Genomic DNA, 72,089 nt, shown 5'->3' with positions numbered 1-72,089 from the left:
GCACGGTGAATTTCATAATCAAGTTCAAATATTAATCCATAAACTAGAATAATAAACATTGAGTTCCATGGGTGTATAGTGAAATCTCGGCTTACCATCATTAAGAGATTCAATTCTTTATTTCAGGATTTCGTTGGTAATCAACAAGAGAATTCATGATAACCAAAACTTGCCTCACAGATCATTTTTTCATTTTTTTTTTTTTTTAGAGGAGACGTCCAGAAGGGGAGTCCAATCCTCACCTATAGGTAGCAAACCTATGGTGAAGATTGTACACCTAAACCTTTTTCTGATATCATCCATGAGGAATTAAATCCACACCTATAGGGAGCAAACCTATGGTGAAGATTATTCGACTTACTCTTTCAATTCTTCTTTATAAATTGATGCTGAAATTTTTGTTCTTCAGGCTGGTTCTTTTCATGCTCAGTGATTACCAAATTAACCCTTCAGTTTCAAACTGAAATCTTAATGTGTAAGCGAGATGTGACATGGGAAATCATGACTCAATCAATGTTTACAACTTCTAATAACGGATTAATAATTCCAACTTAACTATGAAATCTAACGAGTAACTGAATCCAAGAATCGTAAATCACAAACATTCCATATTCCGTAATTCTAAATCAAAGATGGTTGTCAAATCACTTCAAATTCACCAGAAAGTCCAAAAAAAAAAAAAAATTTAAAAATTTTCACAATTTTTTTTTTTTTTTTGCTCAAGACCAAGAAAACACTAATTAGGAAGCCTAATCTCCCACCCCCAACCTAAAATCTACATTGTCCTCAATGTAAAAGATATGAGCATGGAATGCACATGGGACAACGAAAAGTAAATATGAAGTGATGGGAAGATAGTACCTGGATGATGAATTGAGAGAGATTTTCCAAGAGATTGCAGCATGGAATCCAGTCAGCACGAGAGAGAAAGCAGAACAAAAATAACAAAAAAAAAATCCTACCTATACCACTTTCGCAGGTGCTCTCGATTGCATTTAGCGTATGCAATAAGCCTTTAAACCCCTAGGTTACCCCTAGTGGACGAGTTGTAGTCTCGTGAGGGTTTGCAGTAATGTTACCCACAAACATTGAACTAACTAATGATAAAAATGAAATGAATTGAAGAGCTAGGTTGCCTCCCAGGAGCGCTAAGTTTACCGTCTTCAGCCAGACAAATAAAGCAACTACTTTAGTCCTAAGAAAACAGGAAACCTACCTATACCTCCATCAGACTAGGAGATCAATCCTGGTAAACAGGATCAGTCAGAGGCATGGACATGTCCTCTGAATCAAATTTCTCGACAAATGATTTTAATCGATGGCCATTGACTTTAAACTCCTTGCCATTGTCAGGATCTCTTAGCTCAACGGCCCCATGAGGAAAAACAGTAACAACAATGTAAGGGCCGGTCCAACGAGATCGAAGCTTACCCGGGAAGAGATGTAATCGAGAATTGTACAAAAGGACCTTCTGACCAGGCGTGAATGATTTTCGCAAAATGTGTTGGTCATGAAATGCTTTCATCTTGTCCTTGTAAATTCTCGAATTATCGTACGCATCATTCCGGATTTCTTCAAGTTCATTCAATTGAAGTTTGCGTAGCGAGCCAGCGTTGTCCAGATTGAAATTAAGATTTTTGATCGCCCAGTACGCTTTATGTTCCAGCTCCACAGGCAAGTGACAAGTCTTCCCATAGACAAGTCTAAGGGAAGACATTCCAATAGGGGTTTTAAAGGCAGTACGGTATGCCCATAAGGCATCGGTCAATCGGATTGACCAATCCTTACGATCTGGGTTAACCGTTTTCTCCAAAATGTGTTTGATCTCCCTATTGGAAATCTCAGCTTGTCCACTTGTCTGTGGATGGTATGGGGTGCTCACCTTATGAGAGATACCGTATTTCTTCATTAAGCTCTCAAATGGTTTATTACAAAAGTGTGAGCCCCCATCACTAATGATGGCTCGAGGCGTTCCGAATCGAGAAAGGATGTTCTCTTTTAGGAATTTAATGACCGTGCGATGGTCATTCTTTCGACACGGAATCGCTTCGACCCATTTAGTGACATAATCCACGGCGAGCAAAATATACAGATTCCCAAACGATTGGGGGAATGGTCCCATGAAATCGATACCCCAGCAATCAAATGCTTCAATGATAAGGATGGGATTCAAAGGCATCATATTTCGACGGGACAATGCTCCCAATTTCTGACAACGCTCACAAGTTTTGCAAAACTCATGAGTGTCCCTAAACATAGTGGGCCAGTAAAAGCCACACTGCAGAATCTTGGCCGTGGTCTTTTTAGCAGAAAAGTGACCACCACAGGCCTCTGAGTGACAGAAGGAGATGACGCTCTGATGCTCATCGTCTGGTACACATCTCCTTAGAATTTGGTCTGGGCAATATTTAAATAAATAAGGATCATCCCAGAAAAAGTTGCGCACCTCGGTGAAAAATTTCTTCTTATCTTGCGCAGTCCACTGTGTCGGTATGGCACCTGTAGCAAGATAATTAGCAATATCAGCGAACCAAGGTGAATGGGAGACTCTGAACAGTTGTTCATCAGGGAACATGTCGTTGATATGGGGCGTCTCAAGGGAATCAGAGGTATTAAGGCGAGAAAGGTGATCGGCCACAACGTTTTCTACTCCCTTTTTATCTTTAATTTCCAAATCGAATTCTTGGAGTAGAAGGATCCATCGTATCAGGCGGGGCTTAGAATCATTCTTAGAAAGAAGATACTTAAGTGCCGCATGATCTGTATAGATAATGATCTTGGATCCGATCAAGTAGGACCTAAATTTGTCCAAGGCGAACACTACGGCTAAGAGTTCCTTTTCCGTAGTCGAGTAGTTCACTTGGGCAGGATTTAGAGTCCTACTTGTGTAATGAATGACGTAGGGCTTCTTATCTTTTCTCTGGCCTAGGACCGCCCCAAGAGCATAATCAGAAGCGTCGCACATAAGCTCAAAAGGAAGGCTCCAGTCGGGTGGCTGCATGATAGGTGCAGTGGTTAACGTGCCCTTAAGCTTGGTGAAAGCTTCCTGGCATTGCTCAGTCCACTCATACGGAGCATCCTTTTGAAGAAGATTACATAAAGGACGAGAGAGGAGACTAAAGTCCTTTATGAATCGCTGTAAAATCCTGCGTGTCCTAAGAAGGATCGCACGTCTCGATGTTCTTGGGTGGAGGTAGGTTAGAGATAAGATCGATTTTTGCCTTATCTACCTCGATTCCTTTGGACGAGATGATATGCCCAAGGACAATTCCCTTTTGAACCATGAAATGGCACTTCTCCCAATTAAGTACCAAGTTCTTTTCTTCACATCTTTTCAGCACACATTTAAGACTTTCCAAGCACTTGCTGAAAGATGGACCATAAACAGAGAAGTCGTCCATGAAGACCTCTAGATATTGCCCTACCATATCAGAAAAGATACTAAGCATACATCGCTGAAAGGTGGCAGGGGCATTACATAGTCCGAATGGCATCCTTCGATAGGCAAAGGTGCCGTAGGGACATGTAAATGTGGTCTTTTCCTGGTCTTCAGGGGCTATCTCTATCTGGTTGTAGCCCGAATACCCGTCAAGGAAACTGTAATAGGAATGACCAGCTAACCTTTCCAGGATCTGATCAATGAATGGTAAAGGAAAGTGGTCTTTCCTCATGACGGTATTCAACTTCCTGTAGTCAATGCACATTCTCCAACCAGTAGTGACTCTAGTTGGCACGAGTTCATTATTAGCATTGGCTACGATGGTGATTCCGGACTTCTTAGGGACCACTTGAGTTGGACTCACCCATTGACTATCAGATATAGGGTATATAATACCCACGTCCAATAGTTTAAGAACCTCGGCCTTAACCACTTCCTTCATATTTGGATTTAGTCTACGTTGTGGTTGCCGAGCGGTTTTTGCATTATCCTCAAGATATATGCGGTGAGTACAAATCGAGGGATCGATTCCCTTGAGGTCCGCTATCGTCCATCCCAGAGCTCCTATATGCTCAATGAGAGTAGATATAAGCATACTCTCCTGTTCTTTCTCCAGGTGGGCAGAGATCACCACCGGGTATGTCTCATCTTGACCTAAATAGGCATATTTCAAATCAGAGGGCAAAGGTTTTAGGTCAAGCTTCGGTGGCTTGAGGTTAGACGGTAGAGGCACTACATCGGTTTGTGGCAATTCTTCAAATTGTGGCCTCCACCGGTTAACTTCAAGTACCGGTGCAGTATCAAGTAAGGCACACGTCTCCCTAATCATGTCATCATCAAAATCATGGGAGTGGGCCAGGCATGTCTCTAGATAGTCGGAGGATAAGGTCAGCGGTGTCGTATCTTCCACGAAAGAGTCAATCATGTTAATGTCGTGGAAATCGTCATCATCCTCTGAGTTGCTGCCGTTATTGAAAAAAATGTTTGACTCCAATGTCAAATTTCCAAAAGACATAGTCATGATACCATTCCTACAATTGATAATTGCATTTGACGTGGCAAGGAATGGGCGGCCAAGAATGACGGGAATCTGAGTGCTCATGTTATTGATGGGTTCGGTGTCCAGGATGATAAAATCTACAGGGTAGTAAAATCTATCGACCTGGACTAACACATCCTCAATTATCCCTCTTGGTACACGAACAGAGCGATCAGCAAGTTGTAGTGTGGTTAGGGTGGGTTTTAATTCACCCAAACCTAGCTGTTTGTATACCGAGTAGGGAATCAGATTGACGCTCGCTCCTAAGTCAAGAAGTGCGTGATCAATTCGATGGTTCCCGATCACACATGATATGGTTGGGCTACCGGGATCCTTGAATTTCTGTGGCACGTCTTGCTTCAGGATGGCACTCACTTTCTCAGTCAAGAAGATTTTCTTTTGAATAATTTTCCGTCTTTTGGTCGTGCATAAGTCTTTCAGGAATTTGGCATATGAAGGTATCTGTTTAACGACATCAAGTAGAGGAATGTTGACTTTCACCTGTTTCAACACCTCTAGGATATCCTGAGAGTTAGAAAGAGGTTTTGGTGAAACCAACCGTTGGGGGAATGGAGCAACTGGCTTCTCTAGAAGTTCCGGTTCTACTTTTTGTGGGGCATCACTGGATCCATCATTGTCGTCCTCTTTTGGTTCTTGAGGCTTTTCGGGCCTAACTGAAAGAGTTTTCTCAATGATCTTCCCACTCCTAAGAGTGGTGATGGATTTAGCATGCCCCATCTGATTTGAAGAGCTGGGATCATTGTTCTCGTACTGCGGTTTAGGATTGGGGAGAGGTTGTGCAGGAAGCATCCCCTTTTCTATAACCGTCATACGAGAATCTATCTTTTACATAAAATCTGTGATTCCCCGCATTGCCTGAGCCAGCTCTTGTATGGGATTTTGAACCGGTTCCTCTTGAGGTTTCACTTGATTTAGATTTTGATTGAAGAAACCTGGAGGATTCGCCGTTTGTCCATTCCTCCAACTAAAGTTTGGATGATTTTTCCAGCCAGGATTGTATGTGTTGGAGTTAGGTCCAGTAAAAGGTCTTTGATAATTATTTACGGCATTGGCTTGTTCATTCAACACTCCTCGAAAGGTAGGTATTGTAGGACAGTTTTCAGTTGTGTGAATGTTGCAATCACAGATGCCGCAAACAATTTCATTGACCTTATCCTTCTTTCCTTCCATGGCCTCAACTTTCCTTATGAGTGTAGTCACTTTACACTTGAGATCATCCTCTTCTTTCAAGAAATATAATCCACCTTTTTCCTTTAATTGAGTCGGCCTAGACGTGGTGTTCGCCATTGGGTAATAGTCCCATGATTGTGTTTTTTCAGCGAGACTATCGAGGTAATCCCATACCTCGTCAACATCTTTGTTGATGAACTCTCCATTACACATTATCTCGACCATTTGGCGCATGGAAGATGTCAGTCCATTATAGAAAAAATTTGTAATGCGCCACGTTTCAAATCCGTGTTGTGGGCATGAACTGACCAAATCTTTGAACCTTTTCCAACATTGGAAGAATGTTTCAACTTCTTTTTGGGCAAAGTTCATGATTGCTTTTCTGAGGGTAATCGTTTTATGATGTGGGAAGAATTTTTTTATGAATTCCCTCTGCATATCGTTCCATGTGCCAATGGATCTAGGACGCAGTGAATGTAACCACGTCTTAGCTTTCTCTTTTAAGGAAAAAGGAAAGAGTTTTAGCCTAATTGTATCCTCAGATACATTAGGAAAACATAATGTAGCTATAATCTCATCGAACTCTTTCAAATGCAAATATGGACTTTCTGATTCAAGTCCATGGAATTTGGGAAGGAGTTGGATAACTCCTGGCTTGATGTCCATTTGTCCTGTGTTTTCATGAAAAATCATGCATGAGGGCATACTCACTCCCGCCGGTTGTAGATAATCTCGTAAAGTACGAGGTGGGGGTGCCTGTTGTACCTCATTTTCATCTTGGGTATCCTCCACCCTGGGTGGAAGTAGAGGAGGTTGGTCTTCAGCCATAACCTCAGTTAACTCAGGGGATTTCGAGCGGTGTCTAATCCTGCGATGGATAGTCAACCCCTCAACCAATCCTCCTTCAGTCAAGAGACGTCGAGTGTTGTCACGGGCCCACTTGGGCATGAAAACACTCGCAGCCCTCAATTAAAAACCTAATCCTAAGAAAGGAAAAGAAAATCTAGAAAGAAAGAGAGAGTTGGAAAGAAATTACCAAATTGAAGTCCTAAGTTAAAAACCTGCAAAATAAAATAAAAATAAGTTAGATTCTAAAAAGAAAAATAGCAGTAAATTAATTTCTAAAAGAAGGAATTCTTAAAAGAAAGTGGAGATTTCTAAAATAAATTAGGAAAGATCTAAACTAGAAAGTAGATTATTAAAAGAGAACTGAAAGATAGGAAGTAGGGAAAGAGCTTACCAAATTAGAAATTTCTATCTTAAAGGCCTACAAAATAGGAAGGTTAGTTTCTAAACAAAAATTCTAAAAATAAATGAGGAAACAAATTAGATTTAAAAAGAGTTAAAAATAGAAAGTGAAAAACAAAAGAGAAAAGTTTCTAAAATTAGAGGATTTTTCTAGAAAGGGAAATAACTACCCTAGTTTCTAAAAATAAACTGCTTCCTAAAAATAGAAAAAAATACTAGAATTAAAAATTTCAAAATTTAAACCCTAATTCTAAAAGGTAGAAAAAGTAGAGAGATTAGGAAGGAATTACCAATTTAGAACTTATGTAAGGATCCTACAAAATTAGGAAAATAGGTTAGGTTCTAAGAATAAAATAATAGTTCCTAAAAATAAAATAAAATAAAAACCTTTAACCTAAAGTTAGTAAAATCCTAATCCTAACCCAATTCTAAAACTAATTAATTTCAGAAAAATGTAACCGTCAGTCCCCAGCAACGGCGCCAAAAACTTGTTCACTCCCCAAGTATAGGGTTGTGATGTAGTAATAAACTCGGTAAGACCGAGGTCGAATCCCAAGGGACTGGAACTTGTACGTTATCTGAAACTAAGTAGAAATAGAACTAGAATGAGATGAAATCTAAACCGATTGTAATTTGAAGAATAATGATGAAAGATTAATCTAAACTGAGAAGAAATTTCAGAGAAGGGAAACTAGGGATTCAGAGGATCCACTTGTAGAGATCAGGGAGATCTTATGCCTGGATTAAAAATCAGGAAAATTAACTGAACTGCCGTTGATATAGTTTTCAAGAGATGAGAGGTATATGAATTAGAATGGATTCCATCACCAAACCATGCCCAGGAGACAAAGCAAACAACAGAATTAAACTAATTACTAACCGGTCAACATGTTTATGAAGGTTAAGAAGGGTTACCGACATCTAACCATGCCCAGGAGACGATGGTGAACAACAGGGCTTCCTGACGTCATAAACATCAAGAGGAAAAGAACATGCTCAAAGCCATCACAGACCCATTGTAATTTCAGTCACAATAGACCATTAACGACTAAAAACATTCCCTTAATAAAACTCAAATCAAAATCAATTCAGTCTAAACAGAAGGCACAAGTATAGACTCATCCCATCATGCTACAAGCTTCACCTCTTAGCCCTAGCTAAGAGGTTTAGCCACACATGAATGGGCTAGATCTCATAATAAAATAGAGAAAAAGAAAGAAGAAGAAAACAATTAAGAAAAAAAAAACCAAACTCTACTCCCTGTCTCTCTCTCTCTCTTGGCGTCTCCACCCAGCAACCAGCCTCCAAATTCCCACTGTCCCCGAATCTCTCAGCCGCTGCCCTTTTTATAGGGGATAAAAAAAGCCGGTTATGACTGGGAATTGGTGCGAATCTTTCTCTTTTGCAACACAACTGCGTTTGTGTGGGTAATCGCAAACCACTTACGTTTGAACCAAGTATGAGACACTAGCCATCAGAAACTCTCAAAACGGACTTCTTGGACAGGGTTGTGGCCTCCCTGTGGACATTTTGGACGGTACAGATCGTGATTTCGACCACGATCAAGATCACACAGCAGCCGACAACGACCGATTTTTTCGAACGTAGAATCAACGCTATTTCTGCGCTGGACTGATGGTGGGGCCCAAGATCGAGTTTCTCCAGATAATCCACTCTGTTCATTATATTACCCTCGCAATTTCGGTCGGAAATGACTAATTTTGAATCTATTTCGGTGCGCCCCACGTAGTTTTCATTCAGCCGTCCATTCTCCGTTTGGATCCTTCAAGGACACCAAATATCTGAAGAAATTCATATGTAGAACAGGGCACGGTCGGTTTGACCTCTTGAAACGAATGGTCGGTCCGGATTGATAGCTTGATCGAAGGTGGTGGCCCACAAAGCATCACAGTGGATGCCCTATTGCGAACAGCATCTTCGCTGTCAAGCGCTGTGATGGTCGGTGGACCTCACAGAGTCATTTTTGATGGAATCCACTCCGTCCGTTGGTCTCAGGACGAAAAATCGTATAGAAAAGAGTATTTTTGGAGTTACTTAGGTGTGGTCCACTGATCTTTTCTCACTGCCGTCCATCTTCCGTTTGGACAGTTGGATTGCAATCCTCACTGTCTTCTGAGTTTCTGACACCTAGGCGAGGGTAATTACCCCCCTTTTATCACCTTGGACGGTCCAGATTTTCAGCATATATGATGGATGGGTCCCACAGTCAAAAACCGGAGTCGGCCGTGTAAACGCTGTTGCGTTTTTGAAGAGGACGCGAGTTAGCGGTGGCTGACCCTTTGTAGGAATTCGGTGCACCACAGGAGTGCACCGTCTATGCACTCGCATGCTCCTTGTGGGGTCCATCATGATGTATATATGAAATCCGCTCTGTCCATCCATTCTGTCACATCATTTAGACCGTGGAGACCGGAGATGAAGCATATCCAAACAGCAGGTGGGCCCAGAATCATGATTCCGAGGGATGATCTATCCATTAGGCCACTTCCACCAGGATATAACGGCCGAAATTCTACATGTACGGTTAATTTATGTTCTTCAGGCCGTGTATGAAATTTCGGGACAAACGGATGGTGAGAAACCTATGATCTTGCATTCTGGCTGACTTTCGGGCCACTTGAGCTTCAGTTTCTCAATTTTTTCGGATCTCGGCTGTGTAAAATCGTCGATCCCAATCCCCAGGAGTCCGTCCCCTGCTTTTGTGACATCGGAGTGCCGAATCCACGCTTTTAATACCCAATTTCAGTTTAAGCTCCTGATTGCATCCTGCAACAAAACACAGTTAAAACCGGGCGTTAAACAGTATCATACCCGTAAATCCAGGTAATAAATGGGGTCTAATATGTAATATTTGACCCTCAATAATAAGAACAATGACATGTTCTTCATGTAGAAAAATCCAATAAATGAATGCCGAACCATCTCACAGTACTTAAATGATAGCAGAGATAATAACCAACAGGTAAATATATCAACAATCCATGCATTTATAACCATATGTTTCTAGTGCATGTTTATATCATGACCAAATTCAACTGCCTCAATGCTTTCGGAGGTACTAAAAAAAATTGAAGTAGGAATTTATCCATAACCCACCTATATCAATAGCACCATACATGTTCTAAAGTAAAATGCCCAAACTAGCCAGCCCATACCTGAGTACTGAAGACCCAACACAACTCTCTGGACACCAAAACCCACCAACCTACAGTGTCTTTGATATCAGCACCAGCTTCCAGCTTCTGAAGTTACTTTCTGCATGTTCCAGCCTTTCGCTTCCCAGATTGCACCCAACAGACATGATGAAACCAGGAGAGAGAGAGAGAGAGAGGCATACCTACCTGCTAAGAACCAAGGTGCTAATTGGCTCTTGGAGAAGGGGAGCTGCTGCTGCGGCTGTTGCTGGTGCTTCTTCCTCTTGCAGGCCTACACAACAAAGCCTAAAAGGAGTAAAAACTACAGAAAACCAAAGGAAGCAGGTGTTATTTGGGGCATAGAAAAAACGCTAGTGTTCCATCAATAACAACAACAACAAAAAACATTTGGTCTGAGCAAATGAACTGAACATATGAGGCTTGCCTTTGGATGATAAAATGACCCATGTGATGGGCCACATGGCTTATGGGTGATCCTCCACAAAAAGCACATGACTACAATCAAGTAAATGTAAACATCGGATCGGGTCCCATTACTTATTAACCATCAGTTGTAATTGCACATTCATCAGGAAGCGAAGATCGTTTGACAGGAGAGAAAGATACATGCCGTGATGTGTGCACCACACCAAAAGCTCCAGTTACCAAAAATTGGCCCCACACATACCATTACTGGATTAAACCAAAAACATCTCTGTTGATCAAGCACCATGTTTCTTTTGGTTCTTAAGAAGTGATTTTTCATGAAGCCTTTAGAGAATCCAAGGCAATGAGAACCCAAAGGCACAACAATTTCAAAATTTTACAAAAGATTGTATGGTTCAAGTTGGATAGGATAGGTGGATAATTCAGATGTTTACAAAGAAACCAAATGAAGAACAACAAACTACCTTCTCAGGCTATGGCTTCTAAAAATCTTCCGTACTCCCTATGGCACAAAAATTGAGTTAGAACATCACCCTTTTCAAGAACATAGGGGTGAGATCCAATCATCCAAAAGATTGTGTGGTTCAAGTTGGATAGGATAGGTGGTTAATTTTGATGTTTGCAAACAAACCAAATGAAGAACAACAGACTACCTTCTCGGGCTACAGCTTCTAGAAATCTTCCGTAATCCCTGTGGCACAAAAATTAAGTTAGAACATCACCCTTTTCAAGAACATAGGGGTGAGATCCATCCATCAGGCTGGTACAACCATGCAATTTTTGAGGAATGGAGAGAAGAAAATTGCAATTTTTGAGGAATGGAGTCGAACATCTTCCGTACTGAAGAAGAAGAAGAAGAATTTGGTTTAAATGTCTTCATAAGTGATCTGTTGAGTAGCAGTGATGTGAAGGCAATGAGTATGCCTCTCACCTTTGAAACCAATGCTTTGCGACTCCAAACAAAGGCACCCTATAAAGCAGCACAACAAAAGTAAATAGTTGTTATTAAAACCAGCACTGAATATAAGGCAGGCATGCTACAGGTAATGGACAATGTAGTTACATGAGTAAAAGATCAATGACTTCATACACATACATGACATGCAACATCTCTGACAAAATCAGAGATAGAGTAACAATCATTCAATGGAAATAAAGATTCTCCCCTTGTGGATGCCTACCTTTATTTATTCTCATTTCTCACATTGTTTATACTTTTGTATAACTACTACAGAAAATACCGTAAACAAAGACGTTTCTTGCTTTCATTTCTGCATTCATTTGTCAGTTAACTACAATCAAGCCATTTAAATGTCTTGAACTGAAAGAACATGCAGAGGGTCAACAGTCTTTTTTTACAAGTCAGACAAGTCTTAGTCAGTCACTGTGTTCCTTGAGTGTTGGTCCTAGAAATATGGTTCTTTCCCCAGCCTTAATTGCAGCTACTAACAAAAGGAAAGGAACAACAAAATAGCACATTGACTCATGTTCTTCTAGAACACTAGTAAAATATCAAATCTCCTCCTTACATGTCCACAAGCACTCATGCATTGAATGCATGAAAAGCTCATTAGTTCTAGACCATATCATTCTTAGAAAGGGTCTAGCCAAAGTTAATTGCCACCTGTCCAAATGCCTAATCAGGAGCAAGTCTCTATAGTGAAGGCATGAAAAACTGAATTTGATAAGAAACTTTTTACATCCAAATCGAGTCATCTCATTGTAACTAACTTCAGGTCTTCCAAGATGCATTCCAGCCTGTAATATCAATTGATGAATGCAAGTACATGTAACTCGGATACTAGGAACTACATAAGTGGCCTACATAGGGTTGAAAGATCTTCTGATTACTGGACACTTACAATCCTAAGAAAACTTATTTTATGCTTGCCTCTCCAACTTCCTGCTACTTCTGGTAACCAGGGAATTCTATGCTTCAATATTAAGCTTTAAATACATAGGAAAACCACACAAGTTAACACTGCAAGATACATGCTTTTAACAAGTAAAGGTGCATTTCTCATCATATCACCATCATCATCAGACTTTAGAGCTTTGCCATAGTTATTTCAAGTCAGCTTTCTTGTGATTCCATGTCCTAGTTATCTAAGAAAAACCGTGGAAAGGAAAAGGTTTCCTTTTCTTGAAGTGGAGAAGGAAATGGTCCTTCATAGAGAAATCTGAGGAAATATGAGGAAAAGGAAATCAATTTCCTCAGTCCTCTGTCTTTTGCAAACAAAAGAAACCGTCACGTCTGAGGAAATTAATTTCATTTCTTTGGTTACATTTTTATCTCCACCAATCCAAACAGGCCACAATAACCTCCAACCCAATCAGAGGTTGCCCCTGCAATCAGACGAAAGATTTTTAATTTTGCTTAACTTATATTGTGATTCTGCAGGGGGGGAAAAATATATTAATCACGTGAGGTACAAATATGGACATTTTTATAGGTATGAAAATAGACTGATAGATGAATCTAGCTACTGAAAACAGATGACTAGAAAAGAAAGTGGGAAGGTGATGGTTTTGGAAGCTAACACGACTAATACAGAGAAGTATACGTACTGCCCCATGTGCAGCATGCTGCTGACAAAAATCCGAAGTCACAACCCAAACTTTTGGGCACCCATCTTCCTTCAAAGCTACAACCTGAGTGCATGTATGGAACAGATAGCAACCAACCAATAATCAAAAAAATGGGAAAAGAAACCACACAGAATCAAAAATACATCTTACAGTGTTAACTAATTCAGTTCCCATTAAAGGCTTGGAAAGAAAAGAATATAGGTGTATTTACTATTGATAGAGTACAAAACTGTGTATGTGCAGAGCTCCATACCGAAAAAAAAAAACAGAACAAAACCAAAAACTAGACCACCCGCAAGACGCAGATCAGATTTTTCCACCATGTATGACATGTATGCAATTTCTAAGTGCCTGCGTATCATCCATCACACTCTGCAAGATATTTCAGACATGATGAAACCAGGAGAGAGAGAGAGAGAGAGAGAGAGAGAGAGAGTAGCATACTGCTGCGGCTGTTGGAGAAGGGGAGCTACTGCTGCTGCTATTGCTGGTGCTTCTTCTCTTGCGAGCCTTCTCGGACTTTGGCGTGTTCTAGCAAGGAGGGCAACGACTGAGAGATCGGCTTCTTCGACAAGCAATGGAAATGGAAGCCATATCAAGAGAGGTCGGAGTGGAAAAGAGAGATCGAGAGACGTTGGAGAGAAAGAGAGACTTTCGAGATTTGGGGATGGGGCGAGGAAAGAAGGGATTGGGAGAGAAATGGCGCGAGCGATTTGGGAAAGTGGGGGCAAATGCCGCTCGATATCCCGAATCCTATTCCAAATCAGATAACTCTTGAAATCTGAAATAGTGTACGTTTACCATTATTTATAATAAAAAGATCTGTTAACAGTCATACATGCAAGAGGGACCAATTTATGGACAGTTAAGATTTTATTATATAAGAAAATTATAAATATTAAACATCTAAAACTAGACAGATTATTTGAATGGTCTGGATAACTCTACATCATTGCCACTATTTTCATGAACGAGTCACCACTATTTAACATCTTGTACAAAACTCACAAGCTTTTACAAAAGAAAAAAAAGAAGGGAAAACCTATCTTTGGAAATGGGAGGGCTCTATGGGCCCCACCATGATGTATATTTTTCATCCACGCCGTCTATCCATTTCCCATGATCATTCTGGGGTCGATCCCCTAATATGAGCCCTAAATAAGTCTCGGTCGAACCACAAAATGAGAAACATCTGAACGGTTGGACGTCCACCATTCAAAATTGAACCTACGATGACGGATTAGTGACCTTCGCCGACGGATTTTAGCCGTCAGCGAAGCCGATAGATTTTAGCTGTAGCTAAAGCCACCCCAAGTCCGTCGGCTTTTCCCGTTTTTTTTGTAGTGGTGTGCGAATAAGTCTAATAAATTACTTGGTTAACACGACCATGCACCGCATTGCATATGCTTTGGCGAGGAAGCGCACTTTTCGAGAGTTTACCATGCACGATCATAAGATGAAGTAGCTGAAAGAGTGTAAGTGAGGGCATGTATCATTACAACATACCATCCCTGCATTAATAAGAGTACTTATGATATGATTGTTGCTTGACTGAATTGATAACATGTTAACATTTGCCTTATAGTACCACTGAGTTGATCACTCACTCCCACTCTGGGACGGTGTTTTAAAACACCAACTGGACTCTAATTTAGATGCAGATTATGGCGAGGCTTTCGTGATGGAGCCAGATTTCATTGACGATGAGGAGGAGTTCTACGTGCAGCTTTCAGGCGGGTCTATGTAGACCTAGAGCTATATCGCCGGGATTACAGGGTTATAGATTAGTTGGATATTTATACTTTGAGATTTTGTAAATTTTAGATAAATACATGTATATATTAAGCCTGGTATCATACTCATACTCTGGGGATTGAGAAAAACTTACATACTTCATATATTTATCCTAGCCTTCCGCTCGCTTAATTTAATTATTTCTGGAGTATGATTTGTTATTTTAGTGTAATCTCACTCATGTTTTAGGCACTAATATGGGCAACATTTAAACATCATTATCTAAATTGCATAAGTAATGCGTTGGAACTCGGGAGTTGAGCATTGCTCGACCCTCGACTTTCGGGGCGTTATAAAACATGAGTAAAATAGGACATTAAGCAGTATCATGTCGCAAAACGAAGATATAAATGGAATTCAATATGCAATATTTGACCCTCAACACAATTCCCAACCAGCATTTTTCTAGTCCCGAGTAAATTATGCAAAAAATAAATCGCAATGCTTAATGTCAGAAATCTTTTTCAGAAAACAATCTTTTGTGCACTCAAGGATCAATGGGTAAAATTAAGATACGAAAGTAAGATTTCAATAGCCTAGAACCCAATCACATAAGTAACCAATCAAATAAGTTCTTTATCCATTAAATTGAAGCATAATTTGTATATCAAGTTTTTCAATATGCTCAGTGAAAGTCAATTTACTTCCTGTACGAATACTCTCAATTCATCATGTTAGTTATGCTCATCGCTTCAATATCGATTTGAAACTCAAGTACTGATTCGTAACTTATCCCCTATTCCTTCTTTTTCCAGTTTTCGATTTTATATCGACGAACGATTTTTATTTGTTCTTTTTATTTTTGTATTCTTTCCATATTTTTTATTCTTTTTTTTTCTTTTTTATGATACATGACCTTTTTGTCAATCTCCTGTTTCTTTAACCGATTCTTTTCTTCTTTTAAGGTGGATAAAATTCCCCAGACTCGATTTTCACCTTCTATCAATGATTTACATACTAATAATCAGAAATTCTAGTACATCTTATAGAAGGCAATATTGAATATGTCTTGTGATTTTACATGATATTTAAACTACCTCTTAATCAATTAAGTGAAAGAACTTAGGTGATAAGTTACTTAAATGATTATACTCCAGCAACTTAAGATTCAATCTCTATCTTATCATACTCAAGGCATTCTTAAGTACATAATTCATCGCTTCCCAAATAGATTTCAACTCGAAACGTTGAAAATTTTAAAATTTTTGCTCGAAACTAAGAAAACCCTAATTAGGTTACCTAATCCCCTATCCCCAATCGAAAAATTTACATTGTCCTCAATGTAAAAGAATATGCATGCAATGTAAAAGAGGCAATGAAAAGAAAATGGAAGTGATGGAAAGGTAATACTTGAAGAATGAATTCTGAGGCGTTTCCGATAATCTTTGTAAATTTCTCAATAGGTTTATCAATAAGATCATCCAAAAGCCCTTTTCGCAATAGGCTCGGATGCCTTGGAGCATGAATTTTCAGAAAAATTTATGGACCTCAGCATAGGTTTCTTTTAAATCTCCTGAGGTGTCCAAAGTATATACAATTCACCTGTGATAGAAAAATTTCAATGTTAGCATGACATGGTGAATCAGAGACTACACATAAATAAGATTCAAATTTTTTTTCAAAAAGTGATGTAGTCTCCACACATTCCGAAATTTCTAACTCCTCCTTTGTAGTGCCTCGGTTTTTAGAACCCGAGTATATGACCCATTTCCCAAAAACCCAAGTGTTAACCTAAAAATTCAGTGTAAATTTGAATTGTTTATCATTAATCAGAGTTAACAGCAATGAAGCTAGAGTAACTCATGTATTGAATACAAACATTGTGATTGTCATAAGATTCCAAATGTAGCGCCCATACAAGACTTATACAATCCCAAATACAAGTTTATTAATTAAAAATAGGAGTTTATCAACTAGTGGTAGAGATCAATATGGGCCGCAGGGACCCCATCTAGCTCCTCAGCTACCCGATCTGCTCTAGCAATCCAATGAACGGCATCGACTCGCTCTATACCTACATCAACTGTTACGGCTTGATAGCATAAATGGCTATTGCAGTGAGGAGCACCCTCTAAGATTGCGCACTCATCATTCATAATTTAATATAGATTGCAAGTCATGAAATTAGATATATTAAACAGGGCATTTCATAATCATACTTATGTACTCAAAAATTATACCAATCAACAGAACTCATCATAAGCAAAATACAATGGTAATTGCAATGCAAGGAAATATGTCTAGATAATTAAATAATCAACCATACGACTTTCTATTACACCTAAAAATCACATTGTACGTGAACTCCGCAAGATGGGTAAAAAATCGATAAGCGAACTTCAGCTCTACCCGAAAATCATGGTACAAGTGAAATCCATAAGGTTAATAGAAAATCAACCTTTAAACCTTTACTTCGCCCAGGAATCATATCGTACGTGAACTCCACAAGATGGCTAGAAAATCGATAAGTGAACTTTAACTCCACCTGGAAATCATGGTACGACTGAACACCATAAGATGAAGGGACAAACAACATACAAGCCCTAAACCACCCAAAAATTATATCGTACGTGAACACCGTAAGATAGCTAGAAAATCGACAACCAAACTTCAGGTCCATCCGAAAATCATGGTACGACTAAACACCACAAGATGGCTAGGAAGCAACAAGATATGTGAATGTAATCATCAAGCCACAAGAGGGCACCATTAATCCATCAATGCCACGAAGGGCAACTAGACAATCCAAGCCACATAGGCAAACATGCAGTCTAAGCCATATAAGGCAAAGTGTAATCCAAGCCATGTCAGGCAACCATGGACCGCAAGATGGTAACGGCTTAACATGTTCCATTCAATCCATAAGATAATCACAAATGACCACATTTAACTAATTAACAAACGCTATAGCATGAGGTAACATGTGGCAACCAATTCATTCATGTTTACTAACATTAAAGAGACATAGCAATTATTCCTTACATGAGTTAGTCACACGACATATTGGAAAAATTATATAATAAGATAAGTGAACTAGGAGATAATTTAAAGCTACATCGTTCATGGAATTAAAGTGTCATTTATGTCCAGATTGGTAAATTTAAGTGGGAAGCTCAAAGGGTGAGTCTTCACCTTACAGTGTAGATTTATTTCTTACTTGGTTGGAGATCATCAAAGGACTCAAAACACTCAATTAACCTAGAATATCCCATGACAATGGTGTTGAGGGTCAAATATTGCATATCATACCCCAGTTACTGCCTGGATTTACGAACATGGTACTATTTAACGTCCTAATTTAATCGTATTTGTGATGCAAGGTATATTTACGAGCTTGGACTGAAACAGGGTACTAAAAGCATGGATTTAATGCTCCAAATTCACCAAGGTAAGGGACAGACCCTAGGGGACCAAGATCGATGGATTTACATGCTAAAGATCCGAGAAAATCAAGAAACTGAAGCTCAAGTGGCCTGAAAGTCATCCAGAATGCAAGATCACAGGGTTCTTGCCATACGTTCAGTCTAAAACTTTATATATGGCCTGAAAACCATAAATTAACCATACACGTCAAATTTCATCCATTGGATCCCTGTGGAAGTGGCCCAACGGACAGATCAGCCCATAAATCATTGATCCGGGGCCCAACTGATATCTAAATATGCTTCAGTTTTGTTCTCAACCCATTAATTTAGAAGAGAAAGAGGGTGGACGGAGTAGATTTCTCATCAACATCACCGTGTGCCCTACACCAGTATGGGCGTGCACATGGAGTATGCACGTTCGTCGTGCACCGAATAAACAAAAGTCGATCAGCATGCGCTGACTAACGTATCTTCCAAATCCGCTTCTTTCTCAAACAGTGTCCGCACCACTCCGACCGTTTTTGTGTAGTGGGGCCCACCCATCATCCATTCAGATGATCTGTACCGTTCATACTCTCCATATGGGGGGCACAACCCTCTCTTAGTTGTCCTTCTGTTCCCATGCATGAACACACGCGTAAATCGCAATCAAATGCAGGATGGACGGCGGAGCAGAAAGATCGGTGGACCACACCTAATACAAGCCAAACAAACCCTTTCCAAACGATTTTTTGAGGGTATTTCAATGGATGATGTGGATTTTCTGCCTGATGTCAATTAGTGGGACACCAGCCATCACAGCGTCGACGTACACAGACTCTGTTCGCAAGCAAGGGCGTTGTCGATCGCTAGTGGGCCTCCATCTTAGTTCAAAAGATCAATCCGAACCATCCATCATGTACAGGGACTTAATATGGTCAGAACTTCTTACCGTTTTCAGCCATAGATGGATACATGTCCGCTACAGCGATCACAAGAGGACCATTCAAACACTGTTGTAGCAGGAATTCTTCCCAAGGCCGCATCAACAGACGATCAAAACAGACCAAATCTAGTCAAAATTTTGAGGAGAAGCTGATGGACGACATGGATCTCTCAAATGACAGCTAAAGTGGGCCTCGCCAATCATCCTTATACAGGAAGCCCTGTTGTTGCGCGATACGGAGTTCGGCCTTGTTGCAAACAACCTGCGAAAGGCAGGTCGGTGCTCTACACACATCCACCGTCTTCAGTGCCTATAAAGGGTGAGAGAGAGAGAGGATCATTATCATGAGATCCTGGATCCTGAGTAGCCGTAGAGGCATCTGATGCACTGAGGAAGAGTTTTTTCTTATCTTTTTATTTTTGTTTAAGAGATTATAGCTTGATCATATCCATGGCTGTGTAAACCTCTTAGCTATGGCTAAGAAGTGAAGCTTGTAGCATAATTGGGATGTTAGCTTTGCTTTGATTTATGTTTTGTTGAACTCTTTTAGATTCTAGTTTAATTATAAGGAATATTTTTAGTTTTCAATGGCGTGTTGTGACTCAAATTACAATGGATCTGCGATAGCTTGAAATATTCTCTTTTCATGTATTGAGATTGTGAACTTGGGAACCCTGTTGTTCACCATCGCCTCCTGGGTATGGTTGGGTGACGTAACCCTTCCTAACTTTCACAATTCTCTCATGATTGGCTATAAGACTTTGGCAAACAACAACAATTTGCAATCGCACAGCCAATCATGAGATAATTGTAGAAGTTATGAAGGGTTCCGCCACCCAACCTTGCCTAGGAAACGATGGTGAATAATAAAGTTCCCAAGTTCACAATCTCAATACATGAAAAGAGAATATCTCAAGCTATCGCAGATCTATTGTAATTTGAGTCACAACAAACCATTAAAAAACTAAAAATATTCATTATAATTAAATAAGAATTCAAAAGAGTTCAACAAAACATAAATCAAAGCAAAGCTAACACCCCAATCATGCTACAAGCTTCACCTCTTAGCCCTAGCTAAGAGGTTTAATCAGCCATGGATATGATCAACCTATAATCTCTTAAACAAAAATAAAAAAGATAAGAAAAAACTCTTCCCCAATGCACCAGATGCCTCCACGGCTGCTCAGGATCCAGGATCTCATGATAATGATCCTCTCTCTCTCTCACCCTTTATAGGCGTTAAAGACAGTTGATGTGTGTAGAGCACAGACCTGCCATTCGCAGGTTGTTTGCAACAGGGCCGGACTCTGTATCGCGCAACAACAGGACTTCCTGCGTAAGGATGATTGGTGGGGCCCACTTTAACTGTCATTTGAGAGATCCATGCCGTCCATCTGCTTCTCCTCAGAATTTCGACTTGAGCTGGTCTGTTTTGATCGTCCATTGATGCGGCTCCGGGAAGAATTCCGGCTACAACGGTGTTTAAATGGTCTTCGTGTGATTGCTGTAATAGACATGTATGCATCTATGGCTGAAAATGGTCAAAATGGTTCTGACCATATTGAGTCCCTCTACATGATGGACGGTTCGGATTGATCTTTTGAACTAAGATGGAGGCCCACTAACTATCGACGACGTCCCTGCTTGTGAACAGAGTCAGCGTACGTTGACGCTGTGATGGCTGGTGTCCCACTGATTGATGTCAGGCATGAAATCTACACCGTACATTGAAATTCCCTCGAAAAACCGTTTGGAAAGGGTTTGTTTGGCTTGTATTAGGTGTGGTCCACCGATCTTTCGGCTCCGCCGTCCATCCTGCGTTTGATTACGATTTACGCGTGTGTGCATGCATGGGAACAGAACGACAATTAGACAAGGGTTATACCCCCCCTCTAGAGATTATGTACGGTCCAGATCATCTGAATGGATGATGGGTGGGCCCCACTACACAAAAACGGTCGACATGGTGTGGACGTTGTTTGAGAAAGAAGCGGATTTGGAAGAAACATCGGTCAGTGCATGCTGACCGACTTTTATTTATTCGGTGCACGGCGAACGTGCATACTCCATGTGCATGCCCGTATTTGTGTAGGGCACACGGTGATGTTGATGAGAAATCTACTCCGTCCACCCTCTTTCTCTTCTAAATTAATGGTTGAACAAAACTGAAGCATATCCAGATATCAGGTGGGCCTCAGATCAATGATTTATGGGCTGGTTTGTCCGTTGGGCCACTTTCATAGGGATATAATGGCTGAAATTCGACATGTACGGTTAAGTTATGGTCTTCAGGTCATATATAAAGTTTCGAACTGAACGGATGGTGGGAACCCTGTGATCTTGCATTCTGGATGACTTTTAGACCACTTGAGCTTCAGTTTCTCGATTTTCTTGGATCTTTGGCATGTAAATCTGTCGATCTTCGTCCCTTGGGGTCCGTCCCTTGCCTTGGTCAATTCTGAGCGTTAAATCCATGCTTTTAGTACCCTATTTCAGTCCAAGTTTGTAAATATACTTTGTATCACAAATACGATTAAATTGGGACATTAAATAGTACCATGTTCGTAAATCCAAGCAGTAACTCAACAAATGGTTAGGATAGAATAGGTCTAGGTGCGCCCAAATGATTAAGGTTTTCAATGTGTATCCAAGTTATATTCAAATTGGTGTAACTAGGTAAACTAAAGCGTAATTTAAATCCAAAAAAATGTGTAATCTTAAATCCTAAATTAGCCACTAATTGGTTATAATGAACATTCTAGATAGAGTATGGTTGGCTTACCAAAAATCCAAGTCAACTTGGATTCAGCCCGACTCGAAATGATATATCTTTCTTATGGAAAATGATCTGCACCAATGTCATTCACATACTTACAACTAAGGAACTGACTAAATATTTAATTATTCTAAGTCAGGGTCAATCATTGCAAGGAGCTAAGTTGACTTACCATAACCTGGATCAACTCATTTGACTTGGTGAGTTTCAACCGAGTTGACTCCCCAACTAAGAAACCCGAACTTCTTCTCTTTCTCTCTTGATTTTCTTCCTCCTCTTTCTTCTCTTATTCTTCTTACTCCCTCTCTATCTCTCTCCCTGCTGGAATTCCAGCCAGGCCTAGACCAGGCCCAAACCCAACGCTACCCAACTGGACTCGCTTTCAGCCGAGTCGACTCAACAACAAACATAACCAGCTCCCTTGCTCTTCTCGTTCTTCATGCTCTCTCCCTTTCTTTCTCTTCTTCTCTTTTCCTTTCTTTTCTTCTTCCTTTAACTCCCAACTGGGTCTGGACCGGGCCCACGTTTGCCTCAACCCAGTCAAACTCGGATGGACTTGATCTGACCCAGTCAACTCGGCAAAGACCTAACCTCACCCTTCCTTCTCTGGCTTTTTTTTTTCCTTCTCAGTCCCCCCTTTTTTTTCACTGGAACCTCCTGCTCAGACTGGAGCAGACCAGCACCTGGGTCATGCTAGACTTAACAACGATCTCAACTCATTCCAGTGGCCGAGAGCAGCACCCCTCAACATGCATCCAAACAAGAGTGCGACAGCACTGTTCTCTCCCTGCTTCTTCCTTCTTCCAGCGGTTCGGGCCAGGCTGTTTGGGAAGGCAGACATGCCATGGCAAGTTCGGTTGGGGCGGCTTCAACTGACACTTGCTAAGGAAGAGTTTGGTGGACGGTCTGGTTGTTTCGATCCCAGTTGATTACGGTCGAGAGGGAGACTCCTTCTCCCCTACTTCCATTACTTTCCTTCCTCTTTCTCCACAACCGGATAGCTCGTGCGACTAGACTAGACCAAACTCGGTCCTAGTCGAGCTGTTTCGGCATTGGGTCAGCAGGCAGAAGATTTTGAGCTCTTGGGAAAGAAGCTCCAACTTTAATAGCAGATCGCCACCCGATGGAGTTTTCTTTAATTCGGTTGTTGTAGATTGATCAGAGGGACATTAGGAAGCTTGAGGATGTGAAGGATTGAAGCTTCAACAAGTTTTTCTCAATGGGTTCGAAGATGGAAGAAAATGGTGTATTTCTCGCTGGTGTGGCTACAGGGGATAGGGCAGCGCACCCATTACAATATAAGCTCTTTGTTTGATGCCCTAAATCTCCCTAAGCCATCAGATGGAGGATGGATGGTCTGGATGAATCCGTGATAGGGAGGCAGATGAAAATCGTTAGCGCAACAAAACTGGCGTCGGTTTTCCACTGACAACCCTAATCCATGTGGTTTTGAATGGAGGGCTAAGATGCGTCTCATCGTGTGGCTGAGATAGGGGAAGACTGCCTTTTACAGATTGCAAGCTGCATATAGAAGGGAATTTCCATTTTCAGAAACAAGCCGCACGCAGCTCCTTTTTGCATTGGAGTTCCTGTACACACACGTGCCCGGTTCCACATGAGAACACCTAGGTTTAGGTCAGTGATCTCGTCTAATCATGATGGACGGTTTAGATCGGCCATCCGATCATTAGTGGTGGGCCACACTCCATCACAGCAAGGAGTCTCATTTGAATTCGTCTGGGCGAGAGAAATCTGAAAGAAAGGATGGGATTTTCCTTGTTTAGCTCGAGTCAACCAAACTTGACCGGTCTCCTTGGTCAATGCACAGTGGGTGCACGTACATTCAGTGCATATGCAGCAATTGCGGGGTCCACAGAAATATATGTGATATGATCGACTCCGTCCATCTATTTTTTCAGCCCAAAATAGTGCCCCCATCCAAAGGATGAGGTGGATCCATGGCTTAGGTTGGCTATAACATCTGCTTTGTGGCCCTTAAGTGCCAACCACCGTCGAATATGATATCTGTGAGAAATCCAACCCATTCATTAGTTTCAAAGTACTATATACTAGGTAATAATAAATAATAATAATATATATATACACACATCTTGTATTACATTTATATTTTATATTAATGACTATTTATTTACTTTGAAATATTATATATATATATATATATATATATATATATATATATATATATATATATACATGTATGTTTTTCTTTTATGTATATAAATATTAATTATTCAAAGCGTACTATAATTAATTGATACAATATTATTATATATTCATTATAATAAATATTAGTAAATAATGTTTTAGATTATATAATAAAAATGCATTTACATATTTGTTTAGCATGATCCATTAATAGTTATAGATAAGTATTTATTTACAATTATTAATATGTATAATGTATTTTTTTTTGTGATTATATATGCATATGTTAGTATAGCAAAACTTATGTTAAGTGATATAGTTATATATATTTTATATATAACATAATACAATATAAATATTAGTTAATATACATCAATTATATGATAGTGTGTTGGCGTACAATTTATTTTATATATATTTTAAGTAATATACGTAATTTGAATGATTCAAGTAACATATGTATTATTATAAATAACTATAAGATTATTTTATATTATGATATATGTATACAATTATATCCCATTTGAAATAAATCTTTATGGTACCAACTTAAGATAGGCCACCCATCTGGCTTTGAGATAGATTTATAGCTCAGGCGGGCCGTATTAATTGAAATATGGCCTTTGAGTGTCAACTATTATCGACCCGATGATGACCTATGGTTCACTCATGAGATCAAGACTGTTCATCTAACTGGTTAGCCAATTAGGGCCACCATTCATTTTAGATTTAACCAGATGGGTCACACGACATTTATTCTTGGGGTTCAAACTACGATTTTTGTCCATCTGACGGTCTGACCGAATCCAAACCTGACCATTAGTGATCTTTTGAGTTTGATATCGACAGTGGACGGTTAGATCTGTCTGCCAAGGTGATTGAAACACTCAAATAGACTTCTCTTGCGGTGTGATGCTCCATCTAGGGAATTTAATGGATGAGTTATGGGTGCCAATTACCATTAACGGATGGAATTAGGCTAGAGAGTGTGAACAATGGCATAAGCCATGATTGTGTTTATATTAAATCAAGTTCTCATGGTAACACCCGAGTACTGAAAAGTACGGGGCATTACAATCTACCCCCCTTAAAGAGAATTTCGTCCCCGAAATTCAGCACTTTTATCTTATAATCCATTTTTCCTTGCCTTTAAGAATTCACTACTTTCCTATGAAGAATGTTTTTATGCACAAGTGTTCAGGACTGGGGTTGTTACAATCTACCCCCCTTAAAGAAGAATTTCATCCCAAAATTCAATTCTTCCACCATGAATGAAATCGAGAATAGTTCCTTACCATCTAAGGTAAGCGGATATCTCACTACAAAAATCTCATGTTCTAATTATTTAGGCAACACAAAAGGATGGTTATAGTAGGTTTAAATCCAATACGCAAACTTCTGCCTGGCCGGGCAGTGGGTCTACTAGTATCCTTCTCAATTCTAGTGAATATCGATCTTCTGCTTGATCAGGGCTTTGAGACCATTGCAATCATTAGGATTTAGAATTTACATCAAACTGCGTATACTTTATTTAAGCATGGTTTCGTCGGTTCGTGTTCCTACTCATTTTATTCATTTGGGATATGTTATTTAATTTCCTACCTCCCTAAAGAATAAACTTAAATGATTAATTATGCTTCAACATTGCAATTTAACTATCTAGGGTGTCATCCTAAAATCTATAATCAAATCATTTCTAATTATTTTAGTCACATTATTGTGTATTTCTAAAATTTCATTATCCGTACGAACTACCTTATAACTATTAACGAAGGTTTATAAAGGTCATACCTTAGTGCTTGAAGTCGTTGTACTGGAGGGAAGATCCTCTCGTCTCGTCATTTATTAAAACATTGCTTTAGGAAGTGACCTGGCCTTCCACAATAGTCGTAAAGCTTATCTTGACTTGAAGAGTGAGTTGGGTGAGACATCAGTTCTATCCTCCTCTCAGTCATAGAAGATGCAACCGGCACCGTCTTGGCTTTGCTTGCTGAGCCTTGAATAAGAGTACGCATTTTGGACCTACACTCAAAGTCCTTCTCTATTCGCATGACTTTGTCCACGAGATCAGCAAAGTCACTAAAGTCGAAGGCGCACAATCTCGACTAGATTTCAGGTCTGAGACCTTCCTTAAACTTTTTCAATTTATATTCTTTGTCCTCAACAGCCATTAGTACATATCGTGACAATTCGTCAAAGCGCGGTTCATATTGCGACACCGTTGTATTCCCTTGTTCCAATTTGAGAAACTCAGATATTTTCTCATGACGATAGCACAGAGGAAAGTATTTTTCATTGAACCATTTCTTAAATTCAGTGCAAGTCCACTCATAATCAGATGAGACTCTTCTTAGCATGCCTTCCCACCATATATCAGCCTCGCCTTCCAAGGCATAAGTGGCGAGAATAACCTTTTGAGTGTCCAAACAACCCAACGATCTCATCATCTTGGCCATTCTATTCAGCCAATGTTCTGCTAGATTTAGATCTGGTGCTCCTGAGAAGGACGGTGGCCTCAACTTCTGAAACCTTTCAAACATATCTGCTCCACTTACTTCTTCAGCCTTCGAGGCCGATGTACCCATATTATGTTGGAGAGCTTCCAAAAGTGTGGCGATCGAAGCCTGTTGTTGTTATACGATGGTAGTCAGCTGACTAACAACATCGCTAGGTGAGGTTTCAGGTTACACAGGTTCCTGACTCACAGGCGACTAAGATGGGATAGTTCCTGACGCAGGTTCTCTTTCAGGGCCACTTGGCCTAACTGGAGGTGCAGGAGAGTGCTCAGGACTCCCTTCTCTAACCACCTCGTATGTTGGCGAAGTTATCAAGTGGGAAGTTCGCTATCTTGAACGACGGGAATTTGAGGCCATAATCCTGTTGAGAGAAAGGATTCATTATGGTTATGCCCTCATAAGAACAAGTCTTAACCTAAGATCGTAAGGCAAATCATATGAATCACATGACTGGACTACTGTTCACATCAATGGGTACTCAACAATTCCCTATCCTTTGCGATTAGGTGCAATAAGACTTAAGGGTCCTAAGGTGACCCTTTAGCATCCGTAGACCCACATCTTCTAGTCTTCGACCTACGATTAAGGTCCTACGATAATCTTAAGGTTATATTGGTGTTCTAAGATAGATTACAAGGGGTCTAAATTTATGAGTTCTTGAGTTTAACGTAACTTTCCACAACACCTAAAAATTTATTTCTAAGTTCAATGGTTATCCTTAAAATCCTCATGGGAGTCTAAAATTTATACATGAGGGCTTGGGTTTAATATACATTAAACTTACCCAAAATTTTAAAGCTAGTCTTAACAAGCCTAGCCTAGGGCTGGAATTTCACCTAAAATTCTAAATTCTTATTATTAGTTATTTCCATTTGTTGGAACATACAAGAGATGTTGTTTTTAAATAAAGAGATGCATTGGGGGATTTAAATTGCAAGATCCTAGTCTGATTTCTTAAGCTTATATAGCGCTTATGTTTGATTTAACGCGCAACATGGTGGGTACTTGTTTCCTTACGGTACCTGAGTTTAGTCCCTAATTTCAAACATCTATAATTTACAAGGGAACCTAAGTTCTTGTTTCTAATTTCAAATGGCTAAGCCTCAAAATCATAAAGGACCCTAAAATTTAAGTTCCTAGATTCACAAATGTAACGACCTTGGAATTTTTGTGCTAATCTTTCCTTAAGTAGTTGTTTTTGGGGTAATTAGCGCTCTACTTGATTGCTTGTGAAATTCGCATCAATCACTTTAAATTGTATCTACATGGCTCTAAACGTGTAGATTAGTGAGCGCTACGTTACTCTGAAATCTGGGATCCATCGCTAAATCCAGTTGTTCTGGGGAATTTTTGGAAGATCTGGATCGGACCCAGACCGCGCGTCGAAAGTTCGATGGCGATGATCTTAGGCTGTTGCGGTCACTGAGTTGGGCTTGGTCTTCACCTCGAAAATCAAGTCGATCTGATGTTCTGGGTCGATTTGGTTGAGCTCGGAGTGAAGAGTGTGAGAACGGTTGGAATTTAATAAGCTTTTATTGAAATCTGAGTCGTGTCGCTTGCGCGACGATTTTAAGCTATCTGACCGTTGGATTCTGACCCAATTTCACCCTCTGATCAGGATGGTTGGCCCAGGCATATCCTAGTGCTTGTGGACCTGATCGAGTTTCCGTGACCGTTGAATTGAGTGTGGTCCGCCACGGCTGATCTGAAGAGCCGGTCGGTACGAAAACTCAGCCTGACCTAGATCCATGGTCAGTGAGCTTAAGTCCGACCTTTCGTGGTTATAGGCCCACCAGAAGTGCTTCGTTGGATCGAGAAAGGCGTACTTTGGTTATAACCTAAGTATACCTTGACCCGGGGCTTATTTCCATCATTTTAAGGCCTATATATAGTCCTTAAACCCTAGCTCTCATTTCCATACGAATTTTCTCTAACCCTAGCTTGGAAAGAGAGTGGAAAAGAGAGAGGTAGTGAGAGAGATTGGTTGGTGAATCACCTTGATTCTTCCTTGTTCTTCTTCACCTTTGAATCTTCACTTTGAATCATTCCTCTGACGATTCTGAGTTCTTTGGGGTAAGTTAACCTAACCCTAACCTCGTGTTAGAGCTTAGATTAGACTTGGTGTTGTTGTATCTCATTTCTATCCTTATTTTAGGGTATTCTTGCGCCGTTGACGAAGGCAACTCGTCTAGTTCCTTCGGCGGTTCTTTCTTTGCTTAAGGTGCGGACTTTAAGTGTATAGGTTATGGTTTTCAAGGCTTTCAATCCCGGTTAGTGATTTATTCTTGTTATGGATGAGATTTCACATGTCAAATGTTATGTTTACATTGCTTTCCGATATGCATGTGCTATATTGAGATTTGTGTATTCTAAGTGTATTTATAAAGTACCGTATACGTATAAAATACGCACTTATGTTTGCCATGATTTTTGGTCATGTATGTATGCTAGATGCATGTATGACAACTCCTTGGAAGAAGGAATTGTCTAAGTGCACGTATTTCAACATGCGTCATGTATGTTGTTCCATGAATGCTAAGTGTTTGTAGAAATGCATGAATGATCTACGTGTAACTGATTACACTAAATGCAGGCATTGAGAAGTGATTCTCAATACTCCTATGGATGCGCATGATTTCCTTATGCATTTACATTCCAAGTTATTTAAATTCAAGCATTCCTATGCTTACATTTATGTTAAGTTGATATTCTTCAGATGTGTATGCACCATGATTTGAGTGGTTGTTCCATTACTGTTTTACATTCCATATGAATATCTGTCGTAGTGTAGGATGTTTGGGACTATGCCTTAGTCCAGGAAATCGGTAATTGACCCTTTGGTCGTGGTTGAGATTACTTTCGCCACGTGAGACGCATTAGACGAACCCGAGTCGTATTAGAGTTGGCGGCAGTGGTTTGGCCACGCGGAGTGTTTGCGCACTCTATGTCGTTCAATTCAACGTGCGCTCGTGCTAGTCGAGTTCGTCAACTAACCCGATTGTCCAGTGTATGTTAACCATGTATGGACGCTACCGCTTGAATCTAGGGTACCGAACTTACCAGTGAAATCCTAATAACCATGGTACCTTGATCCGCTAAGACTCATGAGCCGGGCATGGTGGTATGGGACACCGTGGTCGAGCCGTCGGCCTACGCTGGGGTGACGAGCCTCCCGTAGTGACCAAGGGAGCAACTAAACTCGTGAGCCGATTATGGTGGTATGGGACACTATATTCGTCTTTGTCGGCCTATATTGATTGGTGACGAGCCCTTTGTAGTGACCTCGAGCATACCGGATACCGCAAGGAGGTGACGAGCCGATCCGTGGTAGTAAGGGCATGAAAGGCGTGCATTGATTGGTGACGAGCCCTTTGCTACGACCTCAACTATATGATCGTATGAGATGTCTAGGAATGACGACCCTAGTATGGATCACTGTTGGATGGTGATATGAGGAAGGTATCTTAGCTTCCCAATCTGTATGAATTGGACTAATAACAACTTGGTAATCATATCCATGCACCGCATTTGCATGTGCTTTGTAGATGTGGCGCACTTTGAGGCGATGTCATGCGTAACGTAAGAGGAAGACGCTGAGGGTGTACGCGTGAGGGCACGCATCATACCGCATTCATACTTGCATTAATAAGAGTACTTAGGATTTATTTAATTGTCCTGCTTTATCATTACTGTTTGATTGAACTGATAACATGTTAACCAGTGCCTTATTGTTCCACTGAGTTGATCACTCACTCCCACGTTTCTGGGGCGGTGTTTCACACCCACCAGACTCTGTCTTAGTCCCCGATGTTGCAGATGTGGATGCGACGCCTGAGGCAGAGGGAGCTGGATGACGACGAGGCCGCCTTCTCCTATATGCAGTTGAGACGGGTTCTAGCGAGCCTCGGTCTGCTGCGCGGGATCTATGGGATGATTATTTTGGGAACTGAAATGATGTAACTTGTACTTATAATTTTGATAAATAACACTTTTACACGATCTGGTTGTATATGTAATTCAGGGACTTACACTTGTACACATATTTTACTATAAGTCTTCCGCTTGCTTTATTCACTTACCCCTGAATCATATCTGCGTTTTGGCTTAATCTATCCCATGTTTATGTGCTAATACAGTCAACATACATCATTCATTAATTATGTTGCATAAGTGATGTTTTGGAACTCGGGAGCTGAGTTATGCTCGACCCCCGAATTTCAGGGCGTTACAACAAAACACCCTAAAAATAAGGGGATGGAACCTAGTTTCAAGTTTCTTGCTTTATCAATGTAACTTCGATGTATTTGAAGTTATATAAGTCATGTTTTTCCCAAGGCCTGGTTTATCTAGACTCGCTCTGATACCAACTGTAGCACCCAGTTTTTAGAACCCGAGTATATGACTCATTTCCTAAAAACCCAAGTGTTAACTTTGAAAATTCAGTATAAATTTGAACCGCTTATCGTTAATCAGAGTTAACAGCAACGAAGCTAGAGTAAACAATGCATTGAATAAAAACATTCTGATTGTCATAAGATTCTAAATGTAGTGCCCATACAAGACTTATACAATCCCAAATACAAGTTCATTAATTAAAAACAGGAGTCTATCAACTAGTGGTGGAGATCAATATGGGGCGAAGGGACCCCGTTTAGCTCCTTAGCTACCCGATTTGCTATTGCAACCTAGTGAATAGCATCGACTTGCTTTATAACTGCATCAACTGTTACGGTTTAATAAAGTCAATGGCTATCACAGTGAGGAGGACCCTCTAAGATTGCGCACTCATCATTCATAATCCAATATAGATTGCAAGTCCTGAAATTAGATATATTAAACAGGGCATTTTATAATCATACTTGTGTACTAAAAAATTATACCAATCAACAGAATCTCTTCAGAAGTAAAATACAATAGTAATCGCAATGCAAGAAAATGTGTCCAGATAATCAAATAATCAACCATACGACTTTCTATTATACCCAAAAATCACATTGCACGGGAACTCCGCAAGATGACTAGAAAATCGATAAGAGAATTCAGCTCCACCCAAAAATCATGGTACAAGTGAAATCCATACGGTGAATAGAAAATAAACTTTTAAACCTCTACTTCACCCGGGAATCATATCATACGTGAACTCCACAAGATGACTAGAAAATCGATAAGCGAACTTCAGCTCCACTCAGAAATCATGGTACGACTGAACACTGTAAGATGAAGGGACAAACAACATACAAACCTTAGACCACCCAGAAATCATATCGTACGTGAACACCGCAAGATTGCTAGAAAATCGACAAGTGAACTTCAACTCCACCCAAAAATCATGGTACGACTGAACACCGCAAGATAGCTAGGAAGCAACAAGATATGTGAATGTAGTCATCAAGCCACAAGAGGGCACCATTAATCCATCAATGCCACGAAAGGCAACTAGACAATCCAAGCCAAATAGTGTAATGGCCCAAAAAATTTCGTGCAAAGACTCGAGTACCACCTCGAATTCCTTAGAAGTTATGTGTGGGTTAATTAGCGTTAAACTCCATTGCTTGTGAAATTAGTATCAATCACTTTAAATTTGATCTGCAAGACCCAAAACCTGTAGAATCGTCAATGCTATGTTACCCCGAAATCTAGGATTCAACGCTAAATCTAGTTGCTCTCGGGAGTACTTGAAAACTTTGTATCAGACCTGGACTACGCGTCAAAAGTCTGATAACGTCGATCTTAGACAATTTTAGTCATCTTGTAGGGCTTGACCATCACCTCAAAAATCAAGACCAGATGATGTCATGGGTCGATTTGCTTGAGTCCGGAGTAAAGAGTGTGAGAAAGCTGAGAAATTAAATACGAATTTATGAAATCTGAGTCGTGTCGCTTGCGCGACGATTCTAAGCTTTCTGACCATTGGATTCTGACCCAATTTCACCCTCAGATCAGGGAAGATGGCCCTGGCATGTCATAGTGCCAGTGGACCTGATCGAGTTTCGGTGACCGTTGAATTGAGAGTGGTCCGCCATGGCTGATCTGTAAATTCGATCGGTACGAAAACTTAGCCTGACCTAGATCCATGGTTAGTGAGCTTAATTCCGACCGCATGTGGAGAAAGGACCACTAGAAGTGTTCCGTTGGACCAATATAGGCTTGATTTAGTTATAACCTAAGTATACCTTGGCCCTGGGGCTATTTTCATCTATTTTAGGCCCATATAAAGACCTTAAAACCCTCACTCTCAATTCCATACGAATTTTCTAACCCTAGCTAAAAGAGAGAGAGGAAAAGAGAGAGAAAGTGAGAGAGAAGTTGGTGAATCATCTTGAAATTCTTTCTTGTTACTCTGTATCCCTAAACCATCACTTTTGAATCGTTATTCCGGCGATTCTAAGTTCATTCTTGGGTAAGTTAATCAAACCCTAGTCTGTTTTAGAGCTTCAACTTGTCTAAGTGTTGATGTAGCTCAGTTCTATTCATGCCTTAGGTTATTTAGTCGCCGTTGACGAAGACTTATCGTCTGAATCAGATCTGTGCGCATTTTCTGGTTCAAGGTACAGATTATATTTGTATAGGTTATGGTTTTCAAGGCTTTCAATGTTGGGTAATGGTTTATTATTGTTGTGGATGCAATTTCACATGCCAACTGTGATGTCTATTTTGCGTTCCTAATATATATGAGTTATATTGAGATTTGTGTATTCTATGTATATGTAGGAAGTATCGTATACGTATAAAATATGAACATGTGTTTTCCATAATTAATTGTCATGTACTTGTGCTAGTTGTATGTGTGTCAACTCCTTGGCGAAAGGAATTGTCCAAATGTGTGTTATCACCAACATACGTCATGTATGTTGGACTATGTAGTCTAAGTGGTTGTAGAAATGTCTGAATGGTTAAGTGTGTAATATATTAACCTATTATGGGCATTGAGAAGAGATTCTTAACTATCCTATTGGTGTGTATGATTTCCTACATACAATTTACATTCTTTGTTGTTTAACTTCAAGCACTACTTATGTGTAAGTCATGTTAAGTTGATATTCTTCAAATGCTTACATACTGTATGATTAGCATGGTTGTTTCATTACTGTTCTAAATTGTTAGTATGAATATCTGTTATAATTGAAGATGTTTGGGACTATGGAATAGTCTAGGAAATCGGTAACAAACCTTGAGTTCATGGCTGAGGTCGTTTTCGCCACGCAAGACGTGTTTGACGAACCCGAGTTGTATTAGGGTTGTCGGCAGTGGTTTGGCCACACGGAGTGTTTGCGCACTCTATGTCGTTCAACTCAACATGCCCTCATGCTAGTCGAGTTCATCAAGTAACCCGATTGTCCTGGTGGATGTACACTATGTATGAACACTATTGCTTGAATCTAGGGTACCAAACTTACCAATGCAATTCCATTAACCAGTGTACCTTGATCCGCTAAGACTCATGAGCCAGACATGGTGGTATGAGACACCGTGGACGAGCTGTCGGCCTATGCTGGGGTGACGAGCATCCCCGTAGTGACCAGTGAGCACACCCGACTCGTGAGCCGATTATGGTGGTATGGGACACTATATTCGTGCTGTCGGCCTACATTGATTGGTGACGAGCCCTTTTTAGTGACCTCGAGCATACCTTGCTACTACATTGAGGCGACGAGCCTTAGGGTAGTAACTAAGGTATGATAGGCATGCATTGATTGGTGAGGAGCCCTTTGCAGCGACCTAAAACCATATGATCATATGAGATTGTCTAGGACTGACGACCCTAGAATGGATCACTGTTTGGAAAGTGATATGAGGAAGGTACCTTAGCTTCCCAATCCTGCTATATGAAAAAGACTAATAACAACTTGGTAATCATGTCCATGCACCGCATTGCATGTGCGTTGGAGTTGTTGGCACCGCGGGAGGTTGTTATGCGTACCGTAAGATGAAGATGTTGAGGGAGTATAGGCAAGAGCATGCATCATTTCTACATACATCCTTGCATTAACAAGAGTAATTAGGATGTGTTTGATTGTATTGCCTTATCATTACTGCTTGATTGATTTGATAACATGTTAACTTTTACTGTATAGTTCCACTGAGTTGATCACTCACTCCCACATTCTAGGACGGTGTTTCAACACCAAGCAGACTCTGTCTTAGATGCAGATGATGACGTGACCCCTGAGGCAGATCAGGAGTATGAGGATGATGAGGATGCGTTTGCTTTTATGCAGTTCTCAGGCGGGTTCATGTGAGTCATGTCCTGGTATGCGGGGATTCTAGATTTTTTTGTAATTGTAATAGATGATGTCATTTTCATACATATATTTTAAAGACAACACTTGTAATTATGACCTGGCAGAGTATACGTATTTCAGGGACTTGCACATGTACACATGTTTCTTCAAGTCTTCCGCTTGCCTCTTTCACTTATCCCTGAATTATGTTTGCTGTTTGGCTTAATCTATTCCATGTTTTATGCACTCATACAGACAACATACATCTATCATTAAATATGTTGCATAAGTGATGTTGTGGAACTCGGGAACTGAGCTATGCTCGACCCCCGAATTTTAGGGCATTACACATAGGCAAGCATGTAGTCCAAGCCATATAAAGCAAAGTGTAATCTAAGCCATGTAAGACAACCATGGACTGCAAGATGATAATGCTTTAACATGTTCCATTCAGTCCATAAGATAATCACAAACGACAACATTTAACTAATTAACAAATCCTACAACCTGAGGTAACATGTGGCAACCAATTCATTCATGTTTACTAACATTAAAGAGACAACAATTATTCCTTACATAAGTTAGTCACATGACATATTGGAAAAATTATATAATAAGATAAGTGAACTAGGAGATAATTTAGAGCTACTACATGGAATTAAAGCATCATTTATGTCTAGATTGTTGAATTTAAGTGGGAAGCTCAAAGGGTGAGTCCTCACCTTAGAGCATAGATTTATTTCTTGCTTGGTTGGAGACCATTAAAGGACTCAAAACACTTGATTAACCTAGAATATCCCATGTCAATCATTAGGATAGAATAGGTCTAGGTGTGCCCAAATGATTAAGGTTCCTAATGTGTATCCAAGTTATTTTCAAATTGGTGTTACCAGGTAAACTAAAGATAATTTAAATCCAAAAAAATGTGCAATCTCAAATCCTAAATTGGCCACTAATTGGTTATAATGAACATTCTAGATAAAGTATGGTTTGCTTACAAAAAATCCAAGTCAACTCGGGTTCAGCCCGACTCGAAATGATATATTCCTTCTTATTGAAAATGATATGCACCAATGTCATTCACATACTTACAACTAAGGAACTGACTAAATATTTAATTACACTAAATCTAGGTCAATCATTTGAAGGAGCTGAGTTGACTTACCTTAACCTGGATCAACTCGTTTGGCTCGGTGAGTTTTAATTGAGTTGACTCGCTAACCACCAAACCCGAACTTCTTCTCTTTCTCTCTTGATTTTCTTCCACCTTTTCTTTCTTCTCCTATTCTTCTTGCTCCCTCTCTATCTCTCTCCCTGCTGGAATTCCAATAGGTTCGGTTGGGGTGGCTTCAACTGATGCTTGCTAAGGAGGCGTTTGGTGGACGGTCTGGCTGTTTCGATCCCAGTTGATTACGGTCAAGAGGGAGACTCCTTCCCTACTTCCATTCTTTCCTTCCACTTTCTCCACAACTGGATAGCTCATGTGACCAGACCAGACCGAACTTGGTCCTAGTCGAGCTATTTCAGCATTGGGTTAGCAGGTAGAAGATCTTGAGCTCTCGGGGAAGAAACTCCGGCTTCAATGACAGGTCACCACCCGATGGAGTTTTTTTTAATCTGGTTGTTATGGATTGATCAGAGGGACATTAGGAAGCTTGAGGATGTGAAGGATCAAAGCTTCAACAAGTTTTTCTTAATGGGATCGAAGATGGAAGAAAATGGTGTATGTCTCACTAGTGCGGCTACAGGGGATAGGGCAGCGTACCCTTTGCAATATAAGCTCTTTGTTTGATGCCTTAAATCTCCCTAAGCCATCGGATGGAGGATGGATGGTCTGGATTGAATCTGTGGCAGGGAGGCAGATGAAAACTGTTGGCGTAACAAAACGAGTGCCGGTTTTTCACTGACAACCTTAATCTACATGGTTTTGAATAAAGGGCTAAGATGCACCTCATCATGTGGCTGAGATAGGGGAAGACTGCCTTTTGTAGATTGCCAGCTGCATACAGAAGGGAATTTCCATTTTCAGAAATAAGCCGCGCATAGTTCCTTTTTGCGCTGGAGTTCCTGTACACACACATGCCCAGTTCCACGTGAGAACACCTAGGGTTAGGTCAGTGATCTTGTCTGATCATGATGGTGGTTCAGATCGGCCATCCGATCATTGGTGGTGGGTCACACTCCATCACAACAAGGAGCCTTGCTTGAATTTGTTCGAGTGGGAGAAATCCAAAAGAAAGGATGCGATTTTCCTTATTTTGCTCGGGTCAACCAAGCTTGACCGGTCTCCTTGGTTCAGTGAACAGCGGGTGTACGTACTTGGTGTGCATACGTAGCAATTGTGGGGTCCACAGATATATCTATGATTTGATCCACTCTGTCCATCTGTTTTGTCAACTCGAAATAGGGCCCCGTCCAAAGGATGAGGTGGATCCATGACTTAGGTGGGCATAACATCTGCTTTGTGGCCCTTAAGTGCCAACCACCGTCGAATACGATATCTGTGAGAAATATAGCCCGTTCATTAGTTTCGAAGTACTATGTACTAGGTAATAAGAAATTTTATATATATATATATATATATATATATATATATATATATATATTATAAACATATATACATCTTGTATTACATTTATATTTTATGTTAATGATTATTTATTTACTTTGAAATATTATGTGTGTGTGTGTGTGTGTGTGTGTGTGTATGTATGTATACATGTATATTTTTCTTATATATATATAAATTATTCAAAGTGTACTATAATTAATTAATACAATATTATTATATATTCATTATAATAAATATTAGTAAGTAATGTTTTAGATTATATAATAAAACTGCATTTACATATTTGTTTAGCATAATCCATTAATAGTTATAAATAAGTATTTATTTACAATTATTAATATGTATAATGTATTTTTTTGTGATTATATATGCATATGTTAGTATAACAAAACTTATGTTAAGTGATATATATATATATATATATATATATTATAGTATAATACAATGTAAATATTAGTTAATATACATCAATTATATGATAGTGTGTTGGCGTACAATTTATTTTATATATAGTTTAAGTAATATACGTAATTTGAATGATTCAAGTAACATATGTATTAATACAAATAAGTATAAGACTATTTTATATTATGATATATGTATACAATTATATCACATTTAAAATAAATCTTTATGGTACCAACTTAAGATAGGCTGCCCATCTGGCTTTGAGATAGATTTATAGCTCAGGTGAGACGTATTAATTGAAATATGGCCTTCGAGTGCCAACTATTGTCGACCCAATGATGACCTGTGGTTCATTCATGAGATCAAGACCGTTCATCTAACTGGTGAGCCAATTAGGACCACCATTCATTTTAGATTTAACTAGATGGGTCACACGATATTTATTCTTAGGGTTTGAAATACAATTTCCGTCCATCTGACGCTCTGACCGAATCTAAACCTGACCATTAATGATCCTTGGAGTTTGATATCGACATTGGACGGTTAGATCTGTCTACCAAGTGATTAAAACACTAAAGTAGACTTCTCTTGTGGTGTGATGTTCCATCTAGGGAATTTAATGGATGAGTTATGAGTGAAGGTTACCATTAACGGATGAAATTAGGCTAAAGAGTGTGAACAATGGCATAAGCTGTGGTTGTGTTTCTACTAAATCAAGTTTTCTTGGTAACACCCAAGTACTAAAAATTACGGGGTGCTACCTCTTTTAATGGTAAACATTTAGGATCTGAGGCAGGAGGGGCTTCAGAATAAGGGTTTTCTCAGTCTATGACAACTACTAAGGTATTGTCTTACGAGGCATCCACTATTTCTTTTATTATTGGATCATTTAAATCTGCAAAGTGTGCCAAGCAATCATCCAAAGAGTTGGAAAATTCAGCTGAGAGTGACTCATTTCCACGTTGAAGTTTGTAATGGTTTTACCATGGATTCCATCGTCTCTGGAAGTGGATGGCAGCATAATCTCTTAATATTCATCATGGTGAAAATTGTTGATGTGGTTTTCTGGCAGACCTTCTATGATGCTCTTCCCTTGAACCTGCACAAGCAGTGGTGAAAGACAAAGGAGGCCCTGGTTCGTTCAGGGGACTCTCTGATGCCTAAGTCAGGCTCGTGGTCTAAGAAGGATCTCTAGAAAAGAGATCAAAGCAGTGATTAGGGTTTTTTGGTGAACGTAACGTACCTCTTTTGGTGAACCATACCTTCATATTTATAAGGAGGAGACAGTTCCACCGTGAAGCGGGTTCTTTCCAATTCTCATGGAGATTTGATATGATCTATGATCTTTTTCGAGATTGTAAAGTCCCGAGATTATTGGGATTTGTTCTTATCTTTTAAGTTCTTAGGAGAGATCTTCAAAATCCATAAAGATCCTTTGGATGTTGGCCTAGTTTTGGGTTGGATCTAAGGCGGGAGCTGTGTCGGGCGGCTCCATACACCTTATTGCTTCATTTTCAAGATCCTCCAACCCTGCTGAGGAAATTATTCTAGATTATGACAAATCTGTGACTAGACTATGGTTGGTCTATGATCGCCTTATATCCAATATTCGATAGATATATGGCCGATCTATGACCGAGCTATGGCCGGTCTATGATCGGCCTGTGTCGATCTATTACTAACCTGTGATCAGTCTGTAACCGAGCTATGGCCAGTCTATAACTGATCTTTAGCTGAGTTATGGTCGATCTGTAACCGACCCTTTGCTGACCCATGAATTAGGTCGGCCTTAAAGCCCTTTTTTGGCTTTTATGGCGCTCACATAGGTGTTACCCTTTTTGGAGGGTGATCTGCCCTTACGTATGGAGGTCGTATCAGGCTCAGACCATAAGAGGTCCAGGTCTATTTAGAAGAGTTGGTCCATTCCATAAGTCGACTTTTGGACTTATACATTTTTCCCCAATAGTGAGACCCCCTTGCTTTTCGTGCAGGGCTTGGAAAATAAGTTCAGCCATCATTTGGTCAGGTTATGTTTGGACCAGGCCAGGATACGTAGTCATTAATGTTAGGCGTGGCGACTAGCATGGTAGCCAAGGTGTCGTTCATTATGTGGTGCCACGTGGCTCGAGGTCACGTGGGCATTGAGCTGTCGTTTCAGTGACTGGCCAATAAGGTAGCGACATATGGCACTGCGAATGATTTTCCAGCTGAGTGGTGCTTTTGGTTATGACACGTGGTGTGACGGGGTACACGAGAGGACGTTCATATGGCATGGAATTGATGTGCCATTAAGCCGTTACCACATGGCGTGATTATATAAGGAAAGTCCTGGTGCTCTAGGGCTCCTCCCTTTACCATTTTCATCTTCTCTCTCATCTCTTTCTTCCCCAAACGCACTCCAACGATCATTTTTGCCACAATTTGCTGCCCTCTTGCCATTCTTATTTTCGGTGAGCTCCCTCTCTTCTCCCATTCCATTTAATTTCAATGTCTAGGTTTAGGAGCTCGTGGAAGGGGGTCTCTGGTGGCGAAAGTGGGGCGAGCAGTTGCCTTCGGGTTATGTCGAACCCACGTTTGCCACTGATAGTAATGGAGGATGCTGCTTTATAATTTTTGTCTTCTAGGAGAGCGGAGGAGAGATCTCCGGCACAAAGGCCAGTGCACGCTGTCAGGGCACCTACTGCTAGGGCGCTGGACTTATCACCAAGACAAGAGAGGGCATCTCACATGCTATAGCCCAGCATGCCCTCGGCAACCGACCAGGTAGTTGAGGCGGGTGGCCCATCGATGTTGACAAGGCGCGGGTGAGGAGGATCCGAAGGGGCCAGTCCCCTCGACTTTGACTGCCGACGATTTGGTTCGAATCAGGGTCAATTATCATATTCCCAAGTCTATATTCTTCGAACTTCCCTCAGATGAGGACCTCTCGGACTGACCTCCTGAGGGAGCGGTGGTGATTTTCCAGGTCTCCCTTCAGTGCGGCCTACGGTTTTCACTCCAGGGGTTTGTTCGATGTCTCGTAGCCTGCCTCAGTTTGGCCCTAGGGCAATTAACTCCGAACGGGTGGATGAGGTTATTTGGTTGTGCAGTTCTTTGGGCTGAACAAGATCAGCTCGAGCTGACGGTGGATGAGTTCCTTCATCTGTATCAAGTGAGATCAAACCCTTCCCCGCCTAGCTGGTACTACTTCTCCACGTGGTGGAACACTGACGGTCCTATGGTAACCGACTCTCCCTCCTCTAACAAGCATTGGAGGGATAAGTGGTTCTAGGTATATGGAAGATGGGAGACGGCCAACTTAGAGACGACACATTCTCTCATTCCTCAATCTTTTTCTACGCTAGGTTCGTATTTCAATGATGGGTCATCCTTCGTTGGTCGGCTCATACTGTTTGCTGACCTTGTTTTTCTTTTGTATTTTTAGTCATCCTGAAGAGTCAGACCTTGCTTGACAGCTGTTCCTTGCTCGGATTATGGACTTGTAGGCTTTGAGTTGGGAGAGGAGATCTTGGAGAGTGCTCCTCCAACCAGAGTGCCTCCTTCAGTCAGGCTTAGATAGAGTTTTGACAGGTATGTCTTTTGGTAAGGTCTTTAGTTGAGTTATTAAACTTCTGACTTCTAAGTCGAGCAGATGTTTCTGACGTATTGTCGCATTTTATCCTAATGCAGAGATGTCTGAGGCTCATCCTATCCTTCGGTCTCCTTCTAAGGTGCGAGCCCCTCCTATAGACAATAGTTATGCTTTGAAGAAGAAGAAGCAGAAGAAGTCCTCCAAGAGCAAGGGGAGAGTGGCCCCCTTTTGCCCGAACATTATAGAGGTCGTGGATAAGGAGGTAGACGCGGCTCCCTCTAAACTATAAGAGGTAGCCGAGCACCCTTCCGAGGTACCTCCTTCTGAGACACCTCCTTCTGAAGTGTAGCCCTCGAGAGGGGAAGAGGCCGAAGAGGAGAAAGGGAGCTTCCGTCGGATAGTGGAGGACATTCTCTCATGGGCGGATTGTCAAGGTGCCGAAGAAGATTTCGTTGGCTTGTTCGAGTCTTCCATGGATCACACGCTAGCTCGCATGATGACCACACTCCTCGAGGTAAGAGCTTTGTCCAACGCTATTCCTTGTGTGTTTTGTCCTTGGATAACTTGCTCTGATTTCTCCTTTCTTATTGTAGTTCACTCCATGTGCGCTGAAGGCCCACGCCGAGCTAGCTCAGTCTCATAAGCGGGCAAAGGAGATTGAGGCTCGGGCATCGACCATGGAGGCCGAGCTAGAGGCGACGAAGGCTTCTCTTAAAGTGCTTTTTGCCAAGAAGGCTAGGATGGCCTTGCGATTGCAAGAGGCCAAGGGTGTGTATGACAAATGCCGGGCTTGACTCGTTCATACAACTGCCAAGCTGGATCGGTTAAAGACAGAGACCAAGCTGCCCTTGCCATTGCACGAAGGGATGCCGTGAAGGACTTCCAATCGTCCCAAGCATTCTTGGATGAAAGGGATCCTCTCTTTCACTAAGGTTATGCTAAATGCGTGAGGGTAATGAAGGAGAACTTCCCCAAGCTTGACCTTTCAGCTTTTGACGAGGTGGAATCAAGTTCCGATGGGTCGGGTAATGAAGGGGCTCCCGAAGTGGCTTCCTGGACTGCCTTTAAAGTGGTAGCTGAGTCTTAAAGTTAATATTGCTGAGCTTTTCAACTTCAAGCACTTCAAGCACACCATGTGGCCAAGCTTCAGGACATTCAGCGTTGTCTTCCTCTTTAAGCTTTTGATCGTCCTTTATTGTGCAACCCTTGTTTTTGTAGTCGATGTAAAACTGATGTAAAGCCGATGTAAAGAGCCCTTTGGGTCTTATTAATGAAAAGTATTCTTTCAACTTCTCTATGTCAACTTTCATGTCCTTGAGTTGACTTAATATAATAACATTTTCTATTTTTATTATGGTTGTTGAGTTAATGCTGAGTTGCCACCTAGGCACCAATTCGGAGCAAGCTAAGGTCGATATTGCCGACCGAACCTTGGTTAAACCTAGGACAAATTTTAGTCTGGTACAAGTCGAGTGTGGATCGGATATTGATCGGACATTGATCTGATGAAGTTCTTATCATTTATTCTTGAGTCGTACAGAGGAGAATGAACAATATCCCAATCTTCCTATGGATAGTAGATCTTCAAATGCTCGGCATTCCAGGGGGGCGGGAGTAACTGACCGTTGAGGTCTTCTAATCAATACGACCCTAGCTGGTTTGTAAGAGATACTACATAGCATCCTTCTTAGCTTGGACCTAGGGTTCCTGCCCCTTCTTCTTTGGTATTTTGAAACACTTTTCAGAGGACTAAGTCCTCGACCCGGAACCTTTTGATCCTAACCCGAGCTTATAGAACCGAGATGCTTGCTACTGGTGAACAATGGTCCGAATCCGAGCCAACTCCCTTTGTTCTTCAAGGAGGTCAAGGTTGAGGGACATGAGCTCGTCATTAGCTAGTTCATCAAACAAACTTACCTGAGCCGACGGTAATTCAATCTCAGTGGGGGTGACCGCCTCAACCCCGTATTTCAGAGAAAATGGGGTCTCTCCGGTGGCGGTCCGAGTTGTCATTCGGTAAGCCCATAGAACCTTGGGAAGTTCCTTGGCCCAAGCTCCTTTAGCTTTCTCGAACTTGGTCCAAACGTGATGTTTGATGATCTTGTTGACTGCCTTTACTCGCCCGTTTGCCTGAGGATGTCGAGGCGATGAATAAGCATTGGGAATCCCGAGTTTCTTGCACATCCCCTGGTATTGTTTATTGTCGATCTGCTTCCCGTTATCAGAGACGATAGTGTGAGGAATTCTGAACCTACATATGATATTCCTCCAGATAAAATCCTTGACCTTTTGCTCAGTAATTTTCGTCAAAGGCTCAACCTCTACCCACTTAGTGAAGTAGTTGACTGCGAAAATGGTGAATTTGGTCTCACCCTTGAAAAGGGGCGAGCTCTTAGTCCTAGAGGGGGGGGGGGGATTGAATAGGACTATGCCAAATAAAAATAAATGTGGAATATAAATGCAGATAGCTGAAACAAATAACAACCCTAACTGCAATAATATTGAGAGGTTGAGTGTAACGCCCTGAAATTCGAGGGTCAAGCATAACTCAGCTCCCCAAGTTTCAAAACATCACTTATGCAACATATGTAATGATGAATGTATGTTGTCTGTATTAGTGCATAAAACATAAAATAGATTAAGCCAGATTAGCAAACATAATCCAGGGGCAGGTGAAATATGCAAGCGGAAGACTGAAGAAATATATATATATATATATATATATATATATATATATATATATATATATATATATATATATATCAATACAAGTCCCTGAGATATGTATGCTCTGTCAGGTCATAATTACAAGTGTTTGTTTCAAAATACAAGTATCAAAAGGAAATGAACCACTACATCAATAACCCTAAATCCCCGTAGCTCAGGACACGGCTCACATGAACCCACCTGAGAACTGCATAAATGAGAACGCCTCATCATCATCCTCAAACTCCTGCTCTACCTCGTAGGTCGCATCATCATCTGCATCTAAGATAGAGTCTGGTTGGTGTTTAAACACCGTCCCAGAATGTGGGAGTGAGTGATCAACTCAGTGGAGCTATACAACAACGGTTAACTTGTTATCAATTCAATCAAGCAATAATGATAAAGCATTACAATCAAACATGTCCTAATTACTCTTATTAATGTAAGGATGTATGTAGAAATGATGCATGCCCTCGCCTGCACTCCCTCAGCGTCTTCATCTTACGGTACGCATGACAACCTCCCTGAGTGCTCCACAACGCCAAGGCACATGCAATGCGGTGCATGAACATGATTACCAAGTTTTTATTAGTCCTTTTCATATAGCAGGATTGGGAAGCTAAGATACCACCCTTTATATCATTTGCCCAACATTGATCCATCTAGGGTCGTCAATCTTAGTTAATCACATACGATAAGCAAGTTAAGGTCACTACCACCAACGCCCTACTAACTGGCAGTCTATTTTCGAAGGCGCGTCACCAACTCGACTGGGGACCACAGCCAGGCTGCGTCGAGGTAGGCCTGCTCATACTCGAGGTCACTCCACTGACGCCCTACCAACTGGTAGTCTATTTTCGAAGGCTCGTCACCAACCCGACTAGGGACCACAGCTAGGCTGCGCCAGTGTAGGCCGACAACTCGAATACAGTGTCTCATACCACCATATTCGGCTCACGAGTGTAAGTTGCTCACTGGTCACTACGGGGAGGCTCGTCGCCCCAACGTAGGCCGACAACTCGTCCACGGTGTCCCATACCACCATGCCCGGCTCATGAGTCTTAGCGGATCGTGGTACCAAGGTTAAACGGGCATTTCACTGGTAAGTTTAGTACCTTAGATTCAAGCAGTAGTGTCTAAACACGTTGAACATACATTGGGTCAATCGAGTTAATTGATGAGCTCGACTAGTACGAGCGCATGTTGAGTTGATCGACATGAAGTGCATAAGCACCTCATGTGGCCTAACCACTGCCGATATCCCAAGTATGGCTCGAATTTATCGAACACATCCTGTGTGGCGAAAGTAACCTCAGCCACCAGTTTGAGGCCTGTTATCGATTATTTGAACTGTAATATAGTCCCAACCATGTACAATCATAACAAATAAGCATATGAGATAATCAAAGCAGTAATGAAGACTTAAGTCAAATCCTACAATCATTTGAGCATACTATGGAATATAACTTAAACATGTTTATATAGTACATGGAAGAAATCATACACTCAGTTAAACATGAATTTGTATACAGCACATGGGGAAAGTCATACACACAGCTAAGGTAGTTGGGATTCGTATCTCAACTCCCTACAAATCACAATTTACTAACTACTAACTCATTCAGTCATTTTTACAAACACTTGGACTACACCTTCCAACATATATAACATACTTTGGTTATAATACGTATTTGGGCAAATCCTTTCGTCAAGGAAGTGTCGTCTACACAACAATCATATACCCACAATAGCTAATTATGGCAAGCACGAATAGACATTTTATACTCATTCAGACATTTTCACAAACACTTAGACTACACTTTGCAACATACATCACGTATGTCGGCCATATTACATATTAAGGCAAATCCCTTTGCTAAGGAGTTATCGCATACATAACAATCATATTCCTACGACAATTAATCATGGCAAATGCAATTCCGAATCCCATATGTATACGATCTTTTTTTTTTTTTTTTTTTTTTACAAATACATGAAATACACTAAACACAACATAGTTCATATATAATTGAAACACGAAACAAACATCGCATTTGGCATGTGAAATAACATCCATGTCAGTAATAAATCATTAACTGACATTGAAAGCTTTGAAAACCATAACCTATATGAATATAGTCTGCACCTTAAACCAGAAAATGCACAATGGATTCGATTTAGACGATAAGTCTTCGTCAACGGCGAATAGACAACCTAAGGCATGAATTAGGTTAGCTACATCAACACTTAGACTTTTCTAAGTTCCAAAACAGGTTAGGGTTTGATTGACTTAATCAAAAATGAGATTAGAATCGTTGGAACAATGATTCAGATGTGATGGATTAGGTATGCAGGGTAGCTGGAAAGAATTCCAAGATGATTCACCAACTTCTCTCTCTTTCTCTCTCTTTTCCTCTCTCTCTCTCTCTCTTAACTACGGTTTGGAAAATTTGTTTGGAATTTGAGAGTGAGGGTTTAAGTCTTTATATAGGCCTAAAATTGATGGAATTAGCCCCAGGGCCAAGGTATACTTAGGTTATAACCAAATCGGGTTAATTTCAATTCAATGGAGCGTTTCTGGAGGTCCTCTTACTGAATGCAGTCGGACTTATGCTCACTAATATTGGATCTTAAGCAAGTTAAGTTTTCAGTCCGATCGGGTTTCCAGATCGTCCATAGCGGACCAATTTTAGTTCAACGGTCACCGAAACTCGATTAGGGCCACAAGCACTTTGACATGTGTGGGCCATCTTCCCTGATCCGTGGATAAATTTGGGTCAGAATCCAACGGTCAGAATACTTATAATCGGCGCGTAAGCGACACGACTCAGATTACTTAAATTTATATTTAATTTCTAAATAGATTCACCTTTCTCACACTCTTCACTCCGGACTCAAGGAAATAGTCTCAGGACATCGTCTGGACTTGATTTTTGAGGTGATAGTCAAGTCCAACTAGGCGATCATAATTGTCTAAGTTCATTGCTATCGGACTTTTGACGTACAGTCCAGGTTTGTTACAGATTTTCTGAATGCTCCTAAGAGCAACTGGGTTTAGAGTTGGATCCTAGATTTCAGGGTAATGTAGCGTTAATGATTCTACATGTTTTGGGTCTTACAGATCGTATTTAAAGTGACTAGTGCTAATTTCATAGGTAATCTAGTTTAGCGCTAATTAATCCTTGTTAATTTCTAAAGGACTTGGTCCTAAGTGGTTTTTGTTCGAGGTAGTGCTCGGGTTTCTATACGGATTTTTTTTTGGGATGCTACAATCTACCCCCCTTAAAGAACAATTTCATCCTCGAAATTGCCTAAGGGTAATAGCTACATCAGCCTAGCTCATATTGGTCTACCCCCCTTTAAAATTTCTACCTTGAATTTTAAAAACAAATGTCTAATTCATTATTATCGTGCTAAGTGTTTGATGATAAAGTCTACTTAAGGGTGGTATAGTTTACTCTTTATGATTGAGCTAATACGGAAAGACAGTTGTGGTAGGCTCAAATCTGATACGTCGATTGTCCACCTGACCAGGGTAGACAACATTGTATCCCTTCCTAATCTTGATAGATCCTGGTCTTTTGCTCAATCAAAGTAGTGATTCCTTGGTAATCACCTAGGATTGAGAATTGAGTTAAGCCGCGAATGCCTCGTAGGGATATGGTTTTGAAATTCCATGTTGGCATCCCACTTGCTCCATTTTGGATACATGCAATGAGTTTTATGATGGGGGTATAGCCTGAATTTTCGTGGGGCCCACTAAGGTGGACCGTAACATAAATTTTGTAGGGTATTTTCCCCTTTACTCAATAGTTATGTTCAGTTATTTTCAGACATACCTTGCTATCTAGAAAAATTCTAGATTATTTTTGAGTTGTTTTTGGCATGGATTATGGACTGATTTGAGGGATGTTTTGCCCCCTTTATTAGATTATTTATGGAGGTATGGACCCCACTTAGAAGTATGTTAAATTTCACCTTCATCCGTCCCTGTTTAATCACCTAAAAGAGTGGGCCAAGGAGGGTGGATAGTCTAGATTTTCTGGACTATCCAACCACTCTGCTTGTACAAACACAATTATCAGTTTGTTTCTGAAATGGTGGGCCACCTTTGTGGACCCCACCTTGTGGTATACTTATATAGGGATGTTGACCTTGTGTTCTCCCAAATTTTAGCAGACCTAGGCCCACTCTAATGGGGTGCACAAGCCAGGGGCAATAGCACTGTTTCAGCAGCAAATTTTTTTTTTCAGAAACACCTTACTGTCCATAAATTGTAGGAGTCAAATAAAATACTTTTATTATCCTAAAAATTTTAAATTTTTGTAGAGAGGTGTCCCACCCATGGTAGGACCCACCTAATTTTTTTTAGATCTAATGGACACTTGTACACACCGTGACAATGGCTGGACCGGCTGACTATATTGTGGATCCAGACTAGGCAAATTTCAGGACAGATTGTTTTCTTAAAATAAATTAAAATATTTCTAAATGTCTAAAAATTTTAAATTTTGTAGAGGTGTGGAATAACCATGTAAGGACCCACCTACCAATTTTTAAGGCCAATGGACCTCTATGTACACCGCGGAAAGGGCTGGACCGGCCCACCAAGTTGGGACGTCCACGTCAGTCCGAGTTTCTGGATATACTATCTTCTTTGAATTAATTAAAATACTTTTAGTTATCCAAAAATTACAAAATTTTGTGGAGTTGTGACCCACCCATGGAAGGACCACTCTATAAATTTTTAGGGCCATCAAGCCCTTGTATTGACCGTGGTGTGGCCTTCAATTTGGATCAGTTTTGAGCTAAATACCCAGGCCTGTAGGACTACCCACCATGAGATGCCCCTACCTTGGGTTGCTGGGCCTGCATTCCAATGGCATGGCCCACTTGAAGTAAGTATTGTATTCAATTCGTTCATCTAATGGGGCTCGCTGTGATATGTGTAGGTCACCATGGGTCAGTAACCCATTTAGATTAAATGAAAATTCTAGACTCCAGCAGGCCCAAGAAATGGGTGGGCTGGAATTCCAGCAAGGGGCCCAAATTTGCTGGATGGATGGCCTTTTTGGAGCTGTTGTGGCCCACCATATTTAAAGGAGTGTTGCACACACTCTTTGCCTTTTTTCCTTAAAAATTTTTAGGCTTAATTAGTGCCCCTTAAGGCCCACCTTTATGGTGATATTGTGGGATAGCCTTAACCAGATTTTTAGGTAGTTTACAGGCCTAATGGGCTGGGAACCTCTTCCTTGAGCCCAAGATTTATACAAGAGCTGACCTTATTGATTTACGGGCCCAATGGGCTGTCTATAAGCTGATCATGTGTGTCATGGGCCTTGATGCCCTCATGAAGTGTTTATCTATGGGCTGACTTGTAAGGTTGACATTGACGCATATTATGAAGGGCCTTGCTAAGTCCTTGGGCTAATGTGGCAAGGCCCACATTGTTAGGTTTAGGCCTTGTCCATGTGTATTCTTGGGTTTATGGGTTGCCCTCTAAGTCCACCACAAAGCATGAATTGGATGGCTTCTGTCTTTGGGCTATTTCCTTAGGGCCCATTATGTGATATTATATATGACCGCCCTTTTTAGGTTAGTAATTAGGCCTTATGGACTAGTCCTTTTGGATAGGCCCATTGATCTTGGGCCTATACACCACTATACTCTCCCATTTGTTGTGATAAGCTTAAGGACAATAATATGCAAGAAGTTGGGCCCTTGACCACCCACTAAAATTGACCCTATACTTGGGCTAAAAAGTGAGGCCCAACTCACTTGCATTAAATGTGAAAATTTCCCATGTAGATGGACTACTGGGCTGCCCATGAAGCTCACCAAAATATATGGATTTATGACCTTATGGTTGGGCCCAAACCTTACTCGAGGGCCCACTATATGATCTATGAGTTGGGCTCGGTGTATGGCTTATTAGGCCATGTATTGCTTGGGCCTTAGACCTTACATCATATGCATAACGGGCTACCTTTCGGGACCCAGTTAAGGTTGGATGTCCTCCTTGGTGGCCCTAAGGTAGGCCCATAGGGACCCTTATAGGTGGTTAATGGCCTACCTTGGGCCTGGCTAGGACCGTTCCTCCTTAGGATCACAACTCTCTTAGCTTGTAGGCCATACCAAAGTATTGGGCCTCCACTAGAGGATTTTTCCTCTCCTTAGAACTCCTGTCTATGTGCCTAGACCTTAACCCTCCTTAGGACGGAGGATTCCATGTTTCGTAGGTAGTACACTAACATTTTTGTGACCCATATGCATCATCTATATGAATTGATTGATTGTGTGGTGGTCATTGAGGGATGGAGTTTCTCCCCTCGTGCACATTATGTGTCTACAACTAGTGCATGATCTGTATGTGTGACTCTTGCATTGGCATTGCATTTCATGATGATACCGCCCTTGCTTCATCGGGGCCTTGCCTCCACAGGGACATTCGTGGATGACCGTATGTGTAGACACCGAAAATGTTACTTGAGCATATCGGGTGCATAGGATGCCTATGGGTGAAATTCCTAAAACTTCTATGGTATCAAGGATTTGCTCCAACACCGTGACTGGGTGAAAATATGAGCACATAAAGGCCTTATATCGATAGGCCGGGACTCCCACTGTCGTGTAGTCGGTTGGATAGGGGTGTGGCCTTACTTGCTTAGTGTGAGGAGGCGTTACTAGGCTGAGTCTGACCAGCTCGTAATTGGGTCTGCTACCGTCAGGCCTTGCTGGTGATTGCTGTGCACAGGCGGGTAGTGAGGTCTCTTACGCTCGTTTGACTGTGCGGGGTCTGTAAAGCGGCAATCATTCAACAGTGTAATGGACCCCGGTGATTTTCTTATGATTAGAAATGTACTTAACATATGGATTGGATATGAGCACTAGCATTACTTGCATCGCATTAGCATTGGCTGTGTAAGCCCCTTCATGCATTGCCTTGGTATGGTGTCCAGTACTCATCGCATCGTATTCATGATAAGCCTTGGTAAGGCTAGTGATATTCTCATTGAGCATGTTTCCTTCCCTGTACCTTATACTATCCTTCTATATACATTATCTCACACTTTCACCACCCTCTAAGCTTCTATAAGCTTATGCACGATTGAGGTGTGCAGGAGACTCTATGCAGGCGTTGTAGCAGCAGAGCATGGAGTAGAGTTGAGCCCGAGGACTCCAGTGTTGCTGATATCTCTCTCTTTTCCTATTACCTTATGTATGTCATTTTAAACCTGATGTAAGCTTGTAAAAGTTCAAATTCTTAGTGGATTTTGTGATGTGTGCCCCTTATTATTCTTAGATGTACTTGTTGTGATCTTGGGTATGCTCGTATTAAAAATAATTATACTATTATGAAAATCCTCCTCATAGGATCCCAAGATCAGAACCTATCTTAGGAGCTGAGAATGGGGTACTACGGAGGCTGTTGCAGTAAGAACCGATCATCGGGTTCCTTGTGAGTCCGGTTACCAAGTCTGGGGCATGACAGGAGTTGGTATCAGAGCATGGTAAGTAATTTTGGAATAACTCAGTATAACATCACATTTCTGCTTTGGGCATAGGACAAGTAGTGTCCCAAGACCCTTCCTTTCGCTCCGTATCAAGCCTGTAATTGTCCTGATTCTTCGCGTCATCGTTGTTTTGTAGATGATGCCGCCTAGACATGGCACCTAAGGTCACAACACCTATGGTTGAGGTACCCGTGATCATGTTGCCAGTGGACGAGGTGCTCGAGATACCCGTCTTACTAGAGCACATCCTGCTCCCGTTGGTAAGGATCCGATTTTCGAGGTCCCAATCCAGCTTGTTCCTCCGGTTGAGTCGGTAGCACCCGCTCCTTCAGTTGCTCCAGCTCCCCCACCGGTTCCCCCTCCTCAACCTACTGTTTCAGTTACAGAGGCTCCAACCCCATCGGCCGCACCCGTGCCTCCGCCTGAGGTAAGTGTCACCCCTGCTTTTTCGACAGTACCCATAGGAGCCGAGCATTTCTAGCAGCTGATGCAGCTTGTTGCCACTACATTACAGATCCGTCAGCCTGCTACCGCTGAGGTTTCTAGGCAGTCCGATTTACCACATGCTAGTGCGATAGCTCGAGAGTTCCGGCAGCATGATCCCCAGAGGTTTAGTGGTGACCCTAACCCTTCTGCCGCCGAGGCTTAGTGTACTGAGGTTATGAGAATTTTTGACACTATTCAGTGTCTTGCGGACCAAAGAGTATCCCTTGCGACCTATCTTCTTCAGGGTGAGACCCGTCACTGGTAGTCATCCATATCCAGGATGGTCGAGCTTCAGTTCGTTTGGACATGTGAGGAGTTCGTGGTCTATTTTGACCAGAAGTTCTTCCCTGAGCACGTTCAGATCCAGCAGGTGATCGAGTTTTAGACCCTAGTGCAGGGTGATTTGTCTGTATCTCAGTATGAGGCCCATTTCTTAGCCTTGTCTAGATTTGCTCTTCATCTTACCAGCGATGAGAAGACGAGGGCCCGTCATTTTGTGACTGTCTTGTGTCCTGCCCTTCGCAGCCGTGTGGTAGGGCATTGTTTGGAGACATTTGACCAAGTCGTTCATTGAACACTGGTTTATGAGGATGATTGGGCTATGACCCAGAGGTCGAGAGTGAAAAGGCCAAGCTATATGTCCTAGAGGGGAGGTGAATAGGACTATGCCAAATTTAAATTAATAACAACAGAATTTAAATAATAAGATAGCCTTATAAACAAATAAATGAAAGATAGTACTTTAAACAAACCACAATACTGAAATGTAAAGCAACTTCAAATGTATGAGTATTGAGAGATTGATACAAATGTTGTTCTAAGGACAGCCTTACACCAAAAACTAAGGTTTATGGTAGGACAACCTGATTCTTAGAAAGGTCTTTGTATCAAAAACTCAAACTAGATACTGAGGAATAAATAGCAAGGAAATGAAATCTAAACTATTACAACATTCCCCACAATGCTTGAAATGTAAAAGATTACAACATACACACCCACACAAACATCCCATAATATTGAATGATAAAAGATATAGACATAAATCACACATCCAAACACAAAGAATTATAGTGGTTCGCCTGTTTGTATACCAACTGTTAAACAACAGCCACATAGCTTGCTACTCCACTCCCAATGTCCTCACATAGTGGATATTAGCATTCACTATGAAATAGGTTTTTCTCAGGTTCACCTAAAACCCTCACAATTGTGTCTTTCTAATGGGCTTACACAATTCAAAAAAAACCTCACTCTGAGTTTTTTGGATCACCTTAGATAGACCAAACAATGAGATTTTTCTGGCTCAATCTCAAAAGAAACCAAAAATAGAAGATTTACACAAATGTAAAATACCTAGATTTCTCCTTTTGTTGCCGCCCGGAAGAACCAAATTGGAGTAGAAGTTCAAATAGAAGTTCGATGTCCAATACTCACTTATGAAATGGTTTTAGGTTCTAAATTGAATTTAAATTAAACCAAGTTGGGCTACCTCTATTTCATTTGATTCCAAGAAGTGGAATATAACAATTCCTCTTTTAAATCAGATTAGAATGTAGAAACAAAATCAAATATAAAAAGCTCATAAAAAGAGAATATCAAATGAGTACAATTTAGCTTAAAATGAATACTAACTTATCTCTCAAAGTGATGCCTTGATTTTACTTGAATTGGATATCAAACTCTGAAAATCATGCTCTATTTAAAGTTGCAGAAATCACGTCTACGACTGGTCCTATGGACACTAGATTGGTCGTAGAACAAACTAATTTTTGAAATTTGAGCGTGATCGGATAAAACCGTTCCATGACTGGTTGTAGGCACCTCACGAACGGTCGTAAGGCCTCCACGACTGGTCATGACCTACCCACGACTGGTCGTGAGGAGTCTGGAATAGTTGCTAGAGTTTGAGTCGTAGCTGCTGGATTGATCGTGAACGAGTTGTGCACTGTTCACATGACTGGTCGAGCAGTCTCCAGGACTGGTCATAGCTCAACCAAAAAATTCTAAAAATTTACAACAACTTAGGACTGGTCGTGGAATTTCTTGGACTGGTCGAGCCAGTGTTAGGACTAGTCGAATAGAGTCCAGGACTAGTCGAAGAACAGACCAAACACTTATTAACTAATTCAATTTGAATTATATATTCAAAATGACCTACCCTAAGGTCAATCTAAGGTCATTCATACCTTAACCATTAAGTATGAACATTGAACCATCTTTTCTTCAGATGATGGACGATTGTAGAAGTTCATGAAGCTTGTGCTTGAGATCTTTTGAAGCTTGACTTTGTAGTACTTGAATCGTGCTTCACTTTGAGTCTTGAGTATGAAGAGTTGACTTGTCTCTTGATGTCACTTTAAAATCATTGAACTTTGAAGCTTAAAGGTGGATCAATGTACTTGATCTTTCATTTCTTAAAGGAGATCTTTGTTCTTGACTTGAAGCATTGTCCTTGTACTTGTGATGCATTGCTTTGAACAGATATATCAATGGTGCTACGCAAGACACAGATTGTGGTTTTGCCACTACAAAATTTGACAATCAAAGGAGCAAGAACCCATAGTAGTTACAATCTCCCCCTTTGTCAAATTTGTGATAAAACACACTCCATTAAAAACCATATATATACAAGAGAGTATAATTGTAATGACCCGAAAAATTTCGTGCCAAGACCCGAGTACTACCTCTATTTTCCTTAGAAACTATTTGTGGGATAAGTAGCGTTAAATTCGATTTCTTGTGAAATTAGCATCAATCACTTTAAATTTGATCTGCATGACTCAAAACTTGTAGAATCATTAGCGCTATGTTACTCTGAAATCTGGGATTTAATGCTAAATCCAGTTGCTCTTGGGAATTTTTAGAAGATTTGGATCGGATCTGGACCGCGCGTCGAAAGTCTGATAGCGATGATCTTAGACAGTTATGGTCACCATGTTGGACTTGACCATCACCTCAAAAATCAAGTCCAGATGATGTTCTGGGTCGATTTGATTGAGTCCGGAGTGAAGAGTGTGTGAATGGTGGAAAATTAAATATGATTTTAAGAAATCTGAGTCGTGTCGCTTGCACAACGATTTTAAGCAATCTGACCATTGGATTCTGACCCAATTTCACCCTCAGATCAGGGAAGATGGCCTCGGCATGTCATAATGCTTGTGGACCTGATCGAATTCCAGTGACCGTTGAATTGAGTGTGGTCCGCCACGACTGATCTGTAAATCCGATGGGTACGAAAACTCAGCCTGACCTAGATCCATGGTCAGTGAGCTTAAGTCCGACCGCACGTGGAGAAAGGACCACCGGAAGTGCTCCGTTGGATCGAGTAAAGCCCGATTTAATTATAACCTAAGTATACCTTGGCCCTAGGGCTATTTTCATCAATGTTAGGCCTATATAAAGACCTTAAAACCCTCACTCTCTTTTCCATAAGAATTTCCTTACCCTAGCTAAGAAAGAGAGAGGAAAAGAGAGAGAAAGTGAGAGAGAAGTTGGTGAATCATCTTAAGATTCTTTCCGATTACTCTACACCCTTAAACCATCACTTTCGAATCGTTATTCCGGTGATTTTAAGTTCCTTCTTGGGTAAGTTCATCTAACCCTAATTTGTTTAGAGCTTAAAATAGTATATGTGTTGATGTAGCTCATTTCTATTCTTGCCTTAGGTTATCTAGTTGCCGTTGACGAAGACATATCGTCTGAATCAGTTCGGTGCACTATTTTTAGTTTAAGGTGCGGACTATATTTGTATAGGTTATGGTTTTCAAGGCTTTCAATGTCAGATAATGGTTTATTCTTATTGTGGATGCAATTTCACATGCCAAATGCTATGTTTATATTGTATTCCTGATATATATGTCTTGTGTTGAGATTTGTGTATTCCTTGTGTATGTAGAAAGTATTGTATACGTATAAAATATGAACATGTGTTTGCCATGATTATTTGTCGTGTACTTGTGCTAATCGTATGTGTGTCAACTCCTTGGCAAAAGGAATTGTTCAAATACGTGTATTCCAACATACGTCATGTATGTTGCACTATGTAGTCTAAGTGTTTGTAGAAATGTCTGAATGGTCTAAAGTGTAATTTATTATCCTAATTGCGAGTGTTAAGGAGCAATTCTCAACTCTCCTATTAGTGTGTATGATTTCCTATATGTAAGTCACATTCTTTGTTGTTTAACTTCTAGTATTACTTATGTGTAAATCCATGTTAAGTTGATATTCTTCAAATGCTCACATACTACATGATGTGAATTGTTGTTCCATTACTATTCTAAATTGTTGATATGAATATCCGTCATAATGGAATGTGTGTGGGATTATGGAATAGTCCAGGAAATCGGTAATCGGCCTTGAGTTCGTGGCTGAGGTTGCTTTCGCCACAAATGACGTGATTTGACGAACCCGAGTCGTATTAGAGTTGTTGGCAGTGGTTTGGCCACGCGGAGTGTTTGCGCACTCTATGTCGTTCAACCTAACATGCGCTCGTGCTAGTCGAGTTTGTCAAGTAACCCGCTTGTCTGATGTATGTTCACCATGTATGGACGCTATTGCTTGAATCTAGGGTACCAAACTTACCAGTGCAAATCCCGTTAACCATTGTACCTTGATCTGCTAAGACTCATAAGCCGGACATGGTGGTATGGGACACCGTGGTCGAGCTGTCGGCCTATGCTGGGGTGACGAGCCTCCCCGTAGTGACCAGTGAGCACATCAGACTCATGAGCCGATTATGGTGGTATGGGACACTATATTCGTGCTGTCGACCTATATTGATTGGTGACGAGCCCTTTGTAGTGACCTCGAGCATACCTTGATACTGCATTAGGGCGACGAGCCTTAGAGTAGTAACGAAGGTACGATAGGCGTGCATTGATTGGTGACGAGCCCTTTACAGTGACCTAAAACCATATGATCGTATGAGATTGCCTAGGACTGACGACCTTAGAATGGATCACTGTGTGGAAATTGATATGAGGAAGGTACCTTAGCTTTCCAATCTAGCTGTATGAATAGGACTAATAACAACTTGGTAATCATGTTCATGCACCGCATTGCATGTGCCTGGAAGAGGTGGAGCACTTGAGGACGGTTGTCATGCATAACGTAAGATGAAGATGCTGAGGGTGTACAGGCGAGGGCATGCATTATTCTACATACATCGTTGCACTAACAAGAGTAATTAGGACATGTTTGATTGTTCTGCTTTATCATTACTGCTTGATTGAATTGATAACATGTTAACCTTTACTTTATTATTCCACTGAGTTAATCACTCACTCCCACGTTCTGGGATGGTGTTTAAACACCAATCAGACTGTCTTAGATGCGGATGTTGATGCGACCCTTAAGGCAGAGCAGGAGTTCGAGGATGATGAGGCCACATTTTCTTTTATGTAGTTCTGAGGCGGGTTCATGTGAGCCATGTCCTGATGCGCAGGAGTTCTGGGTTTTCCTTTGTAAAAAATGTCATTTAATACTTGTATTTTTAATAGTAACACTTGTATTATGACCTGGCATGTATACGTATTTCAGGGACTTACACATGTACACATATGCTTCTTTAAGTCTTCCGCTTGCGTCGTTCACTTATCCCTGAATTATATTTGCAGTTTGGCGTGATCTATTCCATGTTTTATGTACTCTTACAGACAACATACATCCATCATTAAATATGTTGCATAAGTGATGTTTTGAAACTCGGGAGTTGAGTTATGCTCGACCCCCTAATTTCAGGGCGTTATAATAATGCACCAGTTACAACAACTGGAACACATCATCACGAAATAGTTAAAGCACACTTCTTACTTAATCCCCCTGAATAGCACACAAAAAAATGCTTCGACTCACAATCCATATACATATATCCATATCCATACCATTAGAATAACAAACCATTCTCCCCCTTTTTGTCACAATATGACAAACGAAGCAACAAAGATAAGGAAGAAGGAAAAAGGAGCAAAGAAAGCAAGATATGAAAAATATAAGCAAATAATGTTCATCCAACATAAATCAGCATAAATCAAGTTCATATAAGTAACCAACATAAACCAAGTTCATCCAAAGTTAGTCTCACAAACTGAAAGACAACAAGGTATCATAGTAGTTATTGTAAGCCAAATAAGAAAGTACTTAATCAGATCCAGAAGAGGGAGCAGGTATAGATGGATCAATTTTGTGTAAACCCTTGTTCATGCGCCTCATATATTTGCGCATATAAGAAAACTAAGTATCTTGGGTCACACGTATCTGAGCCACTTGTTCCTCAAGAGAATGCAACCTCTCATTAAAATCAAGAGGCAGATAATCAGGGTTAGCCTCAGAATCTGATTCAATCTCATTAAAAATATCATCCATGTTTATATCATCTGAAGGTAAATTGCCTCCTTCTTCTTCATTCACTTCTTCAGCACCACCACCACCCACATTCACTTGACCATGAGCCAATTCCAATTTCATCTTGTTTATATTTGAGTTGTTAAAAATAAGGTAATGAATAGGAGCCTCTCCAACAAGTATAACAATTAACATATGAGTAGCTAACACAGTAATAAGATATGCAAAAGGAATATCACTGTATCCAGGATGCATACGAAATTGAATGATAGAATGACATATCAAAGAAGGAAGACAAACTTTAGTACCAAAGATGATGGAATGAAAAATCCAAACCATAAAAGAGGTGAGTTTGGTTTTGTTACTAGAACTTGGATACAAATTTGAAATAAATATTCTGTGAAGAACCTTGTATCTGGGTAATAAATACTTGGAAGCAAGAGAGTATAACGCACCAGTTATAATAACCGGAACACAACATCACGAAATAGTTAAAGCACACATCTTACTTACTCCCCCTGAGTAGAACACAAAAAAAAAATGCTACTACCCACAATCCATATACATATATCCATATCCATACCATTAGAATAACAAACCATTCTCCCCCTTTTTGTTACAATATGACAAACGAAGCAACAAAGATAAGGAAGAAGGAAAAAGGAGCAAAGAAAGCAAGATATGAAAAATATAAGCAAATAATGTTCATCCAACTTAAATCAGCATAAATCAAGTTCATATAAGTAACCAACATAAACCAAGTTCATCCAAAGTCAGTCTCACAAACTGAAAGACAACAAGGTATCATAATAGTTATTACAGGCCAAATAAGAAAGTACTTAATCAGATCCAGAAGAGGGAGCATGAATAAATGGATCAATTTTGTGTAAACCCTTGTTCATGCGCCTCATATATTTACGCATATAAGCAAATTGAGTATCTTGGGCCACACGTATCTGAGCCACCTGTTCCTTAACAGAATGCAACATTTCATTAAAATCAAAAGGTAGATAATCAGAGTCAGCCTCAGAATCTAATTCAATCTCATTAAAAATATCATCCATGTTTATATCATCTGGAGGTAAATCACCACCTTCTTCTTCATTCACTTCTTCAGCACCACCACCACCCACATTCACTTGACCAGGAGCCAATTCCAATTTCATCTTGTTTATATTTGAGCTGTTAAAAATTAGGTGATGAATAGGAGCCTCTCCAACAAGCATAGCAACTAACATATGAGTGGTTAACATAGTCATAAGATATGCAAAAGGAATATCACTGTGTCTAGGATGGATACAGAATTGAATGATAGAAAGAGATATCAAAGAAGAAAAACAAACTTTAGTACCAGAGATGATGGAATGCAAAATCTGAACCATGAAAGAGGTGAGTTCGGTTTTGTTACTAGAACATGGATTCAAATTTGAAATAAATATTCTATGAAGAACTCTATATCTGGGTAACAAGTACTTGAAAGCACGAACGTTCCCCTTATGAGTCCATTGCGCATCTATATTACATAATGCTCTAGTTATCATACATTTTTCTAATTCCGATGGTTTATCAACTAGAGTGTGAATAGGAATACCCTCGTCATTAACAGGTATGTCCATTAAGGCTGAAATCAAATGACAGTCTATTTCAAATGGACCTTCTCTAGTTGCTATTGAAAATGTTAAATTCCCAGTGAAAAATTCAGAAATACAAGCAAACATAGGCTGCGCAATAGACTGGTATGATGGCCCACCCCAATGTAGAATGTTAGCTCATCCTATAGATTGGAGAAGTGGAAGGAGTTCAAATGGAGCAATATGATCAATATCCACAGGTCGCTCAACCATATCATTGCAAAATCGTAAATCCCACACATAGGAGGGATCATCTTTGGGTGACCGAAGATGACGCCTTGTTAAAGGTGTTGACCTAGATGAGGAAGCACCACGGGTAGTTTTCTTTTTACCTCTGGCATCCATTTACAACAAAGAAATGAAGGAATCAAGAAGTTATAAAAGATGTAGAGTGGGTTTCTCCAAAAACAGATTTTTAAGAAGAAAACCCCAAAGACTTTAAGGAAACAAGAAATAAATCACTTTAAGTAAGAAAATGAAGTGATATTCACTTGATTCTAGAAGAAAAATGGAAATAATGGACTAAACTTGAAGAATCAAGAAATTGGATACGACTAGCCGTGCTACGGCTTGTTGGAGAAAAAAGGAGGAAATGAGGAAGAAAGAGGTTTTCCCTAAATTAAAAGATCCATCATGCTACACGACTGGTTGTAGGACGTCCTCAACCGGTCGTGACACGACTGGTCGAGTCCGTCCTCGACTGGTTGTGCACATTCAAAAATATGCATTTATCACATAATTTAAATTTCTAATCATTAAAAATAATAAATATATACAATATGATACAGAAATGTATAAATGATCAATTCAAATTGCACATACCAAGATCAAATTTCAATTTATTAAACCTGCTTTTGTCGAGCAGTTTAGTGAAAAGTTCAGCAAGTTGATTCTCGGTCGAAATGTATTCCAATGAAATTATCTTTTCTTCCACTAATTCACAAATGTAGTGATATCTAATGTTAATGTGCTTGGTTCGTAAATGCCGGATTGGGTTTTTAGATATATTTATTGCATTGGAATTATCATAATATAAAACCATTGAATCTTGTACAATTTCGTAATCACTTAACATTCTATTCATCCATACAAGTTGAGTACATGCATTTCCAGCTGTAATGTATTCAGCCTTAACAGTTGGGAGCGATATAGAACTTTGTTTCTTACTTTGCCAAAAAACTAAATAGTTCCCAATATAAAAACAGCCACCGCTGGTTGATTTCATATCATCAACATTACCAGCCTAATCAACATCAGTGTACCCAGCTAATTGAACATTAGTATCATGCGGATACTAAAGACCCAGATTAGCAGAACTTGCGACATATCGTATAATCTGCTTAACAACAGTTAAATGTGACTCTTTAGGGTCAAATTGATATCTAGCGCAAAATTCAACACTAAAAGCAATATCCGGTCTTCTTGCAGTTAAATACAGCAAACTCCTGTAGAGTCCTTTAAGAGTCTTAATGTTGTACTCAAAGGAGTATAAAAAATTTTTCCATTCTTAAATCCGAACTTTTTTACTAAGTTCAAAGCATATTTGGTTTAAGAAATGAAGATACCATCGGGTTGTTGTTTTACTTGCAACCCTATAAAATAATTTAATTCCCTAACCATACTCATTTCAAACTTATATTTCATAAGATCTGCAAACTCAACAGTCATGTTAGCACAAGTAGATCCATAAATAATATCATCCACATAGATTTGCACTATTAGAATGTGATCATTATGTTTCTTTACAAACAATGTCTTATCAACACTTCCCATTACAAAATTATGACTCCTGAGGCAGGTTTCGATCCTGGGATCCTACAAGGAGAATTTTCATGACAGTATAATTATTACCAATACGAGCATACCCAAGATCACAGTAAGTACATCTGAGAATAACAAAGGGCACACATCACAAAATCCACTAAGAATTTGAACTTTTATAAGTTTACATCAGGTTCAATAGAACATACATAAGATAATAAGAAAGGAGAGAAAAGGGTTAGCAACACTGGAGTCCTTGAGCTCAACTCTACTCCATGCTCTGCTGCTACGTCGCCTACCTAGAGTCCCCTACACGCATTAATTGTGCATAAGCTTATAGAAGCTTAGAGGGTGGTGCAAGTGTGTGACAATGGTGCACAGAAGAATAGTAGGAGGTATAAGAAGAGAAGCATGATCAATGAGCATATCACTAGCCTTACTAAGGCTTATCATGAACGCGATGCAATGAGTAATGGGTGCCATACCAAGGCAATGCATGAAGGGGCTTGTACAGCCAATGCTAATGTGATGCAAGTAATGTCAGTGCTCATATCCAAACCATAAGTCAAGTACATTTCCAATCATAAGGAAATCACTAGGGTCCATTACACTGCTGAATGACTGTCGCTCTACAGACCCTGCATAGTCGAAAGAGCGTAAGAGACCTCACTACCCACCTATGGACAACCAATCACCAGCAAGGCCTAATGGTAGTGGACCCATATACGAGTTGGTCAGACTCAGCCTAACAATGCCTTCTCACACCAGGCAGGTAAGGCCACACCCCTATCCAACCAATTACACGATAGTGGGAGTCGCAGCCTAACGGTATAAGGCCCTCTTGCGTTCATATATTCCACCCGGTCACGGCATTGGAGCAAATCCTTGGTACCATGTAAGTTTTGGGAATTTCACCCATGGGTATCCTATGCACCCGGTATGCTCAATTAATATTTTTGGTATCCACACATACGACCATCCACGAATACCCTTGTGGAGGCAAGGCCCTGATGAATTAAGGGCGGATATCTACAAGCTATGCAATGCTAGATGCATGAATCACACAATCACCCATGCATCAATCCCAAGCATCCATCTCTTGGGGAGATACCAATATGTGCCACACAATGGCACAACCATGGCTAATCATACCTCAACCAAGCATACATATGATGCGTATGTGAGTGGGCTATGAGGATGAATAGGGGTGCCAATGAGGTGAAGATGAACTCTCTACCTAATCATGAAGGGTTTAGGTACTTAACCAATTCATCATAAGGAATACAACCTCTAGTGGGGGTCCATATACCTGGGGTAGCCCATGAGACTAAGGAGAACAATAGTATGGGCCTAAATAGATGAAACGGGCCTAGCAAGGGTCTATGGTGGGCCTTTAACCACCCATAGAAGCCCATGAGCCTACCTTAGGGCCACCAATGTGGACATCCAACCACAATTGGTCCCCAAGAGGTAGCCCGTCTCTAATTAATCATGGATCAAGACCCAAGGCCCACATAACATCAGAAATAAGAAATGAGCAGCCATAATTATACCACAAACACTCACGTTGGGCTTTAGAAAGGGCGGCCCGAGGCCTATCCAGAACATGGGTCTAAGGGAAACACACATAGCCCAATTCATAATTACCATTATGGGCCCATAGGGGAAAGGTTAGGGCCCAACCTAAAGGCCACTAATCCCATATATTGTGGTGGCCTAGTGGGCAGCCCATTGCTCAAACCACATGGGCAAATGTCATGCTCTTAATCAAGTGAGTTGGGCCTACAACCCGGCCCAAGTATAAAGTTAATTTGGTGGGAAACCAAGGGCCCATCTACTTGTGTAATCCATCCCACTAACCCAACACAATATTATGGTAAAATGGCCCAAGAGTTCAATGGGCCTATCTGAAAAGTTCCAGCTCAATTGGGCCTAAAGAGTTCAACAACTAGCTACATTCGTGGACCCAATTAAATTCAACTGTGGTGAGCCTCAAAAGTGCATTTATTAAGCCAAACATTTAAGGAACCAAAGGTATAAATTATTCCCTCTAAGATCTTCACAATGTGGTGGGCCTCACTCCTCAAAATTTCAGCTCAAAAGCCAAGCATAATTATAACATGTTGCTGTTCTAAATTTGGGCACTCCATTGGAGTGGGTCCAGGGCCTCTAAAACTCTAGAAATTGAGGTCCAAGGCACCTCATCATGCATACAATGAGAGGAAACCCAAAAAGGTGGCCCACCATCAGAGAAAATATTTTTAAATTATGGTTTTATCAAGGCATATTGCTGGACTGGACAGTAGAAAATCTGGTAGTCCAATTATCTTGGCCCATTCCTTTGGATGCCCAAATGAGGTCAGTTGGGGCTGAAATTTTACAGAGTGACACTCCCATAGGTGGGCCACACCCCACAAAATTTAAAATTTTTTAGACATTTATAAATATTTTAATTCATTTAAAGAAATCAATCTATCCTAAAAATTGGACTGATCTGGACACCATGTTGTAATGGGCCGGTCCAGCCACTACTATGGTGTGTACATGTGTCCATTGGCCCCAAACTTTTTTTTAGGTGGGTCCTACCATGGGTGGTCCACTTTTCTGTAAATTTTTATAATTTTTATACACCCAAAACTATTTTAATAAATTTTAGAATTCTAACCTGTCCAGGGTGGATTGCTGCTGGAACAGTGCAGAAAATTCAGACTGTCCACCTCACTTGGACCACACCTTTGGGACCCCAGTGAATGTCAGATGGGGCTGAAATTTGGGGGACATTAAGATGAGATCCCCACCTTTCAGAAAAGTATATTTGGTGGGTATTAATAGTCTCCCAAATAGTCCCAAAATCTGGTCCAAAATCAACCAGAAACTATCCAGAAAATTCTGGACAACAACATGTACTTGGATAAAATTAGTTATATAAGTTAAATAAAAAGGGAAAATACTCCAAGAACTAGGTGTTATGGCCCTCCCTAGTGGACCCCACAAATGTCCAAAACAAACTCCAAGGTTACCACACTTGCATGCATCAATAAAGATCAGCAAATGGGATACCCAACCATAGTGTAGGTGGGTATGGATGTCCCACCCTAGCTGGACTTTTCTGGACTATTTAGGCGCACCAAGTGGACCACACACATTATCAGCAATCATATGAAAGGTGGAAGAAGAGAAAAGAAAAAAAATATTGTGGCCATTGGGAGAAGGCTCTGTCACTATTGAGCCTTCCCCAACACAATCACACCCATAAATTGCATTTCCATCTATATTTTACCATGGATCTTCATCATGCATGATCTACACTTGAGATGAATGGATAAGATACCATCCCAACCATGATGCAAGGGTCTAGATGACCCATCATGTTATGGAATGTGGAGAACCCTCCATGATGGGGTCCATCAAGAGGAAACCCCATGCATGGGACATGCATGCATAAGATAGACCATTTGGCCACATCCAAGGAATTGTGTAGGATCTCCACCATTGATTGGTCAGTCCTAAACGTTTCAAATGAAAGAAGAAGAAGATCTACACTATGGAAAGGAGATTGTATAGAATAAAGAAGCACCCACCTAAATATCTTCACCAAAACTTGGATCACCAAGCTCCAAATGCTCCAAGGAACCAAGATAGATGGATGAGATGGGTTTTCAATGGATGGATTAAGAGAAAAAAGGAGGAGAAGGAGCTAGAGAATTTGGAGATTTTTGGAGGAAGGTTGCTAGGGAAGAAGAGAAGAGAGAGAGAAATGAGAGGGAAAGAGAGAAAAATCTCTTTTAAGCTAAGTAATCATGAGTTTCTTACCTTGGATAGAGAAGAGAAATCATAACAATAGGGAGTTAAAAATAATGTTGTAGGGTTAGTAGACTTTTTAGGTTAGTGGGTGGTGTTTTAGAGATGGGTGGTGTAGGGATAGGGCCTAGGTAGTGTGTGTGTGTAGTGTGTGTTGAAATTTGTTCCAAGAGATGGGACCTACCTAGAAATCCGTGCACACCACCCCTAGGTGGGCCACATGATCATGATCAAGGGCTTAGAAATGAAATGCACCCAACTTACGATCTACACACCGGATGGATGCACAAGACGCGATCTTGGAACCGCGCGATGATGCGGTCACAATGGCATAGGTCTTAACTCGATCCAAGTCGGGTCTTCATGACTGGACTCACGGATGATCGCAAACACTATCCAAGGGTCACGAGTCGCCAGGATTCGACTAGTAGGACCGCGGAACCAAGATGGACGGAATGCATACATACACCCACACGCACACAAGCGAACTCGGGTCGGGTCTCACATCTGTACTATTAAGATATGATCATTATGTTTCCTAACAGAAAGAGTCTTATCTACACTTCTCATTTGAAAATTATAACTTAATAGAAACTTAGTCAATTTTTCATACCATACCCTGGGAGCTTGTTTTAAACCGTAAAGAGCCTTTTTTAGGTGATAGACTTGTTCATGCAGATCGCCATTTAAGAAAGCACTCTTTACATCCATTTGATAAATTTTAAATTTTCTAAAGCAAGCAATGGATATAAATAGTCTGATGATTCAAGACAACCTACTGGGGCAAAGGTTTCATCAAAATCGATGCCTTCAATTTGAGTGTACCCTTCTACAACCAGTCTAGCCTTGTTTCGAATTATATTACCAAGTTCATCAGACTTATTTTTGAAAATTCACTTAGTTCCGATAATATGTTTATCTTTAGGTCTACGAACAAGATACCAAACATCATTTCTAACAAATTGAATAGGCTCTTCTTACATCACAACAATCCAGTTTTTGTCAGTAAGAGCTTCTTTTACGTTAGCTAGTTCTGTCTGAGATGTAAAGCACACGTAATTACATATATCTTCTACTTGTCTAAGAGTGCGCACACCAGTGAGTAGGGTTTTCAAGAATTTGTGTGGTTGGATGATCTTTAACAGTCTTAGTTTAGAGTTATTTTGACTTGATGAAGTATCTGGTTTGTCAATTAGAAGAACTTCATCATTATCTGAACTTGAGGCAGGTGTATTCAAATGATCGTCAATGACCACATTAATGTACTCTTGAATAACACCGGTCCTCTTATTTAGTACTCGATATGCTCTACAGTTTAAAGCATATCCTAAAAAGATCCCTTCATCACTTTTGGAGTTAAACTTACTTAGATTTTCACGGTCACATAAAATATAGCACTTGCTGCCAAAAACTCGAAAGTATTTGACTATAGGCATCTTATCAAACCACATTTCAGAGGCTGTTTTATTATTTGACTTACTTGTATAAACCCGGTTGATTATAAGTAGGCATTATTTACTGCTTCAGCCCAAAGATTTTTAAGAAGCTTCATACTATTCAACATTACATTTGCCATTTTCTGAAGCACTCTATTTTTTCTTTCAACAATTCCATTTTGTTGTGGTGTTTTGGGCGTAGAGGATTCATGTGATATTCCCTGATCGCAAAAGAATTTCTCAAAACTACTATTCTCAAATTCTGATCCATGATCACTACGGATCTTATAGACTTGAGAACCTTTTTCCGTTTGGATTCATTTGAGAAGTCTTTTTACTTCATCAAGGGTTTCTGATTTATCCCTTAAGAAGCTTACCTAAGTAAATCGGGTAAAATCGTTCACGATTATAAGTATGTATTTTTTGGCACCTTGACTCTCCATCCTGGTTGGTCCTATAAGATCCATGTGGACAAGTTTGAGCAGTTTGGATGTGACATTGGAGTCCACCTTTTTGTGAGCACTCCTAGTTTGTTTGTAAATCTGGCATTCACCACATATTTTGTCTATTTTCTGTAATTTAAGTAGACCTCTTATTAGTTCTCTATTGCCCAATCTATACAAATCGCGGTAATGTACATGTCCAAGGTGTTTATGCCATAACTCGGTCTCATCGGTATGGACCATGTAACACAATTGACTAGATGAACTAGAGACACTAACAATATAGTTGTTTTCAGAAGTTCTACGACTAGTTAATATAACATAACCCTTTTTGTTTAAAATTTCACAACCTTGGTTAATAAATTTTACGCTATGATTGTTATCGCATATTTGAGATATGCTTAACAGATTGTGTTATATCCCTTCAACATATAAAACATTCTTAAATAAGGGAAGGTTAAAGAGTTGAACCATCTCTTAGCCAATAATCCTGTAGTTGCTACCATCACCAAATGTGACTGAACCATCAGCCATGTCTTTGAGATCGGTGAATAGACCTTTATCACCAGTCATATGCCTTGAGCATCCACTATCTAAGTACCACTTTGAATTACTTGTAGCTTTGAAAGCCATGTGGGCAACCAAGCAAGTAACCTTAGGAACCCATTTCAAAACTGTTTTGGGTTTAGGAGTATATATGGTCTTCTTGTATTTGTAGTTGTTGTAAGAATGACCTACTGAGTTAGATTTTAAGAGCTCCTTAAGCAAATCAACTATCCTCTCAGTTAAAGAATTTTGATTTTGATTTTTATAGTTGATATGATTACTTTTAGGTTTGAAAGATTGATAAGTTTTAGTATTTTTGGAAAAGTTTTGATTTGAACTATTCCTTTTTGAGTTTGAAGACTCTCCTTTCACAAACTTAGGAGGAGTATTCTTCTGTTTAGGAGGAATATTTCTATCGTAGCCCAAACCAGATTGGTTGCCACATTTTCTTTACCCAGATAAAAGCTTTTCTAACTTTGGATCACGTTGGGCATACCTCCAAGTATCTATCAAACTCATAAGTGAAGAGACTTCAAGTTTTAGTTTTTCATTTTTAGATTTAAGATTTTCAATTAGAGAAGTTTTGAAATCTAAATCGCATTTCAATTTTTTAAAACAATCTGAAATATAGGATTTTTCTAAAACAAGAGAATCAAAATTTTCTTTAAGCTTAAAAAACTTTTCTTTTTGTAGTTTTAGTTTAACAACAATTTTACAACTTTCCCTGTAAAGGGCATTATAAGCATCTTGAAGATCTTCTTCATTTTCATGATCACTTTTTAGATTTTCATCACTAGTTGTATCATCATGATTTGAAAAAGTGAACGTGGCAATAGTCATAAGGGCTTTAACTTTGCTGCCCGACTCGTTTTCAGAATCTTCTAATTCAGACAAGGGTTCAGAGCCAGAAGATTCATCCCAAGTAGCTAACATACCTTTCTTTTTGGGTTTGTCCTTTCTAGGACACTTGTTTACTAAATGGCCATATTCATAGCAATTGTAACATTGACTATCTTTTAAAGATTTTCGAGTTTTAGATTTTGATTTCTTCTTATCATTAGATTTTTGAAAATCAACCCTCTTTTTACTTTTAAAAATTTTGTAAAACTTTTTTGCTAAAAGGGCCATATCATCTTAAGAATTTTCTAAATCAGAATTTTCTTCAGAAATACATTTAGATGATTTAAGAGCGATAGATTTACCTTTAGGAGCTTTAAAAGTTAACTCATAAGTCTGTAAAGAGCCAACTAATTCTATACCCACATATTATTCGTATTTCGAAGTTCCTGGATCGTAGTTACCTTAGAATTAAATCTTCAGGAAGTGAGCGTAGTATCTTTGTGCACACTTTACTTTCTGAGATTTTATCACCAAAACCCCACATAGAGTTCACAATGTCATTTAATCTTATATAAAAGTCCATGAACATTTCATTTTCTTTCATATGTATTTCCTCAAATTTGGTTGTGAGGATTTGGACTTTAGATTTCTTGACAATTGATGTACCCTTGTGTGTTATTTCTAAAATATTCCAAGCTTACTTTGCAGTATCACAAGATATAATTCTTTAGAATTCATCCGGTGAAAGTGTGCTAGTGATTGCATTTAGTGCTTTTGTATTGACACTACTCACACTTTTCTGAAGATTGGTCCAAGAAAAGGAAAGTGAGATTTTCATAGTTTTGGATGCAACGATACCAGTTACTTCAATGGTAGGAGGGGTCCATTCTGTCACTGTAGCTTGCCACACGTTCTCATCCATGGATTTTAAGAAAATTCTCATCCTTGCTTTCCAATAGGCATAATTGATGCCATCAAATGGTGGAGGCCTAGTGACTGAAAGGCTATCAAAATTTGACTTCTTATAAATAATTTAGATCGATTTGCTCAGGAAATAAATCCAAAAATATAACAATTAGAACGAGCTATTAGGCTCTGATGCCACTTGAAAAGGCCAAGCTATATGTCCTAGAGGGGAGGTGAATAGGACTATGCCAAATTTAAATTAATAACAGCGGAATTTAAATAATAAGATAGCCTTATAAACAAATAAATGAAAGATAGTACTTTAAACAAACCACAATACTGAAATGTAAAGCAACCTCAAATGTATGAGTATTGAGAGATTGATACAAATATTGTTCTAAGGACAACCTTACACCTAAAACCAAGGTTTATGGTGGGACAACCTGATTCCTAGAAAGGTCTTTATATCACAAACTCAAACTAGATACTAAGGAATACATAGCAAGGAAATGAAATGTAATCTATTACAACATTCCCCACAATGCTTGAAATGTAAAAGATTACAACATTGACATCCACACATACATCCCACAACATTGAATGATAAAAGATATAGAAAATAAATCACACATCCAAACACAGAATTGTAGTGGTTCACTTGTGTGTACACCAACTGTTAAACAACAGCTACATAGCTTGCACTCCACTCTTAATATCCTCCCACAATGGTTATTAGCGTTCACTATGAAATAGGTTTTTTCTCATGTTCACCTAAAACCCTCACAATTGTGTTTTTCTAATGGGCTTACACAATTCAAAAGAAAAACCCCACTCTGAGTTTTCTGGATCACCTTAGATAAACCAAACAATGAGATTTTTCTGACTCAATCTCAAAAGAAACCAAAAACAGAAGATTTACGCAAATGTAAAATACCTGGATTTCTCCTTTTGTTGGTGCCCGGAAGAACCAAATCAGAGTAGAAGTTCGAATAGAAGTTCAATGTCCAATACTCACTTATGAAATGGTTCTAAGTTCTAAATTGATTTTTAATTAAACCAAGTTGGGCTAGCTCTATTTGATTTTGATTCCAAGAAGTGGAATATAACAATTCCTCTTTCAAATTAGATTGGAATGTAGAAACAAAATGAAATATAAAAATCTAAAAAAAAAAGAGAATATCAAATGAGCACAATTTAGCTTAAAATGAATACTAACTTATCTCTCAGAGTGATGCCTTGATTTTACTTGAATTGGATATCAAACTTTGAAAATCGTGCTTTATTTATAGTTGAAGAAATCACGTCTACGACTGGTTGTAGAATGAACTAATTTCTAAAATTTTGAGCACGAGTGGATAAAACCGTTACACGATTATTCGTAGGCACTTCACAACCGGTCATAAGACCTCCACAACTAGTTGTGTGGAGTTAGGAATAGTTGCTGGAGTTTGAGTCGTAGCTGCTGGATTGATCGTGAACGAGTTGTGCACTGTTCACATGACCGGTCGAGCAGTCTCCAGGACTGGTCATAGCTCAACCAAAAATGTCTAAAAATTTAGAACAACTTAGGACTGGTCGTGGAATTTCTTGAACTGGTCGAGCCAATGCTAGGATTAGTCGAATAGAGTCCAGGACTAGTCGAAGAACAGACCAAACACTTATTAAGTAATTCAATTTGAATTATGTATTCAAAATGACCTACCCTAAGGTCAATCTAAGGTCATTCATACCTTAACCATTAAGTATGAACATTGTACCATCTTTTCTTCAGATGATGGACGATCGTAGAAGTTCATGAAGCTTGTGCTTGAGATCTTTTGAAGCTTGACTTTGTAGTACTTGAATCGTGCTTCACTTTGAGTCTTGAGTATGAAGAGTTGACTTGTCTCTTGATGTCACTTTAAAATCATTGAACTTTGAAGCTTAAAGGTGGGTCATTGTACTTGATCTTTCATTTCTTAAAGGAGATCTTTATTCTTAACTTGAAGCATTGTCCTTGTACTTGTGCTGCATTGCTTTGAACAGATATATCAATGGTGCTACACAAGACACAGATTGTGGTTTTGCCACTACAAAATTTGACAATCAAAGGAGCAAGAACCCATAGCACTTACAATCTCCCCCCTTGTCAAATTTGTGACAAAACACACTCCATTAAAAACCATATATATATAAGAGAGTATAATGCACCAGTCACAATAACCGGAACACATCATCACAAAATAGTTAAAGCACACTTGTTACTTACTCCCCT

At 40.1% G+C, this 72,089-nt stretch overlaps 1 protein-coding gene and 1 non-coding gene across 2 annotated transcripts; one reads left to right on the top strand and one right to left on the bottom strand.

Annotated features, from left to right (window-relative positions):
• Positions 1-5,952: 5,952 nt before the first annotated feature.
• LOC131252287 (small nucleolar RNA R71) lies at positions 5,953-6,059 on the top strand. The gene has a single exon (XR_009174320.1). It is a non-coding gene; the product is annotated as a small nucleolar RNA R71 (small nucleolar RNA).
• A 20,180-nt stretch (positions 6,060-26,239) lies between these two features.
• On the bottom strand, positions 26,240-40,291 carry LOC131250645 (uncharacterized). The gene is made up of 2 exons (XM_058250929.1): positions 40,208-40,291; positions 26,240-26,758 (listed from the first exon to the last, which is right to left on the bottom strand). Exons 1-2 carry the CDS (start codon positions 40,289-40,291, stop codon positions 26,240-26,242), a joined length of 603 nt encoding a protein of 200 aa, XP_058106912.1.
• Between the last annotated feature and the right edge of the window lie 31,798 nt (positions 40,292-72,089).

The sequence above is a fragment of the Magnolia sinica genome, chromosome 7 (assembly GCF_029962835.1).
Source record: "Magnolia sinica isolate HGM2019 chromosome 7, MsV1, whole genome shotgun sequence".
Lineage (NCBI taxonomy): Eukaryota > Viridiplantae > Streptophyta > Magnoliopsida > Magnoliales > Magnoliaceae > Magnolia > Magnolia sinica.
The sequence above is the reverse complement of the archived record's forward strand: the minus strand, read 5'-3'. Positions and strand labels throughout refer to the sequence as shown.

Bases quoted from the DNA above. Each gene is read 5' to 3' on its own strand.
- LOC131250645 (XM_058250929.1), bottom strand. From the start codon at position 40,291: ATGGCAAGAGGGCAGCAAATTGTGGCAAAAATGATCGTTGGAGTGCGT. The intron at 26,759-40,207 runs GTAAAGGGAGGA...TAACAACAACAG, and splicing joins TGAGAGAGAAGATGAAAATG to GCTTCGATCGCCACACTTTT.